Source organism: Miscanthus floridulus, chromosome 12, assembly GCF_019320115.1.
Source record: "Miscanthus floridulus cultivar M001 chromosome 12, ASM1932011v1, whole genome shotgun sequence".
NCBI classification, from domain to species: Eukaryota; Viridiplantae; Streptophyta; class Magnoliopsida; order Poales; family Poaceae; genus Miscanthus; species Miscanthus floridulus.
Window position 1 is genome coordinate 48,173,480 of NC_089591.1, and position 52,386 is coordinate 48,225,865.

At 47.3% G+C, this 52,386-nt stretch overlaps 3 protein-coding genes and 1 pseudogene across 4 annotated transcripts; 3 read left to right on the top strand and 1 right to left on the bottom strand.

Annotated features, from left to right (window-relative positions):
• Positions 1-15,741: 15,741 nt before the first annotated feature.
• Positions 15,742-18,278, top strand: LOC136497954 (26S proteasome non-ATPase regulatory subunit 11 homolog). Of its 2 annotated transcripts, XM_066493862.1 has the most exons (3): positions 15,802-15,835; positions 16,585-16,640; positions 16,843-18,278. In XM_066493862.1, the coding sequence occupies exon 3, from the start codon at positions 16,852-16,854 to the stop codon at positions 18,130-18,132; it is 1,281 nt and encodes a 426-aa protein (XP_066349959.1). In that variant the 5' UTR covers positions 15,802-15,835; positions 16,585-16,640; positions 16,843-16,851; the 3' UTR covers positions 18,133-18,278. The 2 variants fall into 2 exon arrangements, with proteins under 2 accessions (XP_066349958.1, XP_066349959.1); XM_066493861.1 differs by having other exon boundaries at positions 15,742-16,640.
• Positions 18,279-19,233: 955 nt separating this feature from the next.
• Positions 19,234-20,619, bottom strand: LOC136495345 (probable methyltransferase At1g29790). The gene has a single exon (XM_066491297.1). The coding sequence runs from the start codon at positions 20,617-20,619 to the stop codon at positions 19,234-19,236; it is 1,386 nt and encodes a 461-aa protein (XP_066347394.1).
• Positions 20,620-35,282: 14,663 nt separating this feature from the next.
• LOC136496351 (ferric reduction oxidase 7, chloroplastic-like) lies at positions 35,283-39,913 on the top strand. The gene is made up of 9 exons (XM_066492007.1): positions 35,283-35,938; positions 36,060-36,156; positions 36,632-36,829; positions 37,326-37,560; positions 37,807-38,134; positions 38,231-38,501; positions 38,595-38,850; positions 38,954-39,413; positions 39,532-39,913. Exons 1-9 carry the CDS (start codon positions 35,683-35,685, stop codon positions 39,720-39,722), a joined length of 2,292 nt encoding a protein of 763 aa, XP_066348104.1. The 5' UTR covers positions 35,283-35,682; the 3' UTR covers positions 39,723-39,913.
• A 12,401-nt stretch (positions 39,914-52,314) lies between these two features.
• LOC136495821 (uncharacterized) overlaps positions 52,315-52,386 on the top strand; it is a 1,795-nt pseudogene continuing 1,723 nt past the window's right edge.

Below are 52,386 nucleotides of genomic sequence, written 5' to 3' on the forward strand. Positions count from 1 at the left end.
AAGCAATATAGTTAGCAAGGCTAACAACCACCCTCAACAGGGTTATTGCATATGGTGACGAATTAGTCAGAAATGTCCTAGCGAATATATGCATCGTCTTTTGAAAAGATCTTTCGAACTCAATCGGCATAGATTACGCGCTTACCTCGCTTGAACAGTGCCCAAAAGCTGCCCCGCCGCCTTTGAGCATCCTCCTCCCGCCATTGATGACTGCGGAGGACGAGACGCCGTGATGAGCCGTCGCCGACGCCGAGGTGGCGGCGGGCGCGCCCCGGCACGGCAGCCAGTGCTCCATGAGGCTCTCGTCGATGCAGATCTTCTGTATCAACTCCTGGAAGACGACGAGGAGCAGCGAGACGAACCCCAGCAGCATGAGCTCTACAAATTGACGGAGATGAGAGCCACTGTTACAGTCAAGCATATCATCGAGATGCACAAACGCAGAGCACACGATCGACGATGACCACCACCAAACTAACCTTCTTTGAGCTTCAGTAGCGCCTCGTACAGGGTCTTCCTCCGGCGCTCCAGTGCCTGCGCTCGCGACACGTGCCCGGATCGGACTCGTCAGCTCGCCGGCGGTGCATGCTGCGTGGATATGCATGTGAAGGTTTTCAAGGAGGGTGCGTTTTGTTCCTCACCTTGCCGAGGTGATGGAGCGCGCGCTCGAAGACGAAGGAGATGAGGACGACGGAGCACACGGACGCCACGATCCATGTCGGCGTGTCCTCCAGTGTCGCCTCCGACATGGCCGTCGACGACGTCGAAGAACTCCCTCCTCTACAGCTACTGGTCTACTGCCCTGAAATGAAGTGTGGTAGCTGAACAGCTGAGCTATTCACTCTTCAGTGTTGCATGCCGCTGCAATCTTAGTTCATATGCACTGACAGGCGGCTGCTAGAGCCACTCATCAACCGGCTGCTTTTCACACCCGATCCCAGAGCTCGCGTACAATTCTTTTCGCTGTTTTTTCTCTCTCGAGATGCTTTATCTGTGTATTAGTATGCTCCATACAGTATTTTAACGAACACTGCCTAAAGATATAAAGAGTAGACCTAAAATAACTTTGAACGATTTTAATAATTTATATAAAGCGGCTGTACTGTATGGACCGTTGCTAGAAAATTGACATTAGTGCACGATTATATTCATGAAACCACACTTTTTTTTTCTTCAATTCAATCCATCCACGCGGAAAAGCTTCCTTGTGTCTTTGCGCTGCATGCCACCACAGCGATTACTTCAAGTGCAAGCTAACACTACTGGAAACGGGATCTTTGCCGAGTGCAAACTGCTTGTCGAGTGTTAAAAATAGGGCAATCAGCAACAGACCTTCTTGTCGAGTGCCGCACTCGACGAAGAATTGCACTCGGCAAAAAAAAAGGCTCTCGGCAAAGGACTTCTTTTGCCGAGTGCCAGACTCTCGGCAAAAGCGCGGCACTCAGCATAGGCTTGCACCGTGTAACGGTTGTTCGGCCACGTCCTTCTTTGCCGAGTGTCTGCTGTATGCACTCGGCAAAGAAGTTTTTTTTTAAAAAAATTCTTTGCCGAGTGTCCCAGATCTAGCACTCGGCAAAGATTTTTTTTTTTACAAATACTTTGCCGAGTGCCCCTGACACTGCGCCGGCAAAGATTTTTTTTTTTTCGAAATGGCACTCGGCAAAGAGGATTTTTTTTTAAAAAAAATCAAAACCCTCTTTTGCCGAGTGCCTTATTCTTGGCACTTCGGCAAAGACCCCCTTTGCCGAATGTCATGCCCTGGCACTCGATAAAGTTTTTTTTTGTTTTGGCCTCCAATTTTTTTGTGCAGCCCTTTTAAAGTACCAGGAACTCGTAGTTAGAATTTGGAGATTTTTTTTGTGGCTTTTTGATTATATTTAGTTACTTTATTTCGTTTACTTGAATTTTTTCGAAAAATATAAATTTGAACTGCACGTGTACGACAATAAGATTTAAAAAATGATAGTCATGGTTACTGAGTGTAGTGTGAGGCCGTATCCAGGAACGGACCCAAAATTTCTAGACATCTTGTTCACGAAACATGAACTGCGAAACTCTGCGTGCAAGTGTTTTTTTTTTTTTTCAATTGCTATAAAAAGCAAACGAAGTCCAAAAATCATGAAAACAGTATGAGATGTTGTGATATCGTATGTGGAGGCTATGATAAAATTGAGAAGATTTGGTGCACGTTTGTCACGTACGATTGCTTACAAACCAGGACATCTCCACATGTGATATCTTTTATAGAATTTAAAAACACTTTGCATGCAAGTTCGCGGTCATGTTTCATGAAACAGATGTCTGAAAATTTTGGGTCTGTTCCTGGATACGGCCCTCCCCATCACACACTTCAGTAACATGACTATCATTTTTTGAATCATTTAAATTCTATTATTCGTACCACGTGCAGTTTCAAATTTATATTTTTTGAAAAAAATTCAAGTAAAACAAATAAAGTAACTAAATATATCAAAAAGCCACAAAAAATCCCCCAATTTTAACTAGGAGTTCCTGGTACTTAAAGGGCTGCACAAAAATTTGGAGGCCAAAAATAAAAAAACTTTGCCGAGTGCCAGGACATGGCACTCGGCAAAGGGGGTCTTCACCGCGTGCCAAGAATAAGGCACTCGGCAAAGAGGGTTTTGAATTTGTTTTTAAAAAATTTCCTCTTTGCCGAGTGCCTTCACAGGGGGCACTCGGCAAAGACATTTCAAAAAAAATTCTTTGCCGAGCGCCGTGTCAGGGGCACTCGGCAAAGTATTTTCAAAAAAAAAATCTTTGCCGAGTGCTAGATCTAGGACACTCGGCAAGATTTTTTTTTTAAAAAAAAACTACTTTGCCGAGTGCTAGGCTAGGTGACACTCGGCAAAGAGACGGTTTAAAAAAATTAAAAACCCCCTTTGCCGAGTGCTAGATCGGGGGCACTCGGCAAAGGGGGGATTTAACCCTCCCGGCTGGGCCGGCCACGCACCCCGCACCACACGACACACGCACGCGCCATCGGCCGCTTGCCCGCACCATTCATCGCCCGCGCCGCCCGGCACCCGCGCGCCCGTGCTACCCTGCGCGCCTTGGACGCCCGTGCTGCCCGCGCTAGGCCGTGCCTCGTGGACGCCCGCCCCCTACCCCTCGGCGCCCGTCAGGTATGCCTTCTCTCTTGTTGTTGTCATGGGTAGTGATAGTTGTAGTAGTATTAGTTGTACTAGTAGTGCTAGTGGTAGTAGTAGTATTAGAAGTAGTGTGTAGTAGTAGTACAACTAGTGGTAGTAGTAGTAGTAGAATTAGTGGTTGTAGTAGTAGAAGTAGTGGTAGTAGTAGTAGTAGAAACTAGTGGTAGTAGTTGTAGCAATAGTGGTAGTAGTAGTAGTAGAACTAGTGGTAGTAGTAGTAGCAATAGTGGAAGTAGTAGTAGAAGTAGTGGTACTACTAGGATATATTCTTCTGCATGGATTGATATCCAAACTACATGGTTTCTCTTGAGACATATGTGCTTGTCGGCCATCGTGCTATGTTTTTTTTTGCAGGTTTTGGAAACCTCACCTGTGCAGGGGAGGTTCTAGTCGATTTTTTTTTAAATAACAGTATTTTGTTCCATTTTTGTAGAGAAGAGCTGCGTCGGAGCCGAGTCGGAGTTCCCGTCGCCATGCCAGTCTGCCTGCACCGCGTCGTCTCGCCACTGCACCGACCCGCCATAGCCCGCTAGCCTAACTCCGCCGCCACCCTAGGTATAACCCCTCTTTCCGTATCATGGTCGTATATCGTGTAACCCAGTTAGGCGTCTCCCGTTCATAAGAGATACGGTTGGAGGTATGCAGATCTTTGCATTATCTATGACCGTATCTGTTTCGGATTATCCACGTTTTTTGGACAAGCCTACGGATGCGTAGATGGGTTAGTTTCCATGGTCTGCTCTAGTCTGAGACAGAGTTTTGGCATCACCTCCCTGTTGTTCTCCGGATACGCACTCTTCTTTGGCAGGACGTGTATCTGGAGAACAGTGGGGAGGTGCCTCGCCTGAAATTCTGTCTCGGATAGGAGTAGAGCATGGAAACTAACCTCATCTACGCATCCGTGGGTTGGGATTAGGACCTATCCTTACCTATTAGACATAGGAACATCATGTAGATGCAATTGATGGTTACATTACTCGCTGATACATATGTTTAGAGGATGGATGACCGTCAGTGGATGTACATGAGCTGGAGAAGTCAGAGTGATTACACCACGGAATGGATGAACAAGACCAATGCTTTCTTAAACAGTGCATTTGGCAAGGCTGCTAAAGGACATTGCCTGTTTTGTGTCCCTGCCAGCAAATGTGGAAACAGGAGAAGGGTAAACAAGGTGGAAATGGGTAACATCTTGTGAAGAATGGATTTACGCCGGACTACACCCAGTGGGTCCACTATGGTGAAGCCCATCATATGAGAGAGGAGATGGTGAGACCACAGGTGGAAGCTTTTGATGCTGATGCGGGGGTGGTAGCAGACATGTTAGATGACTTTCACCAAGGACAGTTCGATGAGGGACGTGAGAAGGAGGAGATGGAGGCAGCCGCACAGGCGTTCTACGACATGATGGGCTCAGCACAGAAACCCCTTCATGATCGGTCAACGGTTGTCTCAACTGGATGCTTAATTGGGGTTGAAGTCCGAGTTATAAACTTGAGTGGACCTGGCTTCGATAAGATGTTGGCCGTGATTGGCACCCTGCTTCTGGAGGGCCACATTCTGCCAAAGAGCATGTACGAGTCACAGAAACTCCTTCGTGCACTTAAGATGCCGTATGAGCAGATGCATGCTTGTCCGAAGGGTGTGTCCTATTTAGGAAAGAACACCAAGCATACAAAGTTCTGTCCAAAGTGTAAATCCTCTAGGTACCTAGAGGTAGACTCTGATGATGGCTAGAAGAGGCAACTTACGATCCCCGTGAAAATCCTATGGTACCTTCCGTTCCTACCGAGGATCCAACGGCTATACATGACCGAGGAATCCGACGAAACAGATGACATGGCACAAAAATGGCAAACGGTACAATCCTGACAAGATGGTACATCCATTCCGATGATGAAGTTTGGATTCGCTTTAATGACAAACATCGTGACAAAGCGATGAGGCTCGTAATGTATGTGTCACGCTGGCAACAGATGGGTTCAATCCTTATGGAATGATGGCTGCCCCATACATATGTTAGCCCATCTTCGTTATCCCCCTTAATCTCCTCCGGTGTCTCCTTTCAACGACATAAGTTATTCTTGTCGTTGATAATTCCTAGACACACAGGAAGTAATATGGGTGTGTTCATGGAGCCCGTGTTTGATGAATTGGTCTGTGCTTGGGACGAAGGGGTATGGACATACGATCGAGCTACAAAGACAACCTTCAAAATGCACGTTTGGTGCCACTACTCCCTGCATGACTTCCTGGCGTATGGGATATTCTACGCCTGGTGTGTTCATGGAAAGTTCCCATGCCCAATATGCAAGGAAGGTGTGAGGTTCATTTGGTTGCAGAAGGATGGCAAGTATTCGTCGTTCGACAGACATCATCAATTCCTACCTCTTGACCATCCATTCAGACTTGACATCAAGAACTTTACGAAAGGTGTCAAAGTGACAAACCCTGCACCGCGTATGATGACTGGTGCCGAGGTTCATGCTCAGATAGATGCTCTCATGCGCAATGAAGAAGGTGGTTTTGTGGGATATGGTGAGCAACATATGTGGACTCATATCTCGGGCATGACGAGGCTCCCCTATTTCGATGACCTTCTTCTACCACATAACATTGATGTAATGCACACTGAAAAGAATGTCGCCAAGGCACTTTGGGCAACACTCATGGACACTAAAAAGTCTAAGGACAACCCTAAGGCTAGAGTGGACCTAGCAACATTGTGCGATAGACCAAATCAAGAGATGCAGCCTCCTAGTCGTGGCAAGACCTGGAGAAGGCCTAAGGCCGATTTCGTCTTGAAAAAGGACCAAAGGAGGGAAGTACTTGAATGGATCAAGACGCTAATGTTCCCTGATGGGTATGCAGCGATTCTAAAGAGGGGAGTGAACTTAGGCACTCTCTCGGACCGTCATTGATGACTTAGAAAAAGCGGCACCCGTGTTGCTCTGTAAGTTGGAGAAGATCTTTCCACCCTGGCTTCTTCTTGCCGATGCAGCATTTGATTGTGCACCTCCTGTATGAGGCACGGATGGGGGGCCCATGCAGAACCGTTGGTGCTATCCAATCGAGAGATGTCTGAAGACTCTTCACAAAAAATATAGAAATAAAGCCAAAATTGAGGCTTCTATTGCAGAGGCATACATTCTAGAGGAGGTGTCAAACTTCACAGAGAAATACTACACTGAGAAACTTCCTAGCGTTTATAATCCACCCACTCGTTATAATGCTAGCGAAAATGAATCAAACCTCGGCCTTTTCAAGGGCAACTCGGAAGTGCAAGTGCATCGACCACTAAGCAATTGAAAAATGAAGAGTGGCGCAGTATCATGCTATATGTGTTGACCAACCTTGTTGAGGTGCAGCCATTCATTGGGTAAGTTCTGAACGAACTTGTTTCATTTCGCCGTATGTCCTTGTTTCTTCGTCCAACCCCCTTGTTTCTCGTTGGTACAGGGAATTTCTTTGTCAATCCTAGCATGGATCAAGGCAACCTACCCCGTAAGAAAATGATACCCTTCTTTCACAGGGTGCGGGACTAGGGAGCCCCAATTTCATTTGTTGGTTCAAATAGAAAGCCCAAACTGATGCGCCTATAAGTGACGAGCTGAGACAGGTTGCAAAAGGCTGTGCCGTTAGGGTCAAGTCATTTACCGGTTATGACGTGAATGGATATCGTTTTCACACAGCAAGCTATGAGCAGAGTCGGCCCAATAAAAAAACCACAAACAGTGGAGTTGTTACGCACGGCACTGATGGACTCGACTATTATGGAAGAATTGAAGAAATCTATGAACTATCATTCTATGGTTCCAAACCTCTTACTCCTGTCATATTCAAATGCCACTGGTTTTATCCTAGAGTAACGAGACGGACCCCTAAGCTTGGGCTAGTCGAGATTCAACAGGATTCCATCTATCCAGGAAAAGATGTCTACATTGTGGCTCAATAGGCCATCCAGGTTTATTATACGTCATACGCGTGCAAAGACGCCGAGCATCTTAAGGGTTATTCTATTGTGCACAAGGTATCGCCACACGGTAAACTACCTGTCCCAAACGATAAAGATTACAACTTCAACCCAAACACATATGATAGAGAGTTCTATCAAGAAGAGGGACTACAAGGAAGATTTGACATAGACTTAACCGAAGAGATAGAAATGGAAGTAGACAATGAGAGGGATAATGACGAGGATGCTGGAGACGAGGTGCGAAATCTGAAGGACATACAAATGCTTGAGCGATTACGTTTAGGCAATGACAATAAAGACAGCATTCCTCCTTCGGATAGTGTTGATGAGTTGGACAATGTTGATAGTGATGATGAGACCTATGATCTAGCTTATCTCAATCATGAAGATTATTTCTAATACATGTAATACTATATTTTTTGTAAGTATGTTTTGTTCATTTTTGTAAATATTTCTAATACATGTATTACTATGTTTTTTGTAATTATATTTTGTTCATTTTTGCACCTATTTCTAATTATGTCTTGTTTTTCTTTTTTATTGTAGGTGATTGAACAAAGATGGTGGGCGACCGTCATAGGTCCGTGAACTCAATTTACCAAAGACCACGCCGGCTGCAGGAGGAGGCGGAGGGGGCGGTGGAGGGATCGGACAGGAGGAGGAGGAGGAGGACCGCCAGACGCAGGAGGGGGCCGTCTCCTCCCACGCTGCATGAGGAGGAGCCAGAGGAGGAGGTGGCGCCCATGGATGAGTCGGACGATGAGCTAGTTCGGCAGACGGATGAGGAGGAGGGGCCGCACGAGGATGACGAGTTGGAGGCGGTAGGCACGGGTTCCGCTTCCTCCGACTCCTCTTCGAGTGTCTACTTACGAGGTCCTGCGAGCCTCCCACAGGTTTCACTTCCTCACCAACGCCTAGTGATTCGCCCCAAAGGGCAAAAGTAAGTAACTTTATATGTTTTCATCACTACTTCATATGATATGATGAAAAAAACACTAATAATTTTTCTTAATCACTTGTGCAGGAACTGGGTGGTTGTGTTAGGTGGTAGCGCACGGCTAGTCAACGGCATCCTAGGTCTTCTGTGCAGGCAACACTTCCCTGGCATTGTCACGTACGCATCAAAGATGGAGCCAGCCTACTCGTTTGACCACTACGCTGTCGCCATCGATGCGGAGTACCCCAACAAGGCGGCGCGGGGTGAAGGCAGAGTTTTGGGTAAGTCTCCCTCGCACAACATTGCTCAATACGTCGCATTCATTGGACTTTTCTTGAAATAATGAATGGATACATCGCTTTTGTATGCAGACTTATTATAGATGCGAGGAGGGATTTGAGGCCAGGGCGGAGCAGGTGACTACCAAAGCCTGTAAAAAACTCGTCACCGACATGCATCACAAGGTGCGCATCTAGGCCATCGTAACCTACTACGGGTCGAAGCTTGGAGAGAGGAAAACCAAGAAAGACACAAGAGAGATGCAGCTAACCTGGGAGCAGTACCTTGAGGTAAATGAAGAACTTCAATATTGATTCGTTTTGAGATTAAGTTGGTTTAATTTGATCTTCTTATATGTCTAATACTTGATGACGTGTAGATGATTCCCTGGTGGTGCCAAGCGTATCCCGAGTGCTGGGCGATGATGGTGGAGAGGTGGTTCACGGAGGAGTACCTCAAGATGCACAGGGATGCCCAGGACCGTCGTTTGCAAATGCAAGGTCCAGCACACCATCAAGGCAGCCGCAGCCTCGCCGGATACAAACAAGCAGGGGTACGCGAATTCATTTATCTATTATGACGCTCAGTTCTGCCTGATTTCTATTCATCATGTTGTCTTTCTCGCAGTCGGCGTCACATAGTGGCCAGGCTTGCTCGGACTTCCAGGCATGGTGTATGGCCCACAAGGGCAAGGCGGCGTCCGACGTCTCCTTCAACCTAGAGGACCCACCCGAGGCATACACGAACCCGAGCATCCACTCCTGCATCAGTGAGTACACTGAGGTGGCGAGGTCGCTCCATGGGTCAGACCACGATCCGAGCACCCAGGACTTCGATGGAGAGATCGTCATGAGGGCGGGGCAAGGCAAGAAGCATGGACGGTTCTGGCTTGACGACGGCGTCATCAACATGGCCTCTACTCCCTCTCTCTCCTAGATCCGAGCATGGAGCACGAGCGAGAGCCTGGCCATTCGCACACGGCCGACCGCTGCACAGCACCGGGTCGACGCACTCGAGGTTATTCCTGTTTTACTCGTCATACATTGATCTTTACACACCTTAATTAACTTTGTATTACTGAAACATTAGAGTGAAATATTGCAGGCCCGGCTAGAACAAGAAATGAGGCAACGTCAGGAGCTGAAGGCCGGGTACCAGAGGATGGTGGCCCAGCTGGAGGCCGAGTGGGCCGAGCGGTAGGCCCAGGCGTAGAGGCTGACGGACATTATGGAGTTCCTACAAGGACTTGGGCAACGTGTGGGTTTCTCTCTGTCAGCTGGGCAGTTAGTTTCACCTCTGCCTCCGCGTCCTGCAGCTCCAGCTACTCCTGTGAGTATGAAAGTTTTTTACTTTCGCTTGTGCTTTGCTTGTATGGCCTCTACCTTCCTAGATTAGCTATCCAAATAATCTTGTCTCGCATGCAATCTTTTCTCCTTTGTGCAGTCTCCATCTAACGGTGGTTCGAATAATCCATCTCATGCACCTCCGAATGATGGAGTTGGGCCTTCACCACAGTCACTTAGGCCGAGATGAGTGCACGTTGTATTTTTTTTATTTGTTGTTCACTTGGTGATGGACTTGTGATATACTTGTGATGCACTTGTGGACTTTGATGGACTTGAGCACTTATTATTATATATGTGATATATATTGTGATGGATGTGATATGTGCGGATGGATGTGTGGATGGATGAGATATATATGTGATGGATGAGATATATATGTGATGAATGAGATATATGATTGTATGAATTTATTTGTCATGATGGAATATAAAAAAAAATTAAAAATTGTCGTTTTGGGTCACTTTGCCGAGTGTTGCACTCGGCAAAGGACCCCGTTGCCGAGTGTCATGGTCACAGCACTCGGCAAAGCTGAGAAAATGGGTGCTCAGAAAACCATTTTTCCAGCTTTGCCGAGTGCCATGACCATGGCACTCGGCAAAGAATTTTTTTTTAAAAAAAATTCAAACTTTGCCGAGTGTCGGCCAGAGGGCACCCGGCAAAGATTTTTTTTTAAAAAAAAAAATTCAAACTTTGCCAAGTGTCGGCAAGAGGGCACTCGGCAAAGAGTTTTTTTTAAAAAAAAATTCAAACTTTGCCGAGCGCCGACCAGGGGGCACTCGGCAAAGATTTTTTTTTAAAAAAAATAAAAAATCTTTGCCGAGTGCCTGCAGGGTTGGCACTCGGCAAAGCCACCATCAACGGGGCCGGCGCCGTGACGGTCGTTTTTCTTTTCCGAGTACCCGATAAAAGACACTCGGCAAAGAGGTCTTTGCCGATCAATTTTTTGCCGTGTGTTCTTTGCCGAGTGCAATTTGGCCTTTGCCGAGTGCCTCAGGCACTCGGCAAAGAACATAAATCCAGTAGTGTAAGGATGTAATGCATGCAAGCTAGGAATGCATAGGCTGTATATGGAACTTTGGATGTTCGTGTTACGGGAAAAAAAATTCTATGTGGCAAAGCCCAGCGTGCGGCACCGCTCATATTTTATGCATCTGGGATCACAGGTGCCCAAAGACATTGATATGGGCTTCCATAATCCTTAAAAACCACCTACCTCTCTTGATGTATCTCTCGCTCGCCCGACATCCTCCCTCCCAATCTATCTACCCTGTCGCTGTCCCAACCCCAAGTCATGCCCACCCTAGCCGCGTGGCGGATATGACCGGAGGCACACCCCCATCCTACCCCCGGTGGCCGCCCTTAGCTTCCACTCACCACCATGGCGGCCGCCCATTCTTGTCCCCACCATACCCAAGCAATTCGGTGGTTCGAGCGAGCGGGGTGGATCCAACCGATGGCATGCTGGATCCATCAAGGTCACAAGACCCACCCCGGGTTCCTCATTGGGTCCTACTACTTCCCCATCATTGCTGACCGACAGGTCAACAACATTGTGTTCCTGCATGTCAACACAGGAGTGCAATGCGTCGGGATCTCACATGGGTGGATCTTGGGTCGTCATGACAAACAAAGGATCCATGGCAAGTTGGTGGCACGGGTACTTCAAATAGCGATGATAGCGAGAAGGGGCGTGTAGAGGTCAAGCCGCTACCAAGTCATAGAGTGTTATATGTGTACCTAGTTAGGCCCCCTAGCCATGCCGCCCATCGTTTCTTTCGATTGAACTCAGATGGTGTTTTGCATATGCTTCCTTGATCTATGGTGTTTTGTAGGTGCTTGGTCCAGAGCAGTGAGTAGCTACTAGCTCTCAGTGTTGAAGGAACTAGCGACGGTGACCCATTGGTGCGTTGCATGATGAAGAGAAGACACCACAAGGACAAATGGCTTCTATGACATAAATTTTTATCATAAAATTATGTTTTTTTTCATCACAAAGTGGCCTTTGTGGCAACTTATTTTATCGCCACTAGTCATCACAAATACTCTAGTGATGGTTTTTCCCCCACAAATAACCATACTTGTCAGTGATGAATTCTAGTTCCACTAGTGACAATGTTCATTTGTGGTGCTAATTGTTTTCACACAAACATACAAATTAGTGAGAGAAAAATGTCGTCACTTATACAAATGAAAGTGTTCTTATGGCTGTTATACAAGACCGATTACAAACACTGGGGTTAATTTGAAACAGAAGAAATGGAAGAGGAACAAAAAATGTTGCTTGTGTGGGTTAGAAGAGACTACTGATCACATCTTTTTTGAATGCCATGTTGCAAAAACGATCTGTGTTGTTTCAAGGAAGCATTAGGGTGGGATGGGAGAGGGTGCCAGATAGTGTCCAGGATCTTTTTGACTACTGGATACCCTTGGGTTGCGCCAATTTAAAGATCAAACTTTTAATTACCTGTACAATTATCTTATGGGTCTCTGAAATACTCGTAATAAATTGGTGATTCAAAAGAAATTCCCGAAGTCCTCAAACGAAGTTTTTAATAAATTGTTCATGTTTCTACAGAAGTGGCGGGTTCTTTTGAAGGAAGGAGACGCTCGATTCTTGGATGAGATGATCAAGACAATGAAAGCGTGGTTGCTGGCGTTTTGGAGGAACACTGAAGAGATGGAGATAGGAGTTATCTGATGCTGTTGCTCTTTTGCTTTTTTCGTTTGGGTTGCTGTTTGTGCTGGACGGCTCAGCAAAGAGCGTCTTGAATTTGTTTAGCTGAACGTTGCTGGTATCCCAGCCGTTTTGCCTGTCTTTTCTTTTTCAGTGTTTGTAATACTTGCGATGTTGCTTTATAAAAGCAGGGTTTACCTCCGTAAAAGAAAATATCGTCACTTATATTTTGTTTTTAGTAGTGAGAACATTTGACACAACTATTGAGACAATATAATAGTCATTGTTACCATTGTAATAGTGATGAATTAAATGGTCACTTGAGACTACATATTCACGACCATAGGCGATTATATGAGATTATTGTATTGATACTTGTTCTAATTGTTTTTATTATAACTGTCTAGTGGATCGCCACAATTTATGTGTGGAAAGGTGGCACCTTATCAACACAAATAAAATTTTATTTGTGATGCAACTCATCCTCACATCTATATTACAGTGGCAAAACTTTGCCTCACAAAATGTTTTTTTTTGTAAGATAAGTTTCAATTTGTGGAACAGCAAATGTTGTGGCAAATAATTTATCATTATCATCCTTGTTGTGTCGACAAAAATGGCTCAACAAATGTATTTATAGGGCTCACTAGATATTGAGAAATTTATTTCAACATCATGAGAAAATTTAATTCCAACATCACGAGAAAAAAAGATCCAACATCAGAGAAAAGTGTTCCAACATAAGGAAAATGCTACAGATTTAGGAGAAAATGACATTTATTTGAAATAATAAGGCTATAAATTAAATTAGAACACAAATAATTTAAAAAAGATAAATAACAAACTTTATCCCTAGGCCAACGACAAAAAGGAAAAAAGAGCTTCACTAGTGGATATGAAAAAGATAGAAATGATTATTGATGACAAGAGTTATAATAATGAAAACAATTATAAGAAAAAGAAAAACAGGAATAAAGAAAAAAAAAAGTGTTTGGTTCACTCACTGGATATAAACGGTATGGGAAAATAGATTGCCAGGGGAAGAAGGGGGGAGTTGTTTTTGGTTTGGCGTGGTTACGTATTGTGAAGCACGGTCGATACTGCGATACCGCTTAGGAAGGAAAGGATTCAACGGTGAATGGGTCTGTATTTGATTACATCATATCTGATTCGAACTGTCAGCAACCGGACGTAAGAACGGACACCAATGTCCAAACGTCCGTGGTTGCAGTCCGTTTTCGCGCGTCCATGTGTGGGCCCATATCATCCGAACGTCGCTCGACTGAGCCTGTGTCATCCGTGCCCACGCGGGGCCGCGTGCCACGCGCCTCCTCCCGCTTCCCACATGCATCTCAGATGCAACACCCGATCTACTTTTGAAAAATACAGATACAACACTTCCAACATACAAGACAGATGAAACACTAACATATGTCTGAAAACACATAAAAACACTTGAAAAACATTACAAACATACGCAACATTCAGATAAAACACTCACAACATATGTGTGAAACATATACAATATCCAGATAAACGCACTTGCAACATACGTCTGGAAAATAGATGAATATTGGGACAAACGCTTGCAACATACATGTACAACCATTGCAACATATGCAACATCCCGATCTACTTTTGCAACATCCGTATGAAACACTTGCAACATACCTCTAAAACATCTAAAACATTTGAAATATATGCTTCAAACATGCATCGTATCCCGATGTGGTCTCCTCCACCGTTTGCATCGGGGCGCCGCAGACGTAGCAGGAAGCGGGGTCAGAGGACTTTCGCGCCAGGGCCTGGCGCTTCTCCTTGCGCTGGCGGTGCCTGTCGGTGTCGTTGGGCGCGAGCACGCGCGTAGCGGCCTCAGTGGCCAATTGGCAGACACAGCGTGGGCGCAGTGGTGCTCATGCCGTCAGTCGGGGCGCGCAATGGAGCATGCGGCAGGAGCAGGAGCAACGTGGGGTGACCATCGACGACGAAGCAGAGTAGAGCAAGGGAGCGGGCGGACGACGCAATGGAGACGTCCGCGGTGGTGAGGAACACTGTGACAGGCGATGTCCACGAGTGCGGGAAGAAGCATCCGGGAGAGGAGGCCTCACCGAGTATTTCCGTATCTGATTACGGCATGACCGTAACCAAACACGAGTGTCGCTTTTCATTCTCCTCGACATGGGAAAAAGAAAGAGAAAAAGAATGAACCTATTCCGTGGGTCGCTCTCCCTTGCGAACCACCGGAGTCATGCGCATGCACCTTCACAAAAGAAAGGAAAAAGTTCACATTACTCTCTCAATTTTTTAAAAGTCCGCTTTCCTCCCTGAACTTTAAAATCGGACAAAACATCTCCCTCAACTTTTAAAACCGTCCATCTTATCTCCCTGGCCCTGTTATAATCAGTTTTGAAGACGGTTTTGTCTTTTTCTTTTTTATTTATTTCGGCTAAATTTTTGAAAAATCATAGTAAATCATAGAAAATCATAAAATAGAAAATTCAATTTTGTTGGACTCCATATGAGTAGATATATACAATGAATATATAATATGGTATGCTGTAGTACAAAATTTTTGTTGTGGCTTTAGATTTATGTTTTTCTATAATTAATTAGAATAATTCATAGCTACAGTTCTATGGTCCGATTATAATAAAATTTTTATGGTGGACTAATTATTGTACGATTGAACTATAATAAAAATTTCATACCGGTTGGATCATGTATAGCTTAGTTATAGATTTATTTATATTTAAGAAGCATAAACCTAAATAAAATCTATAACTAAGTTATATATGATTCAATGAGTATGAAATTTTTACTACAGTTTAAGCATACAATAATTAGCCCACCATAAAAATTTCACCATAATTGGACCATAGAAACTGCAGCTATGAATTATTCCATTTAATTACACAAAAACATAGATCTAAAGCTACAACAAAAAATTTGTACTGAAGCGTACCATATTATATGTTCACTGTGTAGATCTACTCACGTGGAGTCCAATAAAATTAGATTTTCCATTTTATGATTTTTCTATGATTTACTATGATTTTTCAAATATTTAGCCGAAGTAAATAAAAAAGAAAAAGACAAAACCGTCTTCAAAACCGCTTATAACCGGGCCAGGGAGGTAAGATGAGTGGTTTTAAAAGTTGAGGAGGTGTTTTGTCCGGTTTCAGAGTTCAAGAGAAAAAATGGACTTTCGCATAAATTAATGAGGTACTGTGGACTTTTTTTCGAAAAGAAATAACAAAGAGAAATCGGCCCAATAGCCCAGGAAGAATCGCTATCCTGAATTGATGAAATTCACCACCAACAGGTGTTTTCTTCTCCCGTTCAACGCACCTGGCCCGAGACCAAGACACGCCGGACCGCCGCCGCCCTATTCCCAGCTGCCCAGGTCTCGTCGGGCTTGAGCCCTTTGCCGGCGATGAGCACTCACCACACCAGGTATGCCTGCCCCTTCTGTTCCCTTCCGTGCAAAACTGAGCACCCGAGCGGCCGAACCCTAATTTAAGCTATTTGGCTATCTGTATTCGATCAGATCTGATCTAATCACAAGTGTATGCATGTATTATGCCTACTAACTTGGTTTTTTTGGTAAAATTTGTTGGGTGTACACCCATGACCTTTCCCCTGCTGCGTGCTAGAGTAGCCGATTGGATTTTGTTGGTAGTGGAGCTGGCAGTTCAAGTCTTTTTCATGTATTTCTGCTACTTTAATTTGGCTAGATGTGGTTTTAGGGTGCTTGATTATGGCTCAGCTGTAGGAATTTGTGTGAAAATCAGCGTGATTATCGAGATTTGGTCTTGTATCTCCTGGTTGAGGGTTAATTATCCCCTGTACTGGTGTCTGGTGGTTAGATATCTCCTATGATTCCCCCGGTTAATTGAAGCATTCCTGTTTTGTGGGACGTTGATTCATTGGTGTTACTATCTTTTAATTCTAACTAGTATATGTTTATCTGTCAAGGAAGCATTGAAATTTCCTATGACTCAAAGTATTAAGTGATGTGTTTCGATTTAGTGATGTGGGACGTTGATTCATTGGTGTTACTATCTTTTAATTCTAACTAGTATATATGTTTATCTGTCAAGGCAGCGTTGAAATTTCCTATGACTGTATTAAGTGATGTGTTTCAATTTAGTGATCTCTCTGGTGATAATTTCTGTGCTTCTGTGTCAAACTTCCACTTACAGGAACTAGATAATTGATCTTCGCTAAATTGATAATTTCTTGCAAGCACGAAACCAGGGTATGCTCTTCTCCTTCTGAGTGTGTAACTTTGCTGCTGCCAATTATAATAATTCAAGGCTGTTAATGGAATAAATGCTTGTTTTTCCAGATGTTGCATTATTTAGTCTGATGCGTAATTTGAAGGATTTCCTCCTTTTGTTCTGGCTGATTCTTAGCTCATTTTCTGTTGGTACCTTAATGTTTGTTATGTTGGTATGTAGGGAGTAACCATGTCTTCTTCAATGGAATCATCATACCTTCCTGCTACAACTGAGTCATTAGCCAAGGCTCAAGAGGCTAAGAATGCGTCAGAGTCCATTTCAATCCTTTACCGTGTCATTCAGGACCCATCTTCTTCTGCTGATGCACTGGGAACAAAAGAAGTTGCAATTACAAATCTTACAAACTACCTCACTAAAGAGAACAGAACTGAGGAGCTGCGTAATCTTTTGACCCAGCTCAGGCCATTTTTCGTAGTTATTCCTAAGGCAAAGACTGCAAAAATTGTCCGCGGAATAATTGATGCTGTCGCCAAGATACCTGGAACATCTGATCTTCAGATTTCACTCTGCAAGGAAATGGTGGAATGGACCCGTGCAGAGAAGCGTACTTTCCTCCGGCAGCGTGTGGAGGCGAGGTTGGCGGCTCTCCTGTTAGAGAATCAGAAGTATATTGAAGCCCTTACCCTCCTTACTAGTCTTATCAAGGAAGTCAGGAGGCTTGATGACAAGTTACTTCTTGTGGACATTGACCTTCTGGAAAGCAAACTCCACTTCTCCTTGAGAAACCTGCCAAAGGCCAAAGCCTCCTTAACTGCTGCTAGAACAGCAGCAAATGCCATTTATGTTCCACCTGCTCAGCAAGGCACTATTGATCTCCAGAGTGGAATCCTCCATGCTGAAGAAAAGGATTACAAGACTGCTTACAGCTACTTCTTTGAAGCATTTGAAGCTTTCAGTGCACTGGAGGACCCGAAGGCCATCTTCAGCCTGAAGTACATGCTGTTGTGCAATATAATGGTTAACCAAGCTGATGATGTTGCAGGGATAATCTCATCTAAGGCTGGCCTAAAATATCTGGGTCCTGATGTTGATGCTATGAAGGCTGTTGCTGATGCATACTCTAAAAGATCTCTCAAGTATTTTGAAACTGCCCTTCGCGATTACAAGTCCCAGCTAGAGGAGGACCCTATTGTCCACAGGCATCTTTCTTCTCTGTATGATATGCTCTTGGAGCAGAACCTCTGCAGGTTGATTGAGCCCTACTCAAGGGTGGAGATTGCGCATATAGCCGAGATGATTGAATTGCCAGTTGACCATGTTGAGAAAAAGCTGTCGCAGATGATCCTCGACAAGAAATTTGCTGGGACTCTAGATCAAGGTGCTGGCTGCCTCATTATCTTTGAGGATTCCAAGACGGAGGAAATCTTCCCTGCCACTCTTGAAACCATTTCGAATGTCGGGAAGGTTGTGGACAGCCTTTATGTGAGGTCGGCCAAGATCATGGCTTGAAAGCAGCTAGTCTTACATGTTTGTTCTGATTTCGTTTTCAGTTATGTCGATGTCCTCAGACATTTAGTCCTTCAATCAATATTTGACAGTTTATTGTGCATGTTGCCTCTCAATTTATTCAACAAAACATACTGTCTTGCTTGCTACATACTGCTAGGAACAAGACAGTTTGTTGTTTCTGCGTGGTGGAAGTACTGTGAACACTTGCTGGTCCCAAGCATAAATGATACTTATTGTGCTACTGCGATGTTATTGGCCCAATGTCGGGCTGCCTTGATCTTTACCGCTACAGGTTCATATGGCCAAAGACTGACTATTTTTATGTATTGATCTTTTAATATCAGCGTGCAGAGTTGGATGGATGTTATTGTGTGTGTTAATTAATCTACTATGTTATCGAAGTGCATGTTTGTAGCTCCACTATGGCTTGTGCTCGCCATATAAATTCATCCAGGTTACGTTACAGGGCTTCCATATATCAGAATAGAGGAGGTTTCCTCTGGCACGAGATTCGGGTAACATCTGTGTAAGTGTTCCTGGTTCCTGCTCATGCGGCCAATAACTGATTAATTAGTGATTACTGTTTGAACTACCAGGCCATCAGGAGTCCCACACTGATGGCAGAACTGCAGAAGTGCCGACGAAAGTCACGGTTGTTTCATTGTGCTGAAGAACACGATGAAATGAATCGATGTATGCGTAACTGATCGAGTGGAGGACATGATGAAATGAATCGACTTTTTTGTTGATCGAGTGGAGGACATGATGAAATGAATCAACTTTTTTTGTTGCTGTGAAGTGTGAACTGTTGATAGCACTCTGGCTACACCAGCCAGCATACACCACAACTGAGTAGCAGCAGACAATGTCCTAGTACAAGTAGAAGAATTAACACTGAATTATTTCATGAAATGTTTAAGAATCTACTAAAATTTGCCATAATTTCGCTGGTACTCTCACCCCGTCTGCAGTAGTATATATCTTTCTGGACAGCGTGACAACAATTAATTTCACGCCCAGCTAAAGCTTGACAGCAAACCAAAGAAAGAACCAAACAACAAACGCATTGCCAAATGAAATGGCGCCCCGACAAGGAGATGCTCAGGTCACGGGTTTCTCGAGCAGCGCCGACACGTACCACTCGTTCCTCTCGGCGCCGAGGTCGAGCTTCCGGCCGGCCTTCCACCGGAGCCGGCGGAAGCCGACGCGGTCGAAGATGGGCACGTAGGTGGCGTTGAGCTGCGGGCCGAGGCAGAAGAAGTGGTCGAGCCAGAAGACGCCGCCGGGCCTGAGCACCCGGTAGATGTCGAAGAGCGTGGACTCGAGCACGGCGTCGGGCACCCAGTTGCTGAGCACGTTCATGGAGTGCACGATGTCCAGCACGCCGTCCGCGAAGGGGAGCCGCTGCATGAGCGTCAGCTGCAGCGGCACGAGGCCCCGGGAGGCCACGAAGCGGTTGAAGGGCGCGTCCAGGTCCAGCGTCGTAGTCACCACCGTCACGTTCCGCTCCCGCATGCGCGCCGCGAACGTGCCCGTGCCGCCTCCGATGTCCAGCCCGATCCGCACCGTGCCGGGCGCCCGGGACCGCAGCACGCTGTCGACGCTGAACCCGGGCCCGCCGTTGTCGGTCTGCCACCGCCGCCGCTCCTTCCCTTCCAGGTCGAAGCAGTCCTTGCAGAAGTATGACCCGCCCCTGGTGCGCGCGCGCTGCACGAGGCACGTGTAGTTCTTGCACGTGTACCGCGCCCAGCGCACGGTGGTGTCCGGCGGGACGGACCACAGGCTCCGCGGCAGCGGCGAGGGCTCCACGTACCTCGCCGGCTCCCTCGGCCTGCAGCGGCGGCGGGGCAGCGGCTCGCACCCCTTGAGCGCCAGCTGCAGCGCGAGCGCGTCGTCGTCGGGGCACTCGCCGCTGACGTTGTACGTCATGTACTGCGCCAGCTCCTCCTGGAAGTTGCGGCAGGCGAATCCCAGCCCCGGGAACAGCTCGTCGGTGCCGAAGTTGGCGTGGAAGCCGAGCGGCAGCCGGTGGGGCTCGATGGCGAGCTTGAGCTCGCCCTGGGGCTCTTCGGGCCAGCCGCCGAAGTCCCTGGCCTCCGGCGTGTCCCCGTGCACGGCGCCCAGGCCCGCGAGCACGGACTCGAGGAGGTACGACGACGCGTTGCACTGCGCCCGCAGCGCCGCGAGCTCCGCGCGGGCCCCGGCGAGCGCGGCGCGCGTGGCGTTGAGGTCCCGCAGCAGCGCAGCCGAGTCCCACAGGTGGATCCGCGGCGCCGACGCCGGGATGTGCACGGACAGCGACGCGCCGGAGAAGAGGTAGACGGAGACGAGGTTGGTGGCGATGACGACGAGCAGGATCTTGAGCTTGGCGCGCCGAGGCGCCGGCCGCGCCGCCGGCCGGTGCACGTGGCCATTGGCGGTAGCGGTACCACCCATCCCCTCGTGGATACTGTGCTGCTGCTGGCCCCGGTGCTTGGGCGCGTACATGGCGGCCGCGCGCGCGCTCCGCCGATCGGCTACAACTAGCTAGCAGCGACGATCGATCACGATCAGTTCACTATACGCCGATCAAATTCGACATGCGGGATGGTTTTTCCAGATGTGATGAAGTGCAGCTGTGCTACGCGTGTTTGACTTTGGATATGTGTTTGCATGTGTTCCTGGATTGCAGATTACACATCGTCTTGCTTTGCTTTGCGAGGAGAAAAGCGGACAATTTTGCTTCGCAAGTCAAAGCTGTGCTACGCTCTTGTTCATGGTGCGTGTAGGAGTAGCTATCGCTCGGGGAGCGAGCTGTGTGGCCGACTTGTGGGCCCTCTAGAGCAGCGATTATTTAGCGTATAGGTCATGGGCGTACGCGTCCTCGGGCACAGGGGCACTGCTCTGCGGCATAGAACAAAGGGAAATTTGCCGTTGTTGGGGTAAAGATGGGGGTGACTGATCTTGAAGAAGCAAGAGTACATAACGGTGGCAGTTCATTTCTCCGAACTTGCTCGAGTCGGGCAATACAAAAACTGTCTATATCTTACCAAGAAATTGTGGACCCACCAGCGCAGCGATTATGTAGCGGATACGTCATGGGCGTACCTACGCGTCCTCGGGCACTGCTCTGCGGCATACAGAAGGGAAATTGGGGCATGGGGGTGACTGATCTTGAAGAAGCAAAGTGTAGATAACATTGGCAGCTCATTTCTCCAAAGTCCGGACTTGCTCGAGTAGGGCAATACAAAAATTATCAGTATCTTACCAAGAAATTGCAGCAGCAGCAGTATAGGTCAGTCAGCGTCATCCTCCATTGAGATTGTTTTTTTTCTTAAATTACTGTTAAACCTAGACTAGGAACAGCCAAAAAGACTGTCTCACAACTCGCTGGCACTACGCTCAAATCTAAGCAGACTGGGAGGGTTTACAATTTCAGCGAAATATCGCCAAAATTTCTGAAGTATCGTCTTTTTCGCTGAGGTCCGAAAATTTTTTATATCAGTTAATTTTTTTTGGTTAAATTCATCTTTCATTCCAAAATTACACCAAACCACAATAAAGTGATCCTCCGTATCCTAGTCTTATTAGAGCATCTCCAAGAGTTCCCTAAATGTAACATATTAGGTGTTACGAGCTCGCTAAGCACTGAGACTATGGCATGAGAGATAGATCTATAAATATAGTGAGTTAGTTACTTAAATGCCTATATGTGTTGATGAAAAATCCTAACGCAAAGAGTAGAATAAGTAGTTCTAAACATTGGCACGGAAGCAATTTTTATAAACAAAAATTAAATATAATTTGTATGTAGCACTTGAATAAAGTTAGAGTGTAAGTGTAGTAGATGGAAATGCAACATTAATTTTTGGAGAATAAATACTATTAGTTAGTAATTTGGGAAGTTCAAAAAAATCAAACTTGGGATTTAAGAAGGGTCATTTCGTTGCCGGCAAACGCTTGAACGTGTGTTTAAAAGTATCATTCTTTGGCGAACTATATTGGACAAACTAATTAGGAAGTGCTTAGATATTTTATTTCTAAGAGTTAGTGTGTAGTATGGGGTAGGTCATGGTACAATTGTTAGTTGAATCCGGCAAGGTTTAGATCTTTTAAAAATTCAATCAAAAGTGTTAGGGGAGGTTAGTAATAATCGGACATGGAATTCTTATAAGTCTGAAATGATAATAGACAATGCTATTTTATCATTTAAATTTTAACAAAAATACTATAGAACATGTACGTGACACCTTAATAAAGTTTGAAATGTGAGATTTGTAGATGGCAATGAAATACTTCGTGTTGAGAGATAATGCTGTTAAGTACTATATTCAATAGCTTTAAAGTGCAACTAGAAATAGAAATCCATTTAACACAGAAAATTTCATGAACTTTTGGAAGGTTAGGCATTGTGATGTTTAGCAATTTTTGTAGAGAAATTGGGTTAAGGAGTAGGGTGGTATTATGGCTTGTTTTAGTAGCCTAATTACCCTCTAAGGTATAGCAAAAGTGGTTTGCGGATTGGATCAACGGTTTAGACGTTTCGAACACTTTAAAATCCATGCATAACACTAACTCGGGCCGTCTTCTCATGTAGGGCGCGGTCACCAGGCCGTCCAACCCCGACGTCGCGGCGTCGGTGCGCTAGGCGCGCGCGCACATGGCCACGCTGGGCGGTTGCTGCTGCCACAGCCTAGCCGCGTTGGGCACACCGCGAGCCGCTACGCCCGCCGCTCACTTGCGTCGGGCCGTCCTGCCGCCGCGCCTGCCGCTCACTTGCGCCGGGCCGTCCTACCGCCGCGCCCGCCGCTCACTTGCGCCTGGCCGTCCTGCCGCCGTGCCGCGCTGCTGCGGCTACCGTGGCTCGACCGGTTGCCCCGCCGTTTGTTTCACCTACCGCGATGATGACCCCGGTCACAGTGGCGACGGACGCCTCCTTGCTCTGCTCTGCTCTACCGCTAGCTGCCACCAGCGACCCCGCTCGATCTTGCCACTTCATGTCATGCGCTTCGCAACAACCCTTCCCGTCTCGTCAACTATACTACGTGCTCGCTTTGCCACCAACCGGAGCTGCTCACCTTAACTGCTCGGTTCGCTCGTAGACCACTCCACCGCCTCACCGTGCGTGGAGCCACCATCACGTCTCCCTCTTCCCATTGCCAAGTTATAGCTTCGCAGCGAAATCCCTCGCTCCTGTGGATAGCTTAGAAGGTTGGCTAAGCGCCTGGTTTCTCTCTAGTCCGTCGGTGCACTGTGGGCCGCCAATTTGGCATTTTACCGCCGCCGGTCATGAGCGCCGTCGTGACATGTGGTTTGGGGGTAAGTCCATAACCCAGAGGTAAGGGTTCGATTGGTGGCGTTTCTAGGCTCACCTTGACCTCCTCTATCCGATGCTCGCGTTGATTTGGCCAGGAAACCCATCGGCGACGTGGTGATGCGCCGATGCCGCTGTGAAACGTCATCGTCGTGCTCGGGCGCACGTGGTCGGGCCGCCTCGACCCTCCCCTGCTTCAACCATCTCCTTAGCGCGCACCGCGGTGAGTCTCTGACCCTTCTCCGCCATCACGACCCGTCCGATAGGGTGTAGACTCGCCGGAGCACTCGCGCCACCACGCAGATCCTCCATCGACATGGATAGGTGGGATTAGTACACCTTTGAACGTGCCATCGCCTTCTACTTTTGTGTGTAGGTTCGGAGGTCCATGTTGGTCTAGTAGACGCATCATTGTGGGCCTCTGTAGGCCGGCGTGGTCGGGCGGTGCTGGCCGGGGCTGCACCGACGCGCACAGGCACGTTTGGGACCCGACCGTTGCGAAGAAGAGGTATTCCGGGGTGCTTTGTGCAAAACTCGAGACTAGTGGAACAGTGCCGCACTGTGTCGTTTGATTTTCTAATTGTGTGAGTCCTCTTTTACAAAACGCCAAGTGCGCGCGGGCGCCCTGGGCTTGGGCCGCACTGGGCCATCGCGACTCGCGCGTGGCCACGCCCGCGCGCGGGCCGCGTTGGATTGCTGGGCCAAAGTGGTTGCCGCCGGCCCTTTTCGATTTCTAAAGCATTGTCTAATTTAGTTTCTAAGGTAAATTTATAAATTCAATATAAAATTGTGTAGTTAACCAAAAATTGTGAAACCAATTTTGTCATATTCCTAAAATCATGATCTATCTGCTAGTATATTTTGTTCACATAGTTTTATAATATTCTTAGGAGCTATATAATTAATTTGAGATACTTAATATTGTCAAAATATAAACTTGTAGGAATTGTTGTGATAAATTGGTGATAGTGTTGGCTCTAAAACTTTTACAGTAGATCTCTAACATTATTAGGTGCTCATTATAATTTTTGTAGCTTCATAATAATTAGTTTGCTAAGGTAGCTAAATGAGTCATAGTTCAAAAATATATATTTAGTCAATTAAATGCCAAAACACCTTGAGATTTTAGAACTAAAACATTTTTCTGGATACAAAGCCTTACTTGACGACGTGGATACATAGACCAGCACGTTAGTCATTAAAGCTAGCTCGTTAGCTTACGGAGCGTAATTGTATATTTAAGATTTGCGGTTACCGTTGATTAATTGCGTCTCTGCGTTGCATCCACGTATACTATAATAGGAACAATGATGGATCATGGAGTCGACCGAGGTAGCGGAAAACATGGTGCCTTGATGATCGTGTCACCTTGATGAAATGCTAACTTTTGGTTATATCTTACCCTGGCAAGCCCCGGTGCATAACCCCTATTATTCTGCACTTTATCTTATGCTTGTGCATTAAGTTTTAAGTAGTTGAATGAAAACCACTTGCATATATATATATATATATATATATATATATATATATATATATATATATATATATATATATATATATATATATATATATATATATATATATATATATATCCTTATCCTATAAGTCTTACTGGTATAACAGGATCGTGTAGATTGCTATGTTGTAGGACTCCGATAGAAGTCGAGTGATTGCCTACCACTCGCGATAGATAGAAAAGATATTATTGTTGTTATTATATTACTATCACGTGGAATATATATGAATGATAATTGGAGACCGGACGAAATGGTACTTTGGATCTGGACTTAGTTTGGCATCTGTGCGAGGCTCGGATTACACTTGTTCCGCCTGTGTCGGTTAAGGACCAGCCGTTGCATTAGATTCTAGTCAGGTCACAGACCTATTATTCCTGAGCACATACTTGATTATGGGGGCGGGAAGACTTGGTTGATGCCTACCACCTGCTGATGCCTACCTGCTGCTGCCGCCTGATGCCTGTAGATAGCCTGTGCTTTTGACATGAATGCTGATTGCCTGCATTGCATATGTGTTCGTATAGTGGGACCACCATTTGATTTTTTTTTAAGTCAAATATTAGAAATTACTGGAGATGACCTTTTTTTCTCATAAAACCTTTTTAGGAGTTGGGAAACATGGACTTTTTAGGAGGAATATTTATGGAACTCTTGGAGATGCTCTTAAAGCCCTAATTTCTTCAAATTTATTTAATTTTCTTACTCACACATTCGACGGCACTAGCATATATGCGTATGCAGCTCGCCCACCGTTAGCCCGTTGTATTACCGTGGCTCTACTTCTGTGATATATTGTGTTATTTCGCCGATGTTATATAAATTTGTGATGGATGATGGATCAGAGAGTTTTTCTAGTGAAATGATGCTAATTTTTTTAAAAAATAAACTCAATTTGAATTTATTTAAATTTGATCCGATATTTCTGAAATTTCGTACTTATGGGTGAGGACCGAGATTTTTTCTTACGGTATTGTAAACCTATTACGGGGTGTGAGGATTGAATCAAGATGTGTGATGTGCAACAGAGCTGGGGAGGATGGCGGAGGCCATCTATTTTTCAAATGCAAACAAGTGAAGGCAGTCTGGAGAAGTGCGGGGTTTGAGAAGCTGAGGGAAAGGTTGGTCAGTGTGTCAGGATGCAAAGGAGATAGTCAGAACAATCCTGTCGATAGATGGAGAGGCCCAGCTGAAGGTGATGTTTCTGATAAATAACTGGTGGCATGAAAGGAACTCCGTAGAGAGACGGTGGACAGCGGCGAACACCAGATGGCAGAGCAAATTTGAGCGGGAAGCAAGCTATGGAGGTCAACAATCTCCACACACCGGCCCATGAAAGTTTGAGAGCCCGGCCCACATCCGAACAAGGAGATGGGAACGACCACGAAATGGAATACTGAAGATAAATGTCGATTGCGCTTTCGGAGAAGTTGACAAGAAAGGTGGCTTGGGGTATGACAGTGGAGGAGTGGTTCAATCAGCATCAGCTTCAGGTCGTCTGCGTTTTGCTAGCAGCCCACTACACATGGAGCTAGTTGCTTGCATGGAAGGGGTGAAGGCGGCAGCGTCACTGGGAATGAACAATGTGTGCCTGGAAACTGACGCGCAACAGGTGGTCTGGGCGGTGCAAGGGGATGAATTCAGGCTGTCTTTGGTAGGCTGTTTGGTGCATGAATTGAAGGAGTTCATAGCGGAAAACTTGATGACTTTCCAAGCTAGGTATGTACCAACGTGAATGTAATCAAGTAGCTCATGAGTCATGAACTAGCCTGATCGGGCAGGCTGTAACTGCCTAAATCTGGCTTGTCTTATCAGCCAGCCAACAGTATTTTTCTCTCACACCAAACCAGCCAGCAGTACTTTTAGCCCATGCCTTATAAGTCAATTCAGCCGAAACGAACAGGCATGGCCGGAGTGTCGGATTGTATATGCACTTGGGCCCCGTTCGTTTGTCTTAAAAATGGCTTGTTCGGCTTCTTTTTTCAGTCGGAACAGTGTTTTTCTCTCACAACAATTCAGCCGGAACAGTGTTTTTCAGCCAGTTTCAGCCAAGTTTCAGACCAGCGAATGGGGCCTTGGTGTCAAACGATTTAGCCGACATGGTTGAGTAATAGAAATATCAAATTCCTATAAAAAAGACATTGGTTGGGAAAAAGAGGGGAAAAGTAAACAAACACCCCAAAAAAGAACCTCTATTTATTTCTTGTTTAATAAATCCTAGTAGGGGGCATCTCCTTAAAAAAAACATAGAACAGGCTACCACGTACTATGTACCTCCAATTGATTTTAGCAGGCCAACATCTCGGCAGCCTATGTATACAAAACAAAGGAGACGCTAGGGCCCCAAGAGGCGTCCGGACGCAGTTCCCACCCGGCCTGTAAAATTATCTAGTTCCACCCGTAACTCTCATCCAGCCTATAAAAGTTATTTGGTTCCACCGGTAACAGAGGGGATAACCCGCGCTGCACGCACAGACGGGACTGGCCCTGCCTCTACCGACATCCCCTCTGTTTCCCATCCCTCTGCTTCCCACGCGCATGCACGACGGCAGGTGGGTCCTATTGCAACATGTGCAACACCTGATCTACTTTTACAATATTCAGATGAAACACTTGCAACATATGTCTGAAACAATTAAAACACTTGCAACATACGTCTGAAACACCAGAAAAACACGTATGTAGCCATTGCAAAATATATGCAACATCCAAATAAAACACTTGAAGCATACGTTTAAAGCAACTGAAAACACTTAAAACATAAACTTACAACCATGCATATATATGCAAAATCCAGATCTACTTTTGCAACATCCAGATAAAAAACATTTGTAACATACGTCTGAAACAGATGAAACAGTCGAAACATACACTTGAAACATACGTGTATAGCCATTGCAACATGTGCAACATCTCGATCTATTTTTTGTAACATTGATATAAAAGCACTTGCAACATACATCTGAAACACTTGAAACATACTTTTGCAACACATGCTTTTAGCGTAACATCTCTTTGCTGTTTGGGAAATGGAGGCCTGTCGGCGCATGGAGTTCACTGGTGTAGAGGTCGCCGGCGGGAGCTCGCCGCTTCGGTGGAGAAGGACGCGGCAAGTCCAGTGGAGAAGGCCGCGGCAAGTCCACGTTCTCTAGAAGGTCGCGGCGTGCGAGAGGCGCGGTGGAGAGGGAGGAAGACGGGCTGCTGCGCTTTGGCGTGGTGGAGATGTCGGTTGGCGGAGTGGAGGGGTGGTGGAGAGTGCAGTTGCCGAGGCGACGCTTCATGATGTGAGTTTTCTTTTAACGGTTAGGGGCGAGTGCGAGTGGATGAGCACATAAGAATTACTGTTGACGACGGTATTTGGGCTAGCGCGGGCTGCCCACCATCACAGTCGTCCGTCCGCTACACACCCTACACCCTGAGTTACCGCAAAACAAATCAAAGGATTGTTTAGAAACTGGTAGCCCATAAACCTTGGGCAACAACCCGTTATGCTCGACTATTCGATCCGGAGGAAACCAGAAAGAAAAATCGCCAGGAAGACAATAGCCTGTTCGTTTGTCCGTGGCTTGTCGTAAACGATCGTAAATTTTCAGCCGGAACAGTATTTTTCTCTCACACAAACCAGCCAGCAGTACTTCTTCATGAACCAGCAACGATATGAACCAGCCAACCGAACCGGCAGCAAGTGGCCCAGGACAAATGAGAGACGTGCGGCTGAGACAGCTCGGGTTCGACTGACACGGTCCGGTGGGCCTACGCACTAATGGTCATTTGGCAGGGCCCCAGTGAGAGCTGTGGCCCGGGCCCACCCGTCCTCGTCTTGCCCCCTCGTAAAGCCATCGTCGATCTATCCATCCCTCTTGATTCTCAAAAAACAAAAAATCTATCCATCCTTTTGGTCTTTTTTTCTCTCGAATACGTAAGAGTGAACATATCATTGTATTAGAAGAAAGAGTTTATAATACAATACAAGAGTTCTACACACGGCCGTTAGTTTATAATCCATCCTCTTGGTCTTGGATTGGACTACCTGATCGCTTGACTCTCGCGGCGGTTCCGATCGCCGATCGCCGTGATGGCGACAGCAGATTCCCAGGATGCAAGGATAAGCAGCGGCCACCGCACAGCGCTGTCTCCCCGGCAATGGGCAGCCACCTTAATTCCCTTGGTTGGAGTTTTTTTCTTTTTTCTTTTTGAACTCGGCAGGGGTACTGTGGTCTACTGGTCTTTGTCGGAGGATGAATGCGATGTTGCTAGGCGGAATGGTCCTAGTCCAATCGATGAAAACCATGTTCGCTTCATTGGTTGTGTGACTTATAAGTTGAATGATGTTTTGTTATGAGAGAAAAATATTGTATCATGATTGATAAATATGGCTAACGAACAGGGTAGAAAATCCTCCGTGGAATGAAAGGTATAAGAATAAGGAGGATGAATGTGATTTTACTAGGCAGAAAGGGTCCTAGTCCAACCAATGAAAAATCTTCGTGGATGATAAGAACAACTAGACGAGGAATGACGGCATGTAAATACTGATTATCACACCTCGGTAAATCCTGGAAAAATTGTTTTCCATTTGAATTTCGGTGGCACTCGTCAGCGCGCTTGAGGATACTCCGTCAACATTAAGCACACCTTAAGATAGTTTTTTTTTCACGATGGGGCCATTCGTCTGTTTTTCATTAAGAGGAAAATAGTTATCAGTATACCCATGCGCGATCACATAAGCGACGAACCTTCGTGACACAATGCACCTTACCACCTAGCTACTGGATACACTTAGAAAAAAATTACATAGGAAAGGTGTTTTGCGACCAAAACAGCAAGACAAAAGCGAGCGTCTAGGCCCGCGGGTTCCTGCCTGGGAAGAGGACCTGCATAGCTTCCCGCGTTGACGTCGACAGGGAGAGTTTAAAGGCGGTCTGGAATTCCTCAAATGAGGCTTCATCAGGTAGCTCAGTCTATATCTCAAGGCCCAGACGTTTCATCATCACCTTCCACGCTTGAACCTCTGGCTTCTGTTCCCTGTGCCTACTCTTGGCGGCAAGCCTAGCGCTCCTCTTGGGACGAGCTCCGAGCATCCAGCTTCCTCTGGCCGCCCGAGTTAGCCGCAGTCGTGGAGGCGACGACAAGACATGCATCGTGAACGGCTTCTTGAATGCAACGATGAAGTCCTCGATCGACGTTGCGGCCATCGCGTCAGGCGCACTGGCACCAATAGCCGGTGTGGCTAGGCCACCTCCGTCTACACCTACCTGGTTGGCGGGGAAGTAGACCTGGACCGGGGGTGGGGATCCTCTAGCTTGCTCTAGCACCAAGAGCGAGGGCCTTGGTGAGGTTTGGCCCGAGCCGCACTCGTCTGGCCCACCTCCGACATAGTCTGGCTCGTGGGACCTGCCTGATGTGGCCTTTTGGTCAGACATGCCTCCGTCTCAACCAGCATGGGATCGAAGTCCCAACGCTGAACCTCCAAGCAACGGTCCACTACGAGCTCGGGCTCAGGGTGCACCGCTTGTATTCCCTGCATAGCGATGCTAGAGTGGCCATCTAGCTGACACACGTGTGCCAAGGGGCCCCCAAGCCAAGCAAAGACCCCAGCCGCGCCCACAGACACACGGAACCTCGAGGAAAGGTGTGCATGGAACTCCTCCGGCGTGACGGCTGGCTGGTCTCCACCAACGAGTGTGACGAGAACAAAGGAAGAGGTCCGCTCCAGACGCGGCGAGCTCCACGTTCCTCTGGACGACGAAGACCTCGATCTTGGGACGGTTATCAACGTCACCTAGAGGTGGTGATACCGGCTGGCTGCTGTTGTGGTGCTGTTGTGGCGACGATGACGGTGCGATCGACCGTTGCACACGACAAGGCGACGACGTTGTGGGTGTCAGACCTGGCGCAGCGCGACATTCCGGCGACAAGCTGGGTCGCCTCGAACCAGCAGGGCGACGTTCCACACTCCGGCTGGGGCGACGCGCTGAAGGCTTGCACGCCGGCGAAGGGCCTCGCTTGCACATCGGCGAACAACCACGCTTGCACACCCTTGCTCGATGGCTGGTCCCCCGGCAACAGAGGCAACGGGACCGAGAGCGACACTGAGCGGTGACGTGGTCGTGCGCGAGGCAGTTGAAGCAGAGACCCACGAGGTCTGGTGGGACGGGGCGGTGGCATTTGGGTGCTGTTCTCCCCGGACAGCGCCGCTTACGGTCCCCTCGACAATTTGGAATCCATCAGCGTCGACGTTGGGCCTCTAATGAGGCTGCCGAGACGTGACAGGCACGGACGCCCAACGCCGTGGGCCAAGGCGCTGATGCACTGGGATTCTTGCCGCGGGCTGTGGACCAAGGCGACGCTGCGTGGGCACTCACGCAGCCTGCAATGGTGGATTCCTCCGACCATCGGGCGTGCAGGTCCTATGCCGATGACGACGCTTCCCCTTGGCAGCCGTCGGGTGGTTACCCCCCACGGTGGTTGCGTTCTGCGCCGCGTCCGAAGACCCCGCCGGCGGTGGAGGCGTGGCCCGGAGAGCTTTTCGGGCAGCGTCCAGGTACGACAAGCGCATGGCAGGGGCGACTTCGTAAGATAGCCCCTCTGAAATACGAGGTATACAAGCATTTAAAATCTATTCTAAATAAACTATAAGAAATTAGTACATGTGAAGTAACCATTAATTCAGTTTAAAATATACTATTCACATGTATACCATTAATGTCTATCAATATTCAATCATCTAAATATAGTAATCACAATCTATTTTAATGATTAAGGAAATATTGCATTTGCATATGACATTCGCTTTACCTCTCATAAGATGTTTTAGAATTCTTATTAGGATATGTTTATTTCAGGACAGGACAGATGGAGTAATAACATTTAAGATCACCAGTTTGAAAGACAATTGTTTGTAAAGTTTTCTCCTAGCTATCAGCCGCTTATGTAATAGGGTGTTGCTAGGTGAAAATGGTCCACTCTGATAAGAAAATATGACAATAACATTCAGTGACAATGAGCCTGATAGATAAATACAGGTTAGCGCACAGCGCTGCCTCCCCAGCAATATATGCACCCACCTTTAATTTCCTTGGCTGGAGATTTTTTTTTCTTTTCTTTTTTGGAACTCGGCTGGGCTACTGTGGTCTACCGGTCTTTATTGGAGGATGAATGCGATGTTGCTAGGCGGAAGGGTCCTAGTCCGATCAACGAAAATTCTTTGTGGGATGATAAGAACAAGGGTGTGGCTAGCCCCTGTACGTCCGGACGCCCGTGCCTACCCCGCCACCTGCGCTGCTCCGCCTGCCCACCCGCCCCGTGCCCATGCCTTTTGCTGCGCCTATCCGACATCCACACGCTCGTCAGACGAGCTCAAACTGCCATGACGAGATGGATGGAAGGGAAGGGAAGGGAAGGGAAGGGAGGGGAGGGGAGGGGAGAGAGAAGAGAGCACATGGCGATGCGTGCGCGGCACGAGGAACGCATGAGGTAGGAGCCGAAGCCATGCGGCAAGCCGCTGTCCACCGGCCACCGGCTACATTGCCACATGTGCAACGCTCGATCTAGTTTTGAAACATCCAGAACACAAATGAAACACTTAACATGCGATTGAAACATGCATATGTAGCCATTTGCAACATGTGCAATACCAAGATCTACTTTTGAAACATTTATATGAAACGTTTGCAACATGCATCTGAAACACTTGAAACATAAACTTGCAACATGCGTATTTTGTCATTGCAATATATGAAACATCCAGATCTACTTTTGCAACTCAAGATGAAACACTTGAAAACATAGGCAACATTCATATCTATTTTTTTGCAACATCCAGATGAAACATTTGAAACAAAAATAAAAAATAGCTGAAACACGAAACATTGCATTTGCCATGCGGGGCATGACCTACCTGGTGGCGAACTACGGTATAGATCGGCAAGGAGGACAAGGAGCGGATGGATGCCGCCCTATGTGGAGGCGTTGGAGTAGCAACGGCGAGGCCCGCCCGAGCAGGAAGGCCGAGGAGGGCCGCCACCTAGAGGGGCCTCACGAGGAGCGCCATCTCCCAGCCCGTCCCTCACTGTACTGTAGTACTAGCAATAGGATTGCAGCCCGTGGTAGAGAAGATGAACAGAAAATTGCTGGCTCCAGCGACGAGCAGGCACGGCGCTGGGGTGGGATGGAGGAAGCGGAAGAGGTGCCGACGCGGGCAGCCGCAAGGCGCTGTGGTGGGGAGGAGGAAGCGGAAAGGACGGAGGAGGCACCGACAGGAGGTGCGCTCCGGCTGCTGCCTGTGCCTGGTTTGTGCAGATGAAGACGAAGGGAGAAGAAGGATCGGTGATCCTTAACAAAACGAGGGACGACGGCAGGTAATAATTGATTATCACACCTCTGTAAATCCTGATAAAATTTGTTTCCATTTGAATTTCTGTGGCACTCGTCAGCGTTAAGATAGTACAAGGTATACAAGCATTTAAATTTTATTCTAAATTATGAGAAATTACATGTGAAGGAACCACTAACTCAATTTAAAAATATAGTGTATACCATTATTCTATCAATCATCGTCTTCTGAATATAGTAGTCACGCGAACCGGCGCAGCGGGCGCTCCCGATCGTGCCAGTACTAATATGTTTTAGAATGCTTATTAGGATTTTTTTTTTGTATTTCAGGACAGGACAGATGGAGTAACAATTAAGATCACCAGTTTGAAAGACAATTGTTTGTAAAGTTTTCTCCTATCACCCGCTTATGTAAGAGACAATTCTTTCATTACCACTAAAAATTATAGCATTTCTTTCATTGCCATCCAAATTTATAAAATTTCTTCACTGCTATCAAATAATTTTTATTTTTCCTTAGTTGCCACTACCGTTAAAACCTATTAAGTTACAGTCTCTGACAGTTGGGCCCTACCATTTACCTATGTTACTGTTGCTGTCACCTCCGTCCCGTCCGCGCTCGGCCGCCTGACGTCCAACTACGGCTGCGGCAGGCGAGACGCAGGCAGTTTCCTCCCTTCTTCCACCTCCCGTTCGTTCGTTCTTCCGCACCCGGTCGCTACCGTCCGTTCTTCCACATCCGGCCACCGCACCCAGCCCTGGCGGCCAGCGCCCCGTCCCGCAACACCTCGTGCAGCCTCGTGCCCAGCCCCGCGCGACGAAGGGAGGAGAAGGAGAAGAAACAGAGCTCGCGACGCCAGCTCGCCCCCGCACCGTCGTGGCTGGGCTGGAGCTCGCCAGCGTTGCCATGGCCAGGGCTCGAGCTCGCCCCCGCGCCGCGCATGGCCGAGCTGCAGCTCGCCCGCGCCGCCATGGCTGGGGCTCGAGCTCGCCCCCCGCGCCGCGCGTGGCCAGGCTGCAGCTCGCCCGTGCCGACATGACCGGGGCTCGAGCGGAGCCCCCGCGCCGCGCGTGGCCGGGCTGCAGCTCGCCCACGCCTCCATGGCCGGGGCTCGAGCGGAGCCGCCAATTGTGGACGGTGGAGCGAGTGATGTCACCGTGCTATTGGACGTTCGGCGAGGAGGTCTGCGTAGGCGTGGTCGAAGCCCATGAGCGGCGGCCGAGGCGCGAGGCGACGGCGACGCGGTTGAGCGCGTCGAGCTTCTCGGCGAGCGCGAGGAGGCGCGCGTCGTCGCCCAGGACGAGCGCGCGCACGGCGTGGGAGCCGAGGCAGAGCGGGCCCAGCAGGCGCGCCACCTCGGCGTCGGAAAGCGAGCGGTAGAGGTTCGCCGCGCGTGACATGGCGTTGCCCCATCTAACGGCGTTGGTAAGTGCAGGCGACGGAAATGGTAACCAGGCAAACACAAAAATTATTTGACGGCAGTAAGGGAAATTTGAAAATTTTGATGGTAATAAAAGAAATGTTACAATTTTTAGTGGCAACGAGGAAATTCTCTCCTTATGTAATGGGGGTGTTGCTAGGTGAAGAGGTCCACTCTCATATGAAAATCCATCTCCGAATGATAATAACATTCAGTGCCAATGAGCATGATATATAAATACAGGTTACCTCACCTCAAAACTAAAATAGAGAACTTTCCTTTCGATATACCTTGAGTTTTTTTTAAAAGAATTATGGCATTCGTCGTTTGGTCATAAATCCTTATATTCTTGGTAAGATTTTATGAAACTATTGTAACTTTAACCCTTATGTAGAGTCTTCTACAAGATACTCCTATTTTTATTTTACCATAGGTTATCATGTCTTATGAGTATTTTATAATTTTAAAATATTTGCTAACTCTGCATTAAAAGATTATACGATTTTCTTGAAAAAACATCAAGTGTTTTTTTTATTCTAAAGGCACTACTTTGTGAACATTTTTTTACAGCTCATGCTGCGCGGAAGCTAAGGAAACGGGCGAAGTTTGATTATATTTGTCCGTTTGTTTATTTGCCGGCAACGCGCTAGTTGATAGTGATAGTTGTCAGATTTGTCTGCATGGTAATTGGCTAATTGCATACCTGGTCGCACGGGTGGGGCCTTCCGAAGCACACGTTGGTTGTGTGGCTCAGTGGCACTGCGCCACTCAGCTCAGCGACGACGCAACCACCTGACCATGGCATCCCCTGCGCGCCCTCGGCGGCTCGGCGCTCCTCGCCCGCCCATCGCCTTCGGAGACGAGCGAGCACCTATACCTAGTAGCCGTATAAAGGCGGCAGGGCCTAGCCCCACGGGACGCACAAGCTAGTGCGGGCTTTCCCCCCTAGATTCTCTCTCGCGCGCGTCCGCTTTCCCTTCTCCTGGCCATGGCCCACGAGCGGGAGCCGCTGCTGCAGCAACGACAGACCGGCGCCGCCAATGCCGCCGGTGCCAAGGGCTCGTCCTCGGCGCCGGCGACGGCCGCCGCGCTGCCGTCGCTGGCTAGGACCGTGCTCAAGTTCCTGATGTGGGCAGTGTTCCTCACCTGGGCCGCGGGGATCTTCCTCTACCCGACCAAGCCCGTGCAGGCTGTGTTCAGCAAGTGGGTCCGGCTCACCAAGGAGTCCATGTTCGGCATCGCTGGTACGGTCTCGACGAAAAATTCTGCTCTTCTCCTCCTTTTTACACCCGTCTGAAATTAACGCAGGTTAGAGTGACTGGGGTTCTTTCACCGCCTTTTCTTCTTGTTCCTAAATTCTTGCAGGGGGTATTTTCCTGACATTCAGCGCACCCATTCTGATCGTCGCGCTTCTGGCATATGTGTACATCTCCTTCTTCCAGAGTGAGCATCATGTGGTGGAGTAAGTTTCCCCCCCCCCCTTGTCTTCTACTAGTAGTTTTCAGAATTTAGAAGACTACTTCCTGAATTGTGGGAACTGGGTATTTAGTAATTTAACAGAACTCAGAGTCACAGATGTTGACTATTTTATAACTAGTATAGTAATTGAATTCTTTTGGTAACTTGAACAAGACTAGGCATGTTAGTCCAATTATTTAGGTGCTATTTCAAGTACATAGTTGTTCTTAATTGGCTACAAAACGAGCACAGCATGATAGGTTCAGATTCGAACATAGCAAGTTCAGGATAATCTGAACATTTTGAGTTCAGAGCAGAGCCTTGCATAATCTTTACATAGATTTCTTTAAGAGTTGCCTGCTCCTTTTTTTTTTGCGAGGAATAGTTGCCTGCTCCTTTTTTTTTTTGCGAGGAATAGTTGCCTGCTCCTGCTTCCGGTTCATGTCCATTATTCATCTTTAGTTTTACTCGCGTGCCAGGAAAAAGAAGTTGCGGTCACTGAGTTTCAGGCTCTGGACTTTCCCTGTTCTCGTAGACGGCCCCTTTGGAGTTGTCTCTGCAGTTGAGTTCATCGGAATTGTCCTGTTTATAACTTTTGTTTTCTACTCAATGACCTATTATGCCGTGGAGAGCGTGAGCCTTGTCTCAAAATTTGACCTTCCATCAATGACTGAGAGGTATGTTCTACAATGAAGGACTGTTTGACTGAAACCCACTTTTCTTTCTTTTTTATAATATATAAAAAACAGATTTAAAGCCTGCAAAGTCATCAGTGTTTCTCGTTTATTTAGAATATAACAGTGTTATACACGCCAGTAAACTATCTAGGCTGTTCATAGGAAAATCTTTATGTAGATGATTATATATCTATTGCAGCGTTAGTGTTGCTGCTTAAGTTGTGGAAAACATGCACAAATAGTTCATCGATGTAACGATCCTCTATATGAAGTTATTTATATTACAATACTTCTGTCTAATCTACCTTGTAATGATTCGTACACAATCAAATTCTTCTTGTCTGCAGTACTGTAGATTTAGCCTCAAGAGCAATCACTGCAGAACTTGTGTAGTTGTCTTAATTACTCATACCACTGTTGAAAATTAAACAACGGATTTTAGTCAGTATCATGAATTAATAAAGTTCTAAGGTACTATAAATTTTTCCTTGCACAGTGAATTGATACTGGATGTCATTGGCGCCCGTTTAGGGGCGGTTGGGTTGTTCTGCATGCTCTTCCTCTTCCTGCCAGTCGCGAGAGGCTCAGTTCTCCTCCGGCTTATCGATATTCCATTTGAGCATGCTACAAGATACCACGTTTGGTTGGGGCATCTCACTATGGCTCTCTTTACATTGCATGGCTTGTGCTATGTGATCTCATGGTCCATGGAAGGGCGCCTCCGTGAAGAAGTAAGTGCTAAGTGATTTAGACCCATTCAGGGTTAATGATTTGCGACGATTAAGAAAATTAAGCACTGTCTACTAAATCACACAATGGAAAATATTTTGAAGGATAAACACTGAATTAGATTGTTCTCGATCCGTGATCAAAGATGGCTTAATTTTTGGTTGACGGCATATAGTAATTTGTTGCTACACGTGTCATGTATCTCAGAACACTAGTAACAAGCCATGTTGGCTTTTGTTTTTCTATAGATGAGAGAATGGAAGGAAGTTGGAGTAGCAAACCTGCCTGGTGTGATCAGCTTGTCAGCCGGCCTACTTATGTGGGTGACATCACTTCACCCAGTGAGGAAGAGGTTCTTTGAGCTCTTCTTCTACACCCACCAGCTCTACGTCGTCTTCATCGTGTTCTTGGCGTTCCATGTCGGCGACTTCATCTTCAGTATTTCTGCCGGGGCTGTGTTCCTCTTCATGCTCGACCGCTTTTTAAGGTTCTGGCAGTCAAGGGCCAAAGTTGACATCATTTCAGCTGCCTGCCGCCCGTGTGGGACGGTGGAGCTAGTATTCTCAAAACCACCAGGTAAAGAGCCAATTCCCTTGCTCTGTATTAATCACTGTTCCATTCCTGTTGTCGCGGTTCCTTAAGGCTTGAACAATTGCCTCTTGTGTTCTACAGGCCTCCGCTATAATGCTTTGAGTTTCATCTTCATTCAAGTGCGCGAGCTATCGTTCTTGCAGTGGCATCCGTTCAGTGTATCTTCAAGTCCCATGGATGGGAGATACCACATGTCGGTTCTCATAAAAGTACTCGGCACATGGACTGAAAAACTGAGGAACATCATCACCGATGTCCAGGAGAAGAACAGGGGTGACTCTGAGTTGCAATGCGGACGCATGACAGCCTGCGTGGAAGGCCCGTATGGGCATGAATCACCCTACCACTTGATGTGAGTTCTCACTTGATCCGAATACTCCCTAGCTGCTAGTTGATGCCACTGGATAAATTTTAAGTTCGTGGCTTCTGCCCGATACGTGTTCAGGTACGAGAATCTCATCTTGGTGGCAGGAGGCATTGGAATATCGCCGTTCTTGGCGATCTTGAGCGACATAATCCACAGGATCGAGGAGGGCAAGCAATGCATGCCCAAGAACGTGCTGGTCCTTTGGTCAGTTAAGAAGTCAAAGGAGCTTTCTCTCCTGTCCGCTGTTGATGCTCAGACCATCAGTTCATCTGTGTCGGACAAGTTACAACTGGACATCCAGGCCTTCGTGACTCAAGAATCCCTGCCCCCATTGGTAAGAACAAGTCATCAGTTAACGGCTCTTAAAGAATCTTCTTCACCCTTTTCATACACAACCGCAGAAGTAATAGCTCACTGTTCCACAATTGGAACTGTAGGAGGACGGCATTGTCGTGGACGACCAGAAAGTCCCTGGCATGTTCGTCAAGAACGGCACGACCATGTCCGGGCTGGTCGGCACCGGGGACAACTTCTGGGCGGCCGCGTACTTCGTGGCGTCCACGCTCGGCTTCCTCCTGGCGTACACCCTTGTGCACGTGTACTACGTGAAGCCGCACAACGTGGTGGCGTGGTGGTACCGGGGCCTCCTGTTCATGCTGTGCATGGTTGCCGGCGTCGCCCTTCCCGGCGGGCTTGTGGTTCTCCTGTGGCATGTGTCGGAGAAGCAGAGGTTGGAGGGCGACAAGTGGGACGCCGTCGCCGCCACCGCTTCCCAGTCACCTTACGCCGAGCAGACAGGCCCCGCGGCTGCGGCGGGTGGTGGTGACGACGCTGTTCCCAGCGTCAGCCTCGCCGCCCTGCGGACGACCCGGTACGGGTGCCGGCCGAACTTCGAAGGTAACTGACCTGTTCACACATACAGCACGCAGCCTTGACCTTTGGAGCTGATCACTGTATGCAACGATCGGGCCGCGCGAACTAACGGCGGATCGAGTTGTTTGTGGACTAATTTCAGCGGAGTTCGCGGCGTTCGCGGAGCGCGCCGGGGACGCGGCGGACGTGGGCGTGCTGGTGTGCGGACCGCAGGGGCTGCAGACGAGCGTGGCGAGGGAGTGCAGGGAGCGGAACCTCCGCCGCGGCGGCGGGGCGGAGAAGAGCAGGAGCGGCGCGGTCTTCCATTTCAACAGCCACAGCTTCGACCTCTAGACTCTAATCACACACGTCTTGATCGGTCGGTTCAACGAACACGTACATCGATACATGTTGCACAGCACACACACGGTAGCTAGATATACATGTTCTTCCTGTATGACATATGATGAATAATTTAATATCGTGTATATGTATGTACTGTAATGCTAGTATTAAGACATCCGGATGGCCGAACGTCACATCTACTCACTGTCACATGCATCGCTCGTCTAAATAAATAAAAAAACAAAATCAATTCTTGGCCGCCTAGCCTCGCTCCGCCTGTCCAACGGGCACCTCTCTCTCGTGCTTCCCTGCTATTCATCTCTCTCTCGCTCGCTTGCCCACCCTAGCGCGCGCCCTCCTCCACTCCGGCGTCCTCCTCCCCCACCCAGACGACTTCTTTCCCCACCCTGGGGGCACCCCTCCCCCCACCCCGGTGTCCTCATCCACCGGGAGCCTCCAATGCTGCAGGTGGCCCTCTCCCCCACCCCCATGGCCATGGCACTCCTTGCCCCCCATCCCCAACTGTCGCCACCGAGCCAATCCTGGGTACTACTGGCGCTAGTGGCAGTGGTGCTCACGCACAGCTGCTCGCCGTCATCTTTAACGCCGACGACCGAAATCGACTAGCCCAGCCTTTCCCTTCCCTTATGTTGCATATGTATGTTTCAAGTGTTTCAGGCGTTTCAGATGTATGTTGCAATTGTTTCATATGGATGTTGCAAAAATAGATCGAGGGATGTTGCACATGTTGCAATTATTTCAGAGGCATATTGCAAGCGAATGTTTCGAGTGTTTCAGGTGTTTTAGAGGTATGTTGCAAGTGTTTCAGATGGATGTTGCAAAAGTAGATCGGGATGTTGCATATGTTGCAATGGTTGTACACGTATGTTGCAAAGGTCTGCCACAAATGTTTTATCTGTGTTTTCCGGATGCATGTTGCAAGTGTGTTTATCTAGATGTTGCATATGTTTCACACCTATATTGCATGTGTTTTATTTGGATATTGCGTGTGGTTGCAATGGTTTTCAAGTGTTTTGAGGTGTTTTTTCAAGTGTTTCAAAAGTGTGTTTCAAGTGTTTCATCTGTCTTCAGACGTATGTTGCAACAGTTGTATTTGGATGTTTCAAAAGCAGATCGGGTGTTGGATCTCTCCTCCCCACCTTCTGCTGCATCGTCTCGGTGTGCCTCCTCCCAAAACTGTCAGGGCATCCATACGACGTCGTGGCCGGGTCCTTCAAATTGGAGGCGCCGCCCCCTTCCCCTCTTGTCGCTCGGGCGGCGTGGGCCCCGCATGGAGCGCGGAAGTGGAGTGCAGCGTGCGAGCGTCGGCCCGGACGTCCGGGCGTAGCACTGCCGATGTATGTATAGCTGATAATTACTACTATAGTAAGGTATAGGAGATGTATAAATCTATATGCGTGTTAGCGTGTAGGTGTAGCATATGCATGGTAGAAGCGCGAAGGTTAAAGGCTAACAAATCACACGGAATCTTGTCATGTTTCGCGTCTAATGCATGAAGTTGTGTTTTTATTATGGATCTCTGAGTCTGTCAAGGTATACTATGTTGCATTGCAAGATTTAGTAGTGAAAAGATTTATCTTTTGGTGCGTTTGGGATTCCTGGTGAAAAGATTTGTCTTTAGCGTTTGGGATTCCTGGGTAAAAAATGTTTTACAGGGCTAAGACCTTTATACAGATAAAATTTTCCTTTTGATTAAAAAGAAGGTGTTTTTAACAAAGAATAACTTGTTGAAGAGGGAGGGGTTGGAAATGTGACACAAAGTGCCACTTCTGTGGTTTGACGCCTCTTCTTTTATTGTCATATAGCAAGCTTTTTGTGAAATCGAGTTTTCATTATTTTTAATATTCAACCACCAGACGTCGGTACAGTTCACTTGTGTGGTTTTTGTAGTTAAAGAGTTTTGCTCCAATGTTTAGAAACCAAGTGATAGTGGGTATGTCAGTGATGTGCTGTAGAAATGATTCTATGTTCAAAAGAACAAATATAACACCTTCTTGCAGTTTTTTTGGTTTTGGGAGGGAGTAGGGGATGTATTCGTGCAAATGGTTATAACTATCTGTTGACGGCAGTTAACAACGATTATAAACCGTCATTATAACATGCATAAGGGCATAAATATAATCATCAACGAAGGTCTAGGGGTTTAAACTAACAAATTCCACGAGTTTTGGTGAATCTGTATTTTCTGCAAGATTTATCCAGAAAACCGTCAAGGTGGACCAACATGTCAGATTTAATCACGCTTATCCATAGCAAAAACGACCCCAGAAGGTTTCAGAAGACTCAAGAGGACTCCACACTGAAGCAGAGGACGAGATGCCGCCAGGCCAGCCCCACCTATAGGCCGCCCGGCCCTTGGGGCCCACTGTCAGCCTCCATGTCGCAATGTCAGTTCTCCACCGCCTTCTAGGTTGCATCTACGTCGTCCTTTAAGTCGATTTAATCCAAGGGCTCACGATTGACGCTACGACCTATATATACTAGCCCCTGCCACCCCTTGAGGCATAAGTCATTTGAGAAGACAGAAACCCTAATCATCCTTAGAGCTCCACCATATTCTAGGGCATAACTAGTTAGGCTAGGTCTAGAGAGAGGCAAGTAGGTTTCGCTTGGATTGCTGATCTTGTCAAGAGCGTTGTTTGGTATAATTTTTGTACCCCCACTCTTTTGTATCTCTCATTACTTTTATATGTTTGCTACAGTTGTTATGACAACATTGGTATTCACAATATTCATGTTCTTAGTTATAATGTTCATCATCTATTTTGATTAGTATAGCTAGTTTATCATTATGTTTGTGCATAAGTTCGTATAGCGCTCGCTCTGGTGTACACGGGGTGAGTGGTCGACATTGTGTAAGCGTGGTGCTTATACGTTGTTTACCTGTGGATACACCCTATATTCTGGGTCATTTGGTAGATCACGGATGTGACACTCCCGTTGAGTCCTTTGTAGTCTACTCCTCGAATATAGATGTGTAACACCCTCGGTGTTACGCTATAAACCAACTACTAAATCATATCACGACCATCGTGTTTGTGTAATAATGCATGTGATAGAAGGTGTTGATAAATTTTTGTAGCCTAAAATAATCAATAAAAATGTTAAATCAATGTTGATGCAATAGCTCATGTATATCAAGTAGGGTCTAAAACCAATTTTTATTAAGCAAAAATGCTATAGAACATATGTGTAACACCTTAATAAAGTTTGAAGTACACACTTTATAGAAGATAGTGCAACTTTTGTTTTAACAAGATAATAACGCTAGCTAATATTTCTAATAGCATGGAAATCAAATTTGAAACAAACATCAGCCAAGACTTAGTTAATTTCCTCAGTCTGGAAAAACAGAATGGCAAGGCTATGTTTAGGGATTTATTCTGAGAAAATTAGTTAGAAAATGGTGTCACGTGTAGTCTCTTTTTGATAGCCTAATGTGTTCTCCATGATGTAACAAAGGTGGTTTAGTCTCAACTCGCATGGATTAGTTGCTACACACGCTTTAAAATTCATGCACGTTGCATGTCTCGGGCTAGCTATCCCTGTGTGCGTGGTCACCTCGTGCGGGAACTCGGCGTCACCGTGCTTGGGTGCACCACGTGCACACGCACTACAGTGCGTTGGTGGCCGAGGTCGTCTCGGCCTGGCCGTGGCTCGGTTGTGCCTTGGCCACTCTGGCCACAGCGCCTGCTGCCGGTAAGCCACGAGCCACGATGCCCCGCTACCGTTGTCGCCCTGCACACTGCTCCCCTACCTAGCTCTATGCTGCTGCAGCTACGCTGCCTCTGCCTCGCACTGCTTAGCTGTTGCGCATGTGGGCTTGCCTCTCCTTCCCTGTCGCCATGCGCGACGCTTCGCCATTAATGGAGCTGTGGCCGCATTCACGCTGTGCTACCCCACAGCCTGCACACGCATGTTTTGGCTTTGGCGCTAGAGCGCGTGTCGCCCTGGTCGCGTCGGTCGCGTCCCGCTAAGCCGACGTCGCGTCGAGTTCCAGTATTCCCCTCCCTTCTCTTCTCTCTCCCACAATGGCTGACTGAGCCACGACTTTAAGTGCGGCAGGGAGAGGTCATCTCGGGTCTTGTCGTGGTGTCTCTGGCACCGCCATCAAGCTGTCTAGCTGTCTGCCCTCACCCCAATTTTGGAGCTTTGCCCCGCCACCATGCCGTTAAGGCAGAGCCGCCTACCACCGTGGGCAGCTCCCATTGGACCGCCTAGAGCCAAATTGGCTGAACTGCTAGACTCGCCTCGAACCCCTCCTCGCCATGCATACCCCTACTGTTGTCCCAACGCTGTTGACACGATCATGTCTGCTGTGGCTCCCCGCTGAGCTCACCGCGCGTACGCGGCCAGCCTTGCTCAGGGCGTCTTCGGCCGAACCATCACCTCCGCAAGGACCGTGGTGAGTCCCTGATACTCACCCGCTATCGCTACTACCCCACGAGTGTAGCAGCTCATCGGAACGCGACTGCCACCGCTGTAGGTTGCCCGCCGCTGTGGGGGAAGCCATCGTACATCGTCTCCGGCCTCTGAACCGCGGCTTGATGCCACACGTCGACCCCTAGGTGAGCATCGACCCTCTAGGTGAGGCGTGGAGGTCCCCAGTCGACCGGCGTGACCACCCTATGTTGGCCGATGCCGCGCCGGTGAGCATGAGGGTGTCGGGGACCTATCCGTTGTAAAGAAGAGGAAATGTGAGGGCCTTTGTGCATAAGTGTTGTCTCTAGGAATAGTAGCGTGGACCGCAGGTTGTTTGTCCAAAAGCCAAGGGGTTTTCTGCTAGAGCATCAGCGCGCCTGCGGGCTCCCTACGTGGGCCATCTTCGCGCGCGGGCCAAGGCCGCGTTGGGCCGTTTTGGTCTTTTTCTTTTTCTAGCCGAATTAGTAAAGCTTTTCTATTTTAATTCTGAGTTAGATTTGTATATTTAATATAAATTCGTACGAATATCAAAAAATCGTAAAACAAATTTTGTTAGGTTACTAAAATTGTGATCTATCTGCTAGTATATTTTGTTCACATAGTTTTATAATATTTTTAGGAGTTATATAATTAATTTGAGATGCTTAATATTGTAAGATATAAACTTGAAGGAATTTTTGTGATAAATTGGTGATAGTGTTGGCTCTGAAACTTTCACAGTAAATCCCTAACATTATTAGGTGCTCACTTTAATTTTTGTAGCTCCATAATAATTAGTTTGCTAAGGTAGCTAAATGAGCCCTAGTTCAAAAATATATATTTAATCAATAAAATGCCAAAGCACCTTGGGATTTTAAAACTAGAACATTTTTTTGGAGACAAAGCCTTACTTGACGACATGGATACAGAGACCAGTACGTTACTCATTAAATCTGGCTCGTTAGCTTGTGGAGCGTAATCGTATTTTTAAGAGTTGTAGTTACCGTTGATTAATTACGTCTCTGCGTTGCGTCCACATATATCATAATAGGAACAACGATGGATCAGGGAGTCGACTGAAGTAGCGAAAAAGATGATGCCTTGATGATCATGTCATTATGATGGAATACGAACTTTTGGTTACATCTTACCCAGGCAAGCCCCGGTGCATAACTCTTATCATTCTGCACTTTATCTTATGCTTGCGCATTAAGTTTTAAGCAGTTGAATGAAAACCACTTGTATATATATATATATATATATATATATATATATATATATATATATATATATATATATATATATATATATATATCCTTATCCTATGAGTCCTACTAATATGCCAGGATCGTGTAGATTGCTATGTTATAGGATCCGGTAGAAGTCGAGTGATTATCTATCACTCACGAGAGTTAAGAAAGATATTATTTTTGTTATTATATTACTGTCATAGGTAATATATGTAAATAATAATTGGAGACCGGACGGAATGATACTTTGGATCTGGACTTGGTTTGGTATTCGAGCGAGGCTCGGATTGCACTTGTTTCGTCTGTGTCGATTGAGGACCATCCGTTGCTGTGGATGGTAGTCAGGTCACAAACTTATTATCCTGAGCACATACTTGCTTATGGGAGCAGGAATGCTCGTTGCTCTCTTGTCATGGGTTTTAGCTCTTTTCGGGCCGACTGATTAGAGGCGGGGATGGTGGAGGTCTAAGCACCACACTGAATTCGGGACTTAGGAGTGGGGACTTGGAGTCCAAGTTTGGATAGGGACCTAGACCCCTTAATAAGACAGTGGTGGGTTGGTCTTACTTGTGCCTGGGATACAAGTGGGGCGTGTGTTTCAGGGTACCTAGCTATGATACATTGGTTCACGAATCACCATGTGATGCAGTATAACTTGGCTATGGTCTAGCACCGTAGTAAGAACTGGAATATGAAATATGGTAAAATGGTTTTGATTGCTTAACACCTGCTTGAAAGTAACATAGGTGCTCACATAGAATGGTTAGTTAATGAATGTGGTAGAACCGCCCAAAATAGCATACTTACGGAGGTGCCCGTCTTCCGCTAGACACTAAGCACCCTGAAAGCAAGCTACAGCGAGCGGTGTCCGTCGGGCACACCCCGAGGGAGAACTCGAAAGATCCACATTTTTCCTAAGGATCCAATAATGAGAACGAGTTAGAATACAAGTCCATTTCTTACATTAGAGTTTCTTAAAAGTACATTATTTCAATACCAAATACCAGAGTGCGGAATGAATAACAGCGGAATTTAAAAAGATAACATCTAGCGATACGGGACGAGGATTCCATCTAAGCCCACTAGAAGGATCCTCCACACAAGGTACTCTTCAAGCATCACCTGCAACAGGGGTAAATAAACCCTGAGTACACAATGTACTCGCAAGACTTACCCAAATAGTGGGAATAATTTCCTGACTCCAAGGAATATGATAGGCTTTATGGTTTGCTGGTTTTCTTTAGCAGAAAGCAATACTAATAGTGAGTCATTATTTATGTATTATTATTTTATCAGCCGTATTAAGTTATCAACTAGCCAGTCTATATAAGCACATGTCTACTTGCAAGCAAGGGTTGAGCAATCCGTTATATTTCTTCTCCTTTCTCCACTTTCAGTTCTTACTACGGTGCTAAACCGCAGACAAGCCGTACCGGATCGTCCAGCGATTCGCGAATCAATGTGCCCAGCTGGGTGCCCTGAAAACACACGCCCCGCTTGTACCCCAGGTACAAGTAGGACTAACCCACCACTCTCCTATCCTGGGTGTCTAGGTCCCCATCCAAACTTGGACTCCAAGCCCCCACTCCTGAGTCCTGGACTCAGTGCGGTGCAAGGACCTCCACCACCTCCTCTTCCCATCAGCCAGTCTAGAAAGAGCCGAATCCACGACAAGAGAGCAGCAAGCCTTCCCTGCACCCATACCCAAGTATGCGCTTGGGACAATAATCTGTGACTTGCCTAGAGTCATATGCAACGACCGGTCCTTAATTAACACAGACAGGGAAAAAGTGTAACCGAGCCATGCCCTGTTGGCCACAGGGCACAACCCCTCACACCCACCAGTATCCAATCCAGATTCCTGTCCGGTCACCATTTTCCTTTCCACCATTTTATCATGAGTGTTCATATTTTATTACCTATTTGCGAGTAACGACAGGTTACTCACGCTACCGATATCCTGAGCATAGCGACTACTCGACCTGTACTAGTAGGACTCACGGGTGGATATATTTATGCATGTAGTTTCCATAAAAATGCCTATAACATAAGTACACATCATACATATATTCAGTGATCATTTAAAAATAGAGGTTATGCACTGGGGCTTGCCTTAGGCAGACGCTGGGTCAGCAAGGTCAGCACCAACAGGCTCTTGAGCATCCTCCTATGCGAAGATCTTCTCATCGTACTCCTCGATCACCTCGTCGTACTCCAGCTCACCGACGGGCACGAAATCTACCAGTTCATGATATACATGAAATGATGATGCAACGTTTAATAACATAACAACAGCAGCTCTTAAAATAGAAGTACATCGATTAAACTACTAAGCTAGTGCTATCGACCGTGGTGCTCAATTACCTATTGCTATCGACGACAAGTATCAAGTAAGGCATTCATCGTCATTCCAGCAACTATCGACATTTTCACCGCTAACACCGATTTCCACGATATACCAATACAAGGGTAATAGCTATTTTATTAATGACACCTTTTAATGCTACAAAATTTATAGCGAGCATCTAATATCCATGGGAATCTACTGTGAAATTTCAAGGCTAAAACTATTGCCGATTTGCCACAATAATTCCTACAATTATTGATCGATATACGCTAAGCTTTCTAATTAGATTTTATAAGCCTATCATCATAATAGCTAACTGTGAACTAACCACACTAACAAATAAATGGCATTTTTGTGAACCTAATAAACTTGGTTTCACTATTTTTGGACAACTACGCAATTTACTATGATTTATCGAAGTTGGATTCATAACTAAAAATAAATAAGCACTTCTATTTTCTGGAAATTAAGAAAACTGAATTCTCCTCCTTGGCCCATTATGCGCTGGCTTGGCCTAGCGTGCCATCCTGCCCGCGCGCGTTAGCAGGCTGCCGCACGGCCCACGCGGAGGCGTAGCCCAGCCGGCCAACGACCCGCGACGGGGAAGGCCCGCGCGCGTAGGCACTTATACACGGGCACCCCCGAAGTACTACGAAATCATAGCGAGCTCTAAGACACTATTTCCCTAGTCTGAGCTTTTATAGCTGCATCCTCCCTTTTCTCCTCCTTCACCGCGGCGAAGTCCCTGGCCCCAAGGCGTGCACCGGCGCGACAACACGGGCACTGGACGGCCACGTCGGCACCACCCGACCTCCCACTACTCAACTAAGAGGCCGATGATTACCTCGAGGACAAAACACGGCGACTGGAAGTGCTATGGTGGACAGGGGCGTCGTCCTAAACTCCCTCCCTGGCGGTGGCCCTTGACCTGCAAAGGCGGGCGTGTTCTAGTAAGCAACAATGAAGGCAAAGCCAACAGAAGAGCTAGCGAGCACTAGGGAGTGCTCATGGATACCTTCGCGTTGATGGTTCAGACGGAGGTGGTCTAAGCAGAGCTGGCCACGTGCGCGCGAGGTGGTGCGGTGGTGCCCGACGGTGGCACGGCTGCGCCAGAGACTGCAACATGGTGGTAGGGCTTAAACTAAGGTGAGCACGGTGACACCCGACTGGAGGAGAGGCTAGTAGCATGAGGGATTGGACTGAGATGCTTAGGTGGCGGTGGTAGCCGACGGCGTGGGCACTCCCGGTCTTAAGGACCCGGCGAGCGGCGATTTGAAATTGGAGCACAGGACTGAGCTATAGGCGGTGATGCGGGGTCAGTAGGGCTGTAGGCTATCTGGCGGAGTCGCACACCCGGCCAATTTGAACCAAGACGCTGCTACCTCGGTGAATTTGAAGGAAGCGTCTCGGCGGCCATGGAGACAGCGGAGGCAGGGGGGTCCAGTCATGGCTTGGCTTGGTCCGTCTGCGACGTCAATGCAACGAGCCAACACACCATTACGGGTGACAGCGGGACAAGTAGGACATGCCCTAGACGGCTGTCCGCACGGCCACTATGGTAAGACGACGAGGCGCGGTATGGCACCACCACGGCGACAGCGCCAGACAAAAGCCACAGGGCGATGTGACGTGGAGGGGATGGTGGAGCAGGCGGGCGTCCTTCGCGTGATCAGCCAAGGAAAGTCAGCGGATCAGTGCCGAGTGTGGCCGCTAGCGATGTGAACGCGAGACCCGATGTGCCTATGGCCACAGCGAGGTAGAGTTGGTCAGCGGCCTGGGCGCAGCGCCTCAGACGGTGAGATGACCCACGCGCCAGCAAGTGCAGTAGGCGGCCAAAGGCAGCAGCACAGGGCCCGCTCATGTCACAACATGGCGACATAAGTGGCCACAGAGGCCTTGGCCGACAGCGGAGCAGCAGCGGTGGCCAGGGCCGGCAGCGGAGGCAGACGAGCAGCGATGGTGGCAGGCGAGCAGCGACGGTGGCAGGCGAGCAGCGATGGTGGCAGGCAAGCTTGGCACACCGCGCAAAGGTCGCACGTGCACCGACACGGTGGTGGGCGCAGCCGACGTGGCAGTGCGTGCGGCCCACGTGGTAGTGAGCGCTGGCGGACCAGCAACGGTGGTGACCGCGCCCAGGGCGACGCCTTGTACCTTGCACGCTTTTTAAAGCGGCCAGAAAACTCTTTCGCAAAGCCCTAAACGCCAAACCAATTGCTCGATGCACAAGAGGGTACATCAAGCTATCTACCATAGTCAAAATATTGTGCTACCTCCTAAGACAATCGCTCCACACAGCTCGCCAAAAGTGGCTTCGTCGACCACTTTCGAAACTCATGCGAACAACGTCGAATCGAACGATTCCGCGTCGAAATCCCATTTCTGACCTACGGGACGTACTACTAGCTACCCATGTCCTCGACCGCACCTATTACATTGCCGTTAGTCAAATGTCCTGTAGCATTTTTATTTTGACAATAATTCAATAGAATACTAAACAATATTATATGAAACGTAACCTTTGTCTCATGTTTCATATGAATGTTTCAGGTGCCGAACATCGAATTCTAATTCATGTCATACACACATGCACATAATTATGATTCTCATGAAATGTTTAGTAGGAATAATACAATGTAACACAGAGGGTGTTACAATGAACTAATGATGACTGCTAATAAAATTGAATATAAGGACGCACGTTTAGTAATGCTTCTGCAGATGCAATAACCCACAAGCCAGATAACCTTGCATATCCTCAAAGTCTTTTATTTTCCTCCTGTCGGGTAAGTCTTGCTGAGTACAATCGAGTACTCAGGGTTTTATTCCCTGTTGTAGGTGATCGGAGGATACTTAGAGCTGACTCTTGTGTGTGGAAACCTCCTGGTGGGCTCAGAGAGGATTCCTTTCACGCTACGACCGTAGTGTTTATTTATAAGGGTTTTTTGGTTTGTCGCCATTACAATTTTCCAACATTTGAAAAACGCCATTACAATTCACGTTATTGTAAATTTGCCATTACAATTATGCTTGTCCCTCACCCTTGCCCTTTTCTACGCCTAGAACATACCTGGGCCCACTTGCAGGCATCGTATTTCTGTACTGCCCCGTATTGCCCCTGGTTAAGTGCATAAGGCACTGAGGATTGAAGCTGGCGTTCCTTTCTTCTCTCCACTCCAGTTCTTCTGTCCAACGAACCCTAACCACGTTCTGGCGGTGACGATTTGGAGGCGTCGACGGCGACTGAGGCGTCAGCTTGCGACCGGAGGCGACGGCGACAAATCCTAACCAGCGTGCGTCCGGTGGGGGCAATGGAGGCGGCCTGATGGCGTCGGCGGATTCGGGCATGCCGCGCGCTGGTGCGGCTGCGATGGAGAACACCGCCACCAGGTACCCTTTCCTCCTACTTTGCCTTGTTGTGGTCATCACAGTATGGGATTAGGCTTGATTTGTGTGGTGGCATCGATGTATCGTGCATGTATACACTTTGATTTGGGGTTCGATTTACTGCATGGTAGGGATGACATGTTTTCGGTAGAGTTTAAAGTGGAAGGATTTGCGTCCAAAGACATGGCTAGTAGGAAATCATACACAAAAGGCCATACATTTAAGTGGAATGTGGAGTATGGGTCCATGACACTTGACTTGCTGCTGAAATTTCTGGCAACTAAATTGAATCTGAGTAGTAACCAGACACCAACAGTTTGGTTCTTTGACAAAAGATTGAATGAGGATGCCAGATTAGTTAATGAGATACAAATGCTTGATTTGTTTGAAATGTACAAGGAGGAGATGAGCTGCCAGGTTGTAGTAGGTGTTTTCAATAGGGCAATTTGTGTGGAAGATGAATTTGACGCACTGGAGCCTCTCTGTGTGGTTCCTGCTGATGATGCAAATGTTCAGTTAGAGGCACATAGAGATCCTGATAGACAAGTAGAGGCAGCTGCTAACATGCCTAGAGAACCCAATAGTGCTGCTCCTGAGAATCTAGAGGCAGCTACTGACATAGAGCCAGATAGGGAGCCTGATATGTTTGATAATGCTGAAGAATATGTGGGTGTTGATGATGAGGGCATGTATTATACACTACCACCTGCTCCTCAGTTTGCAAAGTCATCTGACAGTGCTAACACTTATGCTACTACTGATACAACTCACAATGTTGAGCCATCTGATGAGTTTGTCCATGTTGAGGCAGAGGTGGATGATGCTGACCCTCTGGAGGTCCATGTACTACAAGATCCTGAGAACCCAAAAATAGTGGAGGGGCAGTTGTTTACTGATATCATTGCATTCAGGAAAGCAATAAGACACTATGCTGTGAAGACTGGGTTTGCCTTTGCTGTTGGTTACAAATTAGACAAGTCAAGATTTATAGCAAGGTGTGCTGCTGAGGGATGCCCTTGGAGAATACATGCTTCCACTATATTTGATAAAAAAAACTGTAAAGGTATATTTTTCTAGATCTTTTTAGTTGTTCTATTCTTTTTTAATCATGTACATATTTGCAAATGCATTTATATGTTTATCTACCTTTCTGTAGATCAAAGTCCTTCCTGCAGAGCATAATTGTCCTACCACCAAGCTTAAAGAAGGGAAAATGGCTTCTCAGGGCTGGTGTGCTGATAGGCTTAGAGATTGGGTTAAGAAGAATCCA

Coding starts and splice junctions, on each gene's coding strand:
- LOC136497954 (XM_066493861.1), top strand. CDS start 16,852: ATGTCTTCTTCAATGGAATCATCATACCTTCCTGCTACAACTGAGTCA.
- LOC136495345 (XM_066491297.1), bottom strand. CDS start 20,619: ATGTACGCGCCCAAGCACCGGGGCCAGCAGCAGCACAGTATCCACGAG.
- LOC136496351 (XM_066492007.1), top strand. CDS start 35,683: ATGGCCCACGAGCGGGAGCCGCTGCTGCAGCAACGACAGACCGGCGCC. Junction 36,830..37,325: donor CTTCCATCAATGACTGAGAG/GTATGTTCTACA, acceptor TTCCTTGCACAG/TGAATTGATACTGGATGTCA. Junction 38,502..38,594: donor GAATCACCCTACCACTTGAT/GTGAGTTCTCAC, acceptor ATACGTGTTCAG/GTACGAGAATCTCATCTTGG.